At 36.3% G+C, this 72089-nt stretch overlaps 1 long non-coding RNA gene across 1 annotated transcript; it reads left to right on the forward strand.

Annotated features, from left to right (window-relative positions):
- The first annotated feature begins 691 nt into the window (after positions 1-691).
- LOC139079420 (uncharacterized) lies at positions 692-55437 on the forward strand. Its single transcript, XR_011533060.1, has 4 exons — positions 692-860; positions 7964-8085; positions 50095-50222; positions 54192-55437. It is a non-coding gene; the product is annotated as an uncharacterized lncRNA (long non-coding RNA).
- Positions 55438-72089: the final 16652 nt, after the last annotated feature.

The raw sequence follows: 72089 nt of genomic DNA on the forward strand, positions 1-72089 counted from the left end.
CGGTAATTATTTAGGAGGTAGAAGAAGAAGAGAAAAGGAAGCAAGATGGTGAAGGGTTAAAGGAGCATAGACTTTGAAAACAGATGCCTTTGGGATGTGAATCTTGGCTCGATGATTCTTAATTTGCTCATCAAAACTGCTACTGTTTTCTCATCTTTACTACTCACATTTGTCATGTTATTTAAATGGAAGAACATATCTCTGAAGTTTCTAGCCAAATGTTTGATAATATAATAAATATTAAATTAGAAAATTAATTTATAATTAAAAATGCCAGTACTTTTATAAAATTGAAGTTTTAGCTGCCTTCCACTCAGTTTTACAGACTTGCACTATTTATATTTTTAAGTCATCAAGTAAGAATGGGAAAAATTGATTACCATGAAGTCTTTGCATATTTGTTCCCGATGGGAGACGAGCTGAATCCCAGAACAGAAAGCCCTGAATGGTGTATTGAAGGCTAGACAAGCATTCACACATTGGCTTCTTTGGTACCAGGTAATTAGAATTTGTAATTTGGTCTTAATTAAATTACAGACTACTGAAAGGCCTTGGTCAGTGGTCTTTTGCCTGTATCCACTCTATTTGGAGAAAAAAAATAGACGTTAAAAATACACAGACTTAATTCTCCTTCATGTCCTCCCACTCCATCCAACCCCACTAGATATATACTTACATTGGGTACAGTGTCAACATATATCAAATGTGCCAATTAAAGTCAGAGCTCCTCTCAACTACCAAGCATGTTTTTATTTTTAACTTAGCAGCAGAGATAGTGGCTGGGCAGCACCAATTCAGTCATTCCTGTGTACCACCGACTTCTCACCAGCTTTGAGCTTGATCTTCAAAACTGTCCCCAGGTAATGCTTTTTTCCTTTGCCTTTTGTCAATTCTTGCCCCTTCCTGTCCTTCCTCCTCTGGTTTTTGATGAATTTTATTTTGGTTGGAGTGTTTCTGATCAGCATGAGAACTGCCCAGGAACTTTTCTATCTTGCAGAGTTAGTTAATGAGATTGTTGCTGCCTTTAGATTCTACAAGGGAATTCTTCAATTTATTGAGTGAGGTTAAAGTCAAAATCAAGAGAATTTTCATTTTAGTCGAAGCTACGTGAGTCAGTCAGAAAAGCAACGGAGTCAGGGTGAAACATCTGGAATTGAACCTAACTCTTAGATTATTAATTGTGTGACTGTATATTTTTCAGTTTCCTCGTGTATAAAATGAGGATAGCAACAATTGTCTGCCTACTTCACAAAATATAGATAAAAACTAAACTAAAAGCCGTACATATAGGAAAGGGGATAGCCCATTTATTTTGTTTAGAATGATAACGCAACACAGTATTTTAAATTCCTTGCTTTTTATAAAAATGGTTTCACATATGTTAGTTCATTGAATCCTCCTGCTTATTTTCCATAGTTGTTTAACAATTTGGGGAACATAAAATATTGGCTTTTTCTACCCCTTCTTTAGATGATCATTATTCTATAGTGAAGCCAGTTCTTTTAAATTGAACATGAGTTTAGATTTTTAATTAAGATTAGCACCAGTGGATGTGTTCTGAGTTGTTGAAAGTTAAATTAGGATGCTTATATTCAACAATGGCTATAATAAAGAGATTAAAAAAACCAAGACATTTTAAGTAAAGTTTTGTAAATTATATAAATGAGTAATTATATTTGCATAAGTAAATAATAAATTAATAAGCTATAGAAGAATAAAAATAGTTCAAATATTTTTATGTTTATACTCTTAGACTAAAGAATGAAAAGGAATCAATTGCTTTGATTAAAACCCATAAGACTGGTTTCTACTTTTTAATCTAAAAAAGAAACATATCTCAATGGTTAGAGTATTATTAATTCAAAAGTGATCGAGTATTTATTTAGAACCATTGATTGTGTATTATTTTAAAATTCCTGTTAATTGATAGACTATAATTGTTTTATTAGAATGTTGATGTTTATCTTTATGGGTCATTACACTGATAAAAGTGTTTCACTGTCAAGTATAGAGTTTCTGGCCTAGGCTGGTAGAATATATGTCCAGTACCTTGTATCAGTTTTAATATCTGCATTTTGAATATATTTCTCAGTTGCTAAAATAGAATGCCATATGTCATTTCTCTGAATTTTCTAATTTATCATTGTTGACTTCTGAGATTTATGCTACATATAAAATAATTTTGATTGACTTGATTTCATATTTTTGAAAATAGGTCTTTCAGATCAACTTCATTTTAGACTTAAAAGAAATTCACAAAGATAAATTAGGTGCACTACAAACACAAATTCATATAATCCTTGCCTAATTTAAAACACTTGATTAGGGTAAGTTAAAGATACATAAATTTAATTCCTAGAGTAAGTACTAAAAAAGAAAAAAAGTATAACTATAAATTTAATAAAGTAACTAAAATGGAATACCAAAAATATTTGATTAATCCAAAGAAGTCAGGAAATGGAGGACATATGAAAGATAACAACAAAAAATAAAATGAGACAAATGAAAAATCAATAGCAAGTTGGAAGACCTCACTAAACTGCATTCCTGATTATATCAAGAAGAGATTGCCAAATTGGATAAAAAAAAATAGGGCAAACTTTATGCTGTCCACAAGAGATGCACTTCAGATACATAGACACAAAAGGATCGGAAATAAAAGGATAGAGAAAGATATACAGTGTGAACAACAGTAAGCTTAAGAAAGTGGGATAAGCATATCAATATTAGAGAAAATCAACTTCAAATCAAAAAGTACTGCAGAAGAAAAAGGTGGACATTTCATAATGGTAAAAGGATCAATATATCCCGAAAGTATAACAATTATAGATATACATGAGCCTAAAAAAAAGCTTCAAAAATATTGAAGTCAAAACTGTCAGAACTAAAGGGAAATGTATACAAATTCACAATTATAGTTGGAGACTAACTCTTCTCATTCAACAATGAATAGGTTACTAGACAAATCATCATTAGGATGTAAACGATATGAATGACACTACCAACTCCCTTAGCTTAATTCACATTTATAGGACACCACACTCAATAACTGCAGAATGAACATTTCTTTCAAGCTCGCATAGAAAGTTCACTAAAAATAGACCATTTGATGGGCTATGAAATAAGTCTTAACAGATTTCAAAAGATTGAAATGTTACGGTATGTTTTATGCCCCTGACAAAATTATATTAGAAAATGTAAACTATAAAATTGAATCTCAAAAAGAACCAAATATGTAGTCATTACTTAGCTTATATGTAAACACCCTATGGGTAATTAGAAAATATTTTTTAACTGAATGATAGTGAGATCACAACACATAAAAATTAGTAGAATGCAGCTAAAATAATGCTTTAGAGGAAAATATATGGCTTTAAATTCTTATATTACAAACAATAATAGTCTAAAGTCAAAGATTCAAACTTTCATCTTTGGAAGATAAAAAATAAACCGAAGAACAAATTAAACTCAAGCAAAAGGAAAAAAGGAACTAATATAAAGCAGAAATAAATAAAATAGGAAAAAAATCAATAAAAACAAAGGTGGTTCTTTGAAAAATTTAAAAATATATGTATAAAATCCCAGCTAGACTCCAAGAGAGAGAGAGAACACAAAAAAATCAATGTTAGGAATGAAGAAAGGGACAGCACTACATATTCTATAGTCATTAAAAACTGACAATTAAGTGTTATAAGCAGACTTATGGCAATGAATTTGATAACTAAGATGAAATGAACAGTTGCTGGAAAGACACAATTAGCAAAACTCATGCAAGAATAAATAGAAAATATCAATAACTCTTACCTTAGTTTCCTATTGCTAGTAACAAGTTGCCTCAAACTTAGTGATTTCAAGCAATGCAAACTTATTATCTTATGGTTCTGGAGGTCAGAAGTCCAAAATGGATCTCACTGGGCTAAAATCAAGGTGTCATGAGGGCTGCCTTTCTTCTGGAGGCTGTAGGGAAGAAATGGTTTCCTTGTCCTTTCCGTCTTCTAGAGGACACCTGAATTCCTTGGCTTATGGCCCCTTCATATAGCTTAGAAGCCAGCAATGGCCAGGTGAGTCTTCCTTAAATTGTATCACTCTGATGCTGGCTTTTTGGCCTTCCTCTTCTATGTTTAAGAACTCATATGATTACGTTCAGTCTCCGTGGATAATCCAGGATAATCTCCCTATCTTAAAGCCAGCTGATCAATAGCCGCTATCTTAATTATTCTTTACAATGTAAGGTAACATATTCACTGGTTCCAGGAATAGGATATGGACATCTTTGAGAGGCCGTCATTCCATCTACCACAGCTCAGTATCTATTAACTAAATTAAGTTAAAAGTTCAAAGCCTTGGTTCAAAGAATTCTAAGCCCAAATGTTTTCATGGGTAACTTTATTGAACTTTTATGGGAGAAATAATACCAATCCTACAAAAAATTACTCTGAACAAGGTAATACTTCCTAACTCATTTTATGAAGTCAGTGTTCCTTCAACACCAAACCATTATAAGAAAAGCGTACTCCAATATTTTTCATAAACATAGACATGCCAATCCTTATCAAAATCTTGCCAAATCTTATCCAACACTACATAAAAGGAATTACACATCATGATCAAATGGAATTTATCCTAAGAATTCAAGTTTGCTTAACATTTTAAAATCAACCAATGCATTGTACAAAATTAACAGACTAAAACAAAAAAAATGAGTATGTCAAGAGATGCAGAAAAAGTATTTGTCAATACTTACTCATAATAAGCTCTTAGCAAAGTAAAATAAAAGAGAACTTCCTCAATCTGATAAAGGGTATCTAAAAATACACAGGTAACACACTTATTAGTAAAAGACTGATGATTTTCCCCCTAAGATTGAGGACAGCAGAGGATACCCTCTCTTTTCTCTTTTATTCCACGTAGCACTGGTGGTCTTAGCAATTGCAGTAAGAAAAACAAAAAGGCATACAGATTGAAAGAAACAAGTAAAACCTAATTTATTCATAGGAGCTATTAATAATCATATTATGTAGTCGAAGAACTCTACAGACAAAAACTGCTAGAGAGTGAATTTAGTAAGACTGAGAGACATACAGTTAATATTCAAAAATCAATAATATTTCTATGTGCTAATAGACAATTAGAAAAGAAATAAAAGATACAATTCCAAATCAAATAGTTCCAAAACATGAAATACTTAAGAATAAGTTAAAGTAAGAATTGTACACTGAAAATTATAAATTCTGCTGACAGATGTTAAAGAAATTCTACATAAATGCAGAGATATACTGTGTTCATGGATTAGAGAACTCAGTATTGTTAAGATGTCTGTTCTGCCCAAATTGAACCACGGATTTGAAGCAATCCCAATTAAAATTGTAACAGTTTGGTTTTTGTTTTTTAAACACTGACAAGCTAAATTTAAAATTGATACAGCAATGCAAAGGGCATAGATAGTCAAAGCAATTTTTAAAAAGGAGAACAAAGTTGGAGGACATATATGACCTGAAATCAAGATTTACTATAAAACCACAATGATACAGACAATGTGATCTTGCGTAAAGATAGACATATGGATCATTAGAAAAGCATAGTGAGTCCAGAAATACACTCACAGACATGTGGTCACTTGATTTTTGACAAGGTTCTAAGGCAATTCAATGAAAAAGCAAATATCTTCTTAAGTTATACCAGGGGCTGGGAGGGACTGTCTGGAAAGCAGTGTGAGGAAATTTTTGGAGCAAAAATGCTATGTATCTTGATAGGGATGATGGTTTCCTGCATTTGTCGAAATTATCAAATTGTACATTTTCAATGGTCTCAGTTTAATGTGCATAAATTGTATTTGTTTATAGTTGATTGAAAAATAGCACTTACCTCTAGGAAGTGGGATGAGGGATGAAGACACACTCAGCCTGAGGCTGAATTTGTCTTCTAAGTGGTCCCACTCACACTGTCTTTTAAGTGGTATGCCACTTGGAGCTGTGTGATGTGATTCTGCGTGGAGAATCATGTCATGAGCTCTCATGCTCTACTAATATCATTGTATATCATATGAATTTTGTAACCATATGTATTATATTTTTAAAAATCAAACAAATTCCACTGTACATTTACAGAAACAAGGTGAAATTTGATAAAGGGCTGTGAGTCTCCATTCTTAGGAAAAAAGTTGAAGACCCATGTCTGATTGCCATTTCCATCAGAATTCTGATGAGGAGAGACATTTTCAATAGGCACAGTAGAGGTTTTCATTTTTAGAACTTTCTTTTTTAGATTGCATCTTACATTAATAAAGGGAGAAAAATTGCCTTTTTAAAATTATGTGACCTGTATGTGATAACTCTATATTCGGCAATAATGTAAAGAAAATGGAATTAAGGACACATCTATTCTTTCACTAGCTTGAATAATAATGACTTTTTATAGGAAAAATTAAAGATATTTCTATTTTGGAAACAAGCTAAATATTTGGAGATGGAGAATAGTGACATAGCATGGTTCATCTGGAAAATAAAAAGAGATATATAAACTCTTCTACACAATAAATAAATAGGAATTAAGGACAGGATGACAGATTGGGTGGAGAAGAGAAGGGACTGGGGAAATCAAAGAAAAAGAATAATTTCTATAGCTGGGCCAACTTGATTTGAACAGGGCAGTCACGTAGGATGGTGGGATGATCTATGAAATGGAAACAATTTAACCTATGCAGAGCTCAAAATCAGAGACAAGTAGGAAAAACATAAACCTCTCATCTAGTATCCCCAGATAAAGCAGATGGAATATGCGACTTCCATCTCAATGGTTGTGAATAAGGCCAAATTTATGTGAAGCTCAAAGGGCTGCATACATTTAATGACATATTGAATAGAGAAAGAATGTAGATTTGTAATCCCAGCTCTGACATACATATTTGCGTATTTTCTCGGCAAACCCAGACTTTCCTCTCTGGGTTTCTGATTACTCTGTGACATGAGAAATTTAAATCACAGTTTCCAAGATCTCTCTGTATTTTGACAGTATTTCTTTTATGCCATCTTGACATCCATGCCACTAAATTTATCTTCATTTTATTTGAAATTCTTTTTTTAAAAATTGTCTTCATTTTATTTGAAATTCTTTTTTTTAAAACAATATTTTGCCCTCACTTTTGAAAAGTACGAAATGTTTAGGGTTTTAAGATCTTTCTTGCTTTCTTTTAATTGGGTTCCACTTTGAGTTCAATAAATATTCATTTGCAAACTTTGTCATTTTGAGTACATGCTGGGGCTACAGTGGTGACCAGGTTCATGTCTTCATGAACCATTGTCCAGTGGGGGAAACAGAGGCAATTCAAATTTCAAGTTGCATAATTTTTTTTATTCTTTCACAAGGGTATTCATAGGGATTCAGAAAACCTCACAGCTGATTAGAAAAATTGTTAACCTTTGAATATTTGAACACTAAATGATCATAAACCCTATATTGCCAACATCCCCTCTTAACAGGTGCTATAAAATGGCAGCAGAGGGCAGAGAGAAAAGCCTACTCTCTCAGCGTGTTAAAACAGTGGACAATGTCCTTGCCCGGCCATGGCCATGTCTCTGAATCCTGATGGTACTCCTTTCCACTTAAGGAGGTTTCACTAAAAGAACAAAAAGGCCCAGCATGTGGTTGGTATAATTAACACTGGAAAAACTAAAACTCATTAAAATTTCGATAATATATGCTTTAAAGAAACCTGCTAAAAAAAGTTAAGGAAACTTGTTCCTTGATGTCACATAAATGCAAAATATATTGACTAATAAAGGCATTACTTTTTCTTACTGATGAGGATTGCCTTGCAGCCAATGTAGCTGAAATAATGTCCAACTTCATAGCCAAATGTCCTTTTCTTTCTGGATTATTTTAATTCATGGAACAAGTCACAGTTATCATTTATGAATTCCTCCCCACTCTCTTCTTTCTCTGTATATCTAAATCTATCTCTTAGGTAAAACCAGCTCAGATCCTCACTCAGCTGTGAAGACTTTCCCTGAGTACTTCTGAGTTGGAGTCTTCTCTCTCTGGTTCTTTAATGATGACGGTCCATAGCCTACAGTGTAACTATTGATGGTATGTTCTCTTGCTTACTCCTTGTTTCATGAGGATATATTTTACTTCCCTAAGCAGATTTTAAAGTTCTGCCATGCCAATTAAGCTGATGATAATTGTGGGTGGGCTGGGATGCTGTTCAAATATTTAGCCTTATTTAAATGATTACTTGTTAAATTTACTATTGTACAGAGAGGGCTTGAGAGTTAGAAGATAAAAAGAAATGACATTTCACTGTGCATCTTATATAACTGTTCAGTTGAGGGACATGTGATTGGATGAGTTACTTGTCTGGAAATTTTATCAGGGTTCTCCAATATTTGTGTGCTTTTAATATTATTAAGTCTGAAGTATTTTCTTTAAATGAAAGGCAGTGTAATATGATGATTATGATGCCAGGTACTGGAATCAGGCTTCTGGTGTTGAAATGTCGTTTCTCCCTTTACTGTCTGTGTGGCCAAAGGCAAAATAACTTCTCTGTACCTCAGTTCCTCATCTGTAAAATGGGGAGAATAATACTACTTTCTTCATGACGTCATTATGATGATTAAATAAACTAATTCAAATAAAGCATTTAGAGCATTGTCTAGGAGAAGATAGGTGGTCAACAAATGTTAGCTATAATTGCTATATGGGGAATCGAAATGAGAAGCTGTTTTCATGGTTTTCAGGAGCATGAAAATCATACGATGCAAAAATTAGGACTTCAGTTTATAAATGAGTCCTGTGGCAACTCACAAATATGTTCCACAGCTTTGACCACCCAAGTTTCTCCTCCAACAGGGAGGTGGTGAGGGAGTTCTGGGTGGAGGTGACTCTCTTGCTGGCCCCTTCCAGCTGTCTCCATTTACGGGCTTTTTCTATTCTCACACAAGTTGCATGGGGTGTTCACACTCCGTCTGCTTTAACACCGTGTCTCCTTAAGAGAACTACAGCGTCTTTATAAAAGCCCTGTATCATAATCTATGTTTCTTATATTATTTTACTAGACACATTTCACTCCATTTTCTGGAAAGGGTTATTTATTTTTCTTTTATGATGGTGTTTTCCTGTCCTGCTGCATATCTCACTCCTTCCGCCATGGCATAATTTCCTGTGCTTGAACTTTAAATAGTTTTTCTGACACATGTGCCCTGTGTACTTTCTGTGGATCTCCTTTGTGATATTTGCTCTGTCACTGGTTAAATCATTTTATCGTTCAACAAATACTTGTTGAATAACACCATATGCCAGGCCGTGTGCTTGGGGTTTGGGATACGGTGGTGAGCAAGAACCGGTTACTGCCTTTTGAGTTTAGTGCTGAGAGGAAGAGGACAAATATGAAATAAATAAATCCATATGTAAAGGAAAAACACAGGACCATGAGAAACTATAACTGGGAAGTCTAACTTAGATAGAGTTTACTGTGGTCAGTGGGAGATGTTCTCAGAAAAGCTTTGGTTTGAGGTGTCTCTGAGAGAGTCAAGTTGTGATGTCAGGGAGGCAACTGGATATGATTTTGAAGACTTTGAAGATGATACTACTCTATCATTGAATGAGATGACTTTGAGAGAGGGTGTAGAGTGAGGAGAGGGCCCAGAGCTTAGCCCGGAGGAGTTCTAATGTTAAAAGGTTGGATGGAGAACAAAGAGTCAGTACAAGAGACTAAGCTAGAAAATGGATGTATGCATATCTGAGGAGCATCTTGTTCCACAAGTCATAAAAGAAGCTCTCTCGGAGAGGAGTCATCAACTATCTTGTATCAACCCAGTAAACTATTTGGGTAAGGAGAGAAAGGGTTGGTATGGTAACTGAGAGTTCACTGATAACCTTTGCAAGAAATTTTAATACAGGAGTAGAGATGGATGCCAGACAAGAGAGATCAAAGAAGATAGTTGGGAGGAAGAAGTAAAAAATAGGTTTAGAGAAGTGTGAGAGAGAATGCTGCTCACCACCTCATATCTCCTCTTCTTCCTTAGACATTGAACCCCCAAATTTGGCAAATCCCATTATTACCTGGAATACAAATCACATTCTCCATCCCCTTTTTCACCTCAGTAACTAACCTCTGGCCCTTGAGTTGTAAGAGGATGTGTTGAATGGGCAGGAAGTCTTCTTAAAATAGGATCGCCAAACACTCATCGATGTCCTCCTTCTTTGTCTTGTCCTTCTTCTTGTCAACTGGAATGAAACACAATGGCTGAAGCTTCAGCTGCTATTTTTGTCCCAAACTGATATGGGTTGCACTCTATCCACATCATGCAATAAATTGGGAAGATCTGGTTCCATAACAAACTATTGAGCTACAATACTAGCCTTGGACTGCTAGCTTTCACACTTCATTTCAAAAGATGGAAATAAATTTCTATCTGGTAATCCACTCTTATTTGGGGTTTTCTATCCTAGAAATCTGAATTTGATTATAACTGAGAAAAGATGCCTGGCTGTGCAATAAAATTTTAAAATGTGTTTAAATGCAGAGAGAAAACACAAATGAAGAGTTCAAAGATAGATGATTGCATTTTTTAAAAAAATAAATATACAAATAGATAAAAAATAGATGACAGTGATGATAGATAGGTAAATATGTAGATGAATAGATAGATAGAACCTGGAATCCAGAGGATGAATGGAGGAGTTGTCTTCAGAAGGAATAAAGACAATTCCTTAAGGGTAATAGAGGAAGGGAATATTACAGGCTCAGAAACAAATAGCTTTGTAAATCTGATGGTTGGAAAACAAAGGAATTCTAATTTGACAGCTTGTATCCTTTCAGTGAAGGTGTTTAGCTGATTGGTACAGGGCAAGAGAAATTTGATGAGCGTGAAGTAGGTATGAAATTGTTACTGCAAATCCACTCTTTAGCATGTGTACAGAAGAAACTCTTGTAAGTGAGTGAAGAGGAATAAGAAAAATAGTCAGTGAGAACCATTGTTGACTCCCTGGTTTATGAATTTCCGGTGGGATTATCTTCTTAAAATATTCTCCAGAGCTTGTGAAAAAATATTTATTTTCCATCAGGAAGTGGATCAATTTAGAGGAAACTCTGAATTCCTGGCAGACCATTGCCCCAAGAAATGAGTTTTTTCTGTTAAAATTCCTGGTACCTTCACTTTCCAAACAATGTCAATGAGCCAATCACTTCCTGGGACAGAAGGGATCCAAAAAAGATGACTTTTGTCTACTTTTGTTTACGTCTTCACTGCCATTACACATAGATTACATGAACCAAAAAAAAAAGAATACTGGGTTATATTTTGAATGAATACTAAAGTACAGAAGAATGATATTTTTTCAGGTGAAATTAATCATATTGACCCAAATATAAAAATGTAGAAAAATTAGAAAACAACCTTATATTCAGAGATTAGGAAAGTATCACCTAACCTCTTTATGTGATCCTTGACAATGAGAAAAATGAAATGAATATCTTGGCCTCCTTTCAGTTGATAATGCTACATCATGGTAAGTGGCTCATTGGCTGAGACAGTACCTTCTGCTTCCCTTGAACTGAATCACTCCTCAGGCCTCAAACCCACACTCTGCATGTACTGTTCCTGAATTATTCTCAGTAATGTCAGCAATCCATGTAATAGAAAGAGTTTGACTCATAAGAAGGGTCAGGGCAAATGAAATAGGTTGACCATAATGTTCTCTTTTAAGCCCTTAATAAATATAAATTGTTAACAAGTGCTTCCATTTTTAGAGTTAGGTTCAACTTATTTTAGTAGGAATTGTATTACATTAGTATTTCTGACTACTGAAGATTAAAGAAGATTAAGTAGAGTAAGAAAAATACTCCAATAATTAGGCACTTACAGCAGACTCTTTGGCACCTACACTATTTAAAATGCCAGAATTTTAGAAGAAAAACAAAGATAATATCAAGATCTTATATTTCAAAAGATTTCACCCTGGAGGTTTCAATATAGCTGTGACTCAGTTTCTCAAGACAGCATTAGGATGGCCCTCATCTTTGCAGATCCTGAAATTTAATTGTATCATTTCAATCAAGGGTGATAAGTTCTGGGCAATTAAGTTAGCCAAGTCATTCCAGTAAGATACTCTTTAATAAAACACTGAATAGAATTTTATAAAACATACAGAGTTCCCCAAATAGTTACCGCTATAAGGAGGCATATATTGGCAAACATAATGTGTCTTTTGTGACTAATATCCTGATTTTCTGAAAGAATGCATTTCTTTTACAAGTGAATAGTTACATCTTAACAGTTCTGGCAAGGCATTGGGCCAATGCTTACTTTTGGTAATGCCACTATATAGCCTCTTGCCTATCCTCTTCACCTATTAGACTTGGTATTATTCATATACATTGAGTATTTTCTTTATGCAAAGTACTGCCTTAGGTCCTGGGGACTGTGCAAAATTGGACAGCAATACTACATAAACAGACAGACGCTTCACTGACAATAAATTTTCCAGAATTTCAGAGGAAGAATAGATTTCCTTGAATAGAAATAGTTGGGGAAGTCTTCTCATTAACTCACTGAACAGCCACTATTGAGGGCCTACTACAACCTAATCACTATACTAAGTCTTGAGGAAGCAAAACAGGATAAGATATGGCAATTGGAAGAATTTTCCATTGCTTTTTATTACAGAGATCTTATAAATCAATAGCCCTGGGAGCACAGTGGCCTGGCCCTTTGTTGGTATTCAATATTGGTCAAATAAATTAATGAATGTCTGATGGTCGGTCATGTTGAAACTGATCCCAAAGCCAAAATTTTCATTTAAGCCTAAGGGTATGGCCCAATACTTGGATATTTAAAAAAAAAAAATTCATGACTTCTGTAAAGGAATTAGCCAGTGTCTGAGTTCATTTAGTAGGAGCTCATGTTTGTGTCTTTCTTTTTCCATAGTCAATACAATAGAAATAGTCTGTATGTATTTAACACTATAAACTGGGCTAAAGATAGGGAAAGACAGAACTTGAAAATACATTTTGGAAATATAAAATGTGATGTAAATGTCCAGTGACACTGTAATTTCACTGCTGTATTATTCCTGTCATTCATTATCTGGCACCCAAACCCCCAGCCTTATGTGTTGCCTTTCTCCCACATGCCATCTGTACTTCACCTATAGAGAAGTACTTAAATCCTTCTGCACCCCATATTCTTGGTCCTACTGTGCTCTTTTGCATGCTGTTACCTCTGTTTGGAGACCATGAGAATTGGTAAAGTTTATTATTGGAGACAATAACATTTATTCTAGATAAACAAAAATAAACGTATACAAATTATAAATTACAGAAATATTGGATAAGCTTAAGAAGTAGATTCAAAGCTGATCTTTCAAAAACATTCTTCAAACTACATCAGAAATCTGGCCACCAAGGGAGCTATTGCTTCTGGTCCATGAGGAACGTTGCCGAACGGGAGGCTGGTGCTACAGCTGCTGGCTCCAGAGGCAGATTGCCTCTGATCTGCTCTGGGCTAGAAACATGAAGGTTCAAGTTCTACCTCTCTCCCCCAAGCAATGCAGTGGCAAAGTGGTGCGTGGGGCATCTGGTAGGCAGAACTTAAGTCTCATCCAGAACCAGAGCTCCAAGGGAGTCTGAGAATCATAGTTCTTGCTTCCCAGATGTGGCACCTTTGAAAGTGCTTGGAATGGGTGTTGGTGAGCAAATTTAAAATCCTCTCTTACAACATGGTCTTTTCAATCCTTGCTTCTTCAGATCACTCCTTGTTATCCACCTAGCTTCACTCATTTGTTTATTCTTTCATGGTCCATTCATTCATTCAACCACTATTTATTTGGCATGTATATTTCTGGCTACACTGATGAACTTTTCATAATATAGTTTTCTCTCACTTATCATTTAGATATGAATGTTTCTATAAGAGATTTTATAACACATTATTGTAATCGTCTGCTTAATTATTTGTCTCCCATTACACTGTAGAATCAGTCAGAGGTCATTCAGGAAAACAAAAAAGACTCATTCTTCCGAATGGAAAAGAGAAATACAATTCATTAAAAGCTTCCACAACTGTGAAAGAGCCAGGGCAGCTAAGGCCGATGAAGGTCCTGCTAGAGTCATAGAGTCATAAAAACAGGGAAGACTCTGGATATGATCTCAGCTGCCTGCAGCACAGAATCAGAGAATTGATGGAGCTAGCAGGGCAGCCTCTGTAAAGCTCAGGACTCCCAGGGAAGCTGCCCCCACAGGACTCAGCTTCTTACAGCTCTAGGTCAAGAGGTTCACAAGAGTTTCCCTGAAAAGCACTACAGGTCTCACACCTTCCCTCAGCTGCAACCAGAGAATAAGGACCTTTCTTCTCTTCCACGGTCCAAACATTGCTCAAGTACCTCTCATGAGCATAATTGCAGTAATACTGGACATGAGTAGTGGAAAATCAATTGCTGGCTTCTCCCTTAGGCTGGATAGATGAATGTAAGGGAAGACAGAAATCTTTTTGAGTTGATAACAAATGGTATGGTATAGTCCACCTACTTATTAACTCGAACATTCCCTTCTATCATATTAAACTTACAAACAATAATGACAATATCATTCTTCCCCTTAACATAATGCAAATATCCTTATTCCTCTGAAGAAATGATTATTCTTTTCCCCAAAAATGTGTCTGTTTTTAGAGTCGATCATTTCTTTCCTAACTCAATCACAATCTTCTTTAATAACCTGCAATAATTTATTATAGTTATAAATGCAATTATAATTAAGTTGTAAATTCTAAGTATAAATTTAAACACAATAGACAAAACCTGCTTAAAGGAGGAGAAAGAAGGAGGAGAACATTGATTAATGTGTAATATACGCATAACATAACAAGAAAAAGAACATGCATATCTACATTTTCCTCATTTCTGCAACTGATCCTGGGGTCGGAGGTGGTCTTTATCACTTCCTTATTCCACTGTCCCTTCTCTGTCCATTTTTCTGTAAGCCAACAATGCTACTGTTTGTGGTTATGCACCTGATGAATTGACTCAAACTTCCTTCTGAAAAATTCTGAGCCATTACTGGTTCTGCTAATATTTAGTTACTGTCATCTCCCATTAACATTTTCCACTTGTGATCAAAATATTAAAAGGCACCCTAGAGATCTCCCTCAGATCTAGATATACTCCTTTTTCCTTGTATCAGGATCAGTTACCTTCAAAGTTCTGAGGAACCTAAAGTAGTCAGGTGGCAGGTTCAAGTTCCAGGCCACTGCAACCATTATTTTGTCCTCCTTTGGAAGGATTCCAACTTTGTGCAGTAAGCCCTCTAACATAACAGCATTCAATGTTGCAGGAACAGGTAGCAAAACCTTCCGGTTTGGGACCTCTGTATTCTGGTAATGGATCACCTAGAAAACCCAAGATAAGTTCCCCACTCAAGATAATTTCCGTTTGTCAGTATTCTTAATTTAATCACATTTTGCCATATAAAATAGCATTCACAGGTTCCGAGGTGAACATATTTGGGAGCCATTAGTCAGCCTACCACAACAGGTTAGCACCAAGTGTTGGTAGTAGCCAGCCTCGGTGAGAAGAAATACATGTTTTTGAGCCCATGGATAATTTCCATCTCTGCTATTAATATAACTTTAAGAGCTCACTTCACAAGCATAGAGGGGAGGGTAGCAGGGACAGAGGCTTACATCTGTAGAGTGAGTTCTCTTGGCCACCATTTACTACAGCAGGTGTCTTTGGGGATGGCTTTTGTGGGGAATTAACATAGGACACAAGAGCCTCACACTCAGTGCCCAGTACAGGGTGTCCATTCATATACAACTCTCTGAGAGCTTCTTGTTATTAGCATTCCATCTTGTCCTTGCGATTCCTCTGATGATCCAGATAAACATTAGTCACTGCCTTGAATCAAAACGGAAACTTATCTTTGGCTATTTCTCTTTTCAAAGAGAGGATAGCCAGGTGTGCTGATCAAACTTGTCCCACTAGTTTCTTTTCTCTAGTGTACAGCTATGAAGTTGAAGTAGACTACTTTTGGGCAATGCCAGAATATTATCTGCATTTTTATTAGTTACCTTTTTTCTTGTATTAGTCAATTTATCATAAGAAACTCCCCCAAATTGAATTATGCATGGATTAAAAAGATATGGCAATTTTGCCCGTTTAAGAACCATAAGAATTTAAGACATTTGCTAATGCAACTTACTTACACCTCACGCTCTGACGGAACTCAATATTACATACCCTATTTCTGCTTTAGTGATGGAGTTCTGCTGCCATAGCCAAATTTATAGTTCGGTGGATCAGATAACACACCATTCGTGATGGGCAGTTCAGTTCCCATAATTGCTTGGTGTCTCATAGACAAACATTCAGTCTTAACTGGAACCCAGTAGTAAGCCAGTTGCTGTTTATCAAAAGTTATTACAGTATAATTATCTTCAGGAAGAGGAGAGTGTCCTGTGTCTCCTGTTGTGGCTTGACAGAAAGATCCGTATCTGCTGGAGACACTTTGACCGTCAGTGAATCAGCTGGATTATAAGGTCTAAATAAGCTGCTTTGGTCTTCTCTTGTTTCTCATAGTACAACTGGTTATTCAGCACACCCAAATGTAGTATATTTATCTGCCAAACATACCCCAAGAATGTCAAGCATTGTGCCTCATGCTTAGTTATAGAGTTTGGAAAGTATAACATCTTGTCCGCCATTTTAAAAAATACATCCTAACACGCCCCACCTCATCACAAATCTAAGACGTTTCCCAAAATGGTAAGACCCTTAATTTGTTTTAACCAATCTCCCAACTCTGGCACACGTCTTATAGTAGCCATCCAAGGTTTTACTTTTACCTTAAGTTGCAGAGGAAAATCCAGAAGTGAGAGGCTATAATACCTGTCAACAGACAATCTGTGGTTCAACTGTAAACTCTTCCGGGGCAGGGGCATTCTTTTAAATCTGTCTTCTGAGGCTTTAGCAGGCACACAGATTAATGAATGAATGAACGGGTCTTTGCCTAGGCCAGTTTGTTCATAGGGAGACAACTTTAAGTATTCTTGAAGAGAAACAGTAGCTAGTTTTTCTAGATTGCCTTTGTAGAAAGTGATCTACAGCTTTTGAGTCAATGAGTTTATCCCAGTGTTTACCAGTACAACAATTAAATGACTCAAATCTGTGACAGCTCAGGGCCTAAGAAAAAGCCAAGACGATTTTGCTGTCACTTTGACATTTTGTCATTGTCTGTGAATCCAAGGAACCTGAGACAGCAGTTGAGCTGCAGATTCACTCTACATCGAGGGAATTTTGCATTCAATTAAGCTGAAGAGCCACTGAACCTGAACGTGATTCTTCTTCCCTTACCATATTTTGACTGATTCCAATGGACTTTAAGTATTTTATACTGCATTTGAGAGCATATCTAACTTTCATCATGTCTCCAAATTTCTAGACCTTTCTGGAATTTGGGAGCTGCTGTTTCTCAGTTTCTCTTTCAACCAGTTATTTGTTCTGCCTTCCATTTTGCTTCTTTTATACACACTCTGAGAAGTCAGTTAGATTAAAGCAGCATATTTCCTCGAGATAGTAGTTTCTTTTTGTCTATTTATTTGTTTATTCAATAAATATTTTTTGAGAATCTACTATGTGTCTGGCATTACTATAAGTGGTTATAAAGATCAACAAGCGTCCCTCTGTCAGAAAGCTTATATTCCAGTAAGAAACTGTAACACATAGATAAATGAATAATTTAAAATGTTAAAAATAACATACCAGATAGTTATACATCTAGTAAAGAGATTTAAGTTTAGGTCATGGGATAGGAAGTAGTTTTATATTGGCTATTCAGAGAAGTATCTATTGGGCAATATATTTTGCAAGGAATCTGAATGAAATAAAGAAAAATCTACATAAAGGAGAGGGAAAACAGAGTTGAGGCAGAAGGACCAGCGAGCACAGGCGCTAGCAAACTTTCTATAGAGGGCCAAATATTTTAGGCTTCATGGGCCAGGCAGTCTCTGTCATGAGAACTCGACTCTGCTGTGGTAACACAAAATTAGCCACATCAAAAATACAAAAATGAATGAGTGTTGCTTTGTTCCAATAAAACTTTATTTACAAAATAGTTGGTAGGCTGGATTTGACTCTCAGACTGTAGTTTCCCAACCCCCAAGTTAAGACCAGGGCCCTAAAGTGTAGACAAACTGAGCATTTTGGAAGAACTCAAAGAATGGTCTGACTGCACCGTTATGGTTTGCTTGAAAAGTGTTATGACATAAAGCAGGAGTTGCAACAGGGATGGGGGTCATAAAAAAAAAATCAAAATAAAGAGATTGGATCATATTTTAAGGCTATAATAAATTGTGAATTTGGCTAAGATTCTTGCTGTACATAACTCATTTTGTATATTCACTGTGTCCTTCCAATCTGATTTGGGGCTTGAACTGCTCTTATGCACTGAGAGTAATTCTCTTTTCTGCTTTTAGGGAGGATTTTCCTTATAGAAGTCCAAGTTCACTCTGACTGCTCAATGAGGAATAGATTATAAGATGACAAGAAAGAAGACAGGGTGACTTGTTAAGCTATTCCAGTAGCATAGAAAGATGGTGGTGACTGAGATTGGATGATGTTAGAGTGATTATAAAGATCCTGGATGTGTTTCAAGGGGAGATTCAACAGAATACTATGAAGGGTTGAATGTGGGGAGTGAGGAAATAAGAGAAATCTAGGATCTCCTATCAATATCATATTCAGTGTTGTAGAATGGTGGTGTTGGACTGTGAGGTGGGGAAAGTCTGAGGATCAATTATCTTTCAAGTCAATGACAATCAGGAGATTTGTTCTGGTCCATTTAATTTTAATGATCGACATGATACCTAGAACCAAAAGAGATTTCTAGTTTCATGGCTAATTTAGTCTTTCTGCTTAAGCACTCAAGCTTATATCCTTTAGGTCTTTACTTGAAGTTGCCAAATTTAGTGTAATACCTAGAATGGCCAAGAAAATAATATTAAGATATAACAAATGGAACAGCGAAGAGGGAACAGATGCTGAGGTGGAAAAATGAGAATGCCTTCGGAATTAGACCTAAAATTTCTGGTCACTGTAAATCAGGTTTCACTCCTATTTTTGGCCATATTTATCCACCTCAAAACTCCTCCTACATCCTAACTAGGTGTATCTTTGGGGAATGAAAATGTTCTTTCCTTTTAAAACCACTACAGTGGGAAAATGTATTACTTTCAGAGTTGAGCAAGCAGAACTTGAATCCCGGCTCCCCCACTAACTAACTCTGTGATCTTAGACAAGTTATGTAACCTCTCCCCCTCAATTTTCCTCTATGTGTAGGAAAAATTAATAATTCTTAAAGCCTTTTTGAGAAGATTTAATTGGTTTAGATTAGTTTCACTTTTATTAGATAGTGTTTATGGTGTCCAGAGTTTTCTCATTTCAGTTAGTATAACATTCAAATTATTTTTTTCTTGTCCTTTTTTTTTGTTGAGGAAGATGTGCCCCGAGCTAACATCTGTGCCAGTCTTCCTCTATTTTATATGTGGGTCACTGCCACAGCATGGCTGATGTGTGGTATAGGTCCATGCCCGGGATCTGAACTCGTGAACCAAGACCGCCAAAGCAGAGCACACCAAAGTTAACCACTGCACCACAGAGCTTGCCCCTGAAGTTCAAATTCTTGATCATGGCTGGAGAGATCTTGATGATCAGGCTTGTGTCCACATTACTGACTCAGACTCACTTCTTTTCCTTCTTTTTTATTGGCCTTCAGCCTCTGGGACATACCATTGTGATCCCTATCTCAGAGCCTTTGCATTTATTCTGCTTCATTTTCATGTGGCTTAATCTTCTTTGATCTTTAAGATGCCAGTTTAAATGTCACCTCCTCAAAGAGGTATTACCTGCCCAACCAAGCACTGAATTCCAGGCTGTTTTTCATGGAAATTAAGCATTAGCGTAAGTTATTTAATCTATTTAATGTTACTATCTTCATTGCCTACTAGAGCTTCAACTCCATGAGACCAGGGACATTTACCTTTTTTATCAAAAATGAAGCCCAGAACAAAGCCTGGCACATGGTAGACACTCAGTAATTGTTAGATTGCAAGAGAAATGATTAATTAGCTTCATCATCTTCAATACAGTACTTGGCACCATAAATAATAGTTAATATTATCATTTTTATTACAGTCTCATTTTGACATAGGATTTCTGCATTCCTCAGTAGTCCTCTGCTTTAAATAGAATGCCAAGGAAAAATCTCTCAAAGATTTTTTTAAAATTTATTCTGACATCAAAATAGGGGTCTAGTGGTTAAGATTTGGCACTCTCACAGCTGCAGTCCAGGTTTGTTTTCTGGTCAGGAAACCAGCTCAAGTGCCTTTTGTCATACTGCAGTGCCTGAGTGTTGCTGGGATGCTGAAAGCTATGCCACTGATATTTCAAAAAGCCGGATCACTCATGGTCGACAGATCACAGCAGAGAATCCAGATGAAGACAGACTAAGAAGAACGACCTGGCCACTCACTTCCCAAAAAGTTGGCCATGAAAACCCTATAAATAGCAGCAGAGCATTGTTTGAGAGAGCGCCGGAAGGTGAGAGGATGGTGCAAAAAAAGACAGGCAGAGTTCCGCTCTGCTGTACACACCATTGCTAGGAGTCAGAATGGACTCGAGGACACTAACAAAAACTTATCAAAAAGGGGTCTCGATGAGGGGCCAACCCAGTGGCAGAAAGGTTAAGTTCACATGTTCTGCTTCAGTGAGCCGGGGTTCGTGGGTTTGGATCCTGGGTGTGGACTTACTCACTGCTTGTCAAGCTGTGCTGTGTAAGTGTCCCACATATAAAAGTAGAGGAAGATGGGCATGGATGTTAGCTCAGGACCTGTCTTCCTCAGCAAAAAAGAGGCAGATTGGTGGCAGATGTTAGCTCAGGGCTAATCTTCCTCAAAAAAAAAAAAAAAAAAAAAGGGGCCCCAGTGGAACTGTCTTCCTGTCTAGCAGGAGCAATTAGTCTAGCAAGCCTTGGTTTGACTGAAAGATGTTCCAGTTTCAAGTACTGCTGCAATTAAGCTGCCACAGATGTTTGGGCCTTGATTTATGTTTTCCTGGCAGAGAAATTTGTCCGATAGTCCCTCCCATGCCTACAGGACAAATATCCACTAGTTTACTCCATTTCTCTTCCTTCCCTCTTTGCCTTGCTTCTCCCCTTCCTTCCTCCCTGTCTTCCTGCCTTCCATTCTTCTTTCCTTTCTTATTTCTTGCCCTTCTGCCTTCCTGCCTTCAGTCAACTCCCAACCCAGTACTGTTCTAGGTGCTGGAGGTGGAACAGAAAACAAGACAGAACAAATCTGCTTGAATGGAACTTGCATTCAAATATGAAAAATAGGCAATGAATAAATGAACAAACAGAGAGGGATCCATGAAGCTCTGTGAGTGAAGAACATTCCAGGCAGAGAGGGCAGGAAGTGCAAATGCCCTGAGACAGCAGTCTGCTTGGCATATTCACAGTGAATGAGATGTCAGCTTAGGAAGTGGGGAAGTTGGGGGAAATGAACTTTGAAGATTAGCCAGCCGTCAGACCATCTACAGTCCCTATATTTTAGTTTAAATATGCAGAAAAAGACTAAAGAGTTTTGACAGGGTAATGGTTTAATCCAACTTACATTTTGACAGGATTGCTCTGATTGCTGTGTGAACCACAGACTGTAGGGGTGGAAGATGGAAGCAGGGAAACCAGGCCAGAGGCCCAGGTGAGAGATGATGATGGTTTGGAATGTAGCGTAATCATAAAGTTGGTGAGTCTTGGGATATATTTTCAAGGTAAGGCCAACAGAGTTTGCTTGTGGCTTAGTTATGGGGTGTGAGAGAAAGAGAAATGAAGGATGGTTCTACAGTTTGTTTCCTAAGCAACATAGTAAATAGTAATGCTATTTATTTAGAAGAGGAAGAGTAAGTTTGGGTAGACAATCAAGAGTTCAGTGTTGACATGTTAAGTTTAAGATGGATCGTAGATTGCAGTTATACATGAATCTAGAGTTAGGAGAATGATGGGGATGCAACTACATATTTGAGTCATCTGTATAGAGACGATGGTGTTAAAATCCGTGGGATCAAATAAAGTCACAAAGAGCATAAGCATAGTTGGGGAAAAGACCAGAATATTGATTTTGGAGTGCTCCTCAACTGGGGAAGAAAATGACGGTGAATAAAAGAAAATGAGACAAGGAGCCACTGAGGGCGGAGGAAAACCACAAGTGGTTTTCTGTCTTGGCAAGGGAATAAATGCGGAAGGCCAACGCATTAGGAGAGGCCACCTGATGGTTTTCTTTCTTACTAGGTTCTATCTAGCCATGCTGCCTGTATCCCTCCTTCTTGCCACACAATTGGCTAATTGACCTTCTGGGAGATTCCATGTTCACTAGCAAACTGAGCTATTGACAGAGGCCCAGTCATCTGACAACTTTATCTGACATAGCTTCTTGTCACACCTCACGTATGAACATAAGATATAATTTTGGACAGCTGGATGTTACCTCAGTTACCTCTTCTCTAAGTTGAGGACAATATTTATTTATTTTTGTAACTAATCCTATGTTGGTCCGATAAGATGATGTGTTTCAAAGCTCTTTGAGCATCATAGAGTACTCTAGTAATGCCAGGATTCTTTGCTGAGTGTATTTAGTTTCTGTTCCTTTTCTTTAACTTTTGCTACTCATAAGTTTAAGTCTTATAGAGTGTTTCCTGCTGAAATTCCATGCTGACTGGAATTCAGCAGCAGATAAATATTGCTGTCCTCACTAATTTGAAACAGTATGAGTCTTAAACCTTTAGCGGTGGGAGATTTATTAAGATTATAGTTTTCATCACCACCCCTTCAGTCCATTAAGATAGGTCAAAGCTGTATAATTTTTTTTAAACTAACAGCAATTTCCATTCTTTTTAAGACTATTGTTTCTGAGCCAGCAATATTGTTGGAAGCAAAATTGTTACTTCATTGTTGAAGTAAATGAAACATATATCTACATATCCTTGTAAATATTTTATCCCGAGCCCTGTTTTTGAATGAAATAAAAATTGTTGACTGTTTCGTTTAATTGTAACTCTATGAACACAAAATACTTCTTGGTAAAAAGGCATACTTACTACACATCAAATTAATTTTATGCTTTCTTTTTAAATAATTCTTTTATAATAGCTAAATTAAAATGAAAATTTGTAATTCTGTCCTTCACTCTGAAATGGTTAATATTGGTATGGTGCTCTTTTTAACTATTGTAATTTTCTGAGTATCATTTCAATGAATTGCCCAATTACTGTATTTATTGATTTAGAATAATTGGCCTCTGGTAAATGATTAAATGGTCAATAACTTGAATCATCTTGCTTTGAGTTCATTAATACTCATGTAAAATGTGTTTGAGAAATACTTTAATATTTATGATGGGCAATGCATATAAATATTTTGAGAAATATTCTAGAATGTTTCTAGAAATACAATTTATGAGACAACAGTCAGCATTTGAAATGGTCCCTCTCTTGTTGGGTAGATTTAAATTAACACTCAAGTGGGTGTTAGTACCTTGCCTAATAGACCAGTCATGATCATGAAATTTGAAGAACAAATTGGATTGCTATATAGCAAATCCAATTTTAAAGGCATTGACTGAGTCACTTTTTTCTAAGATCTTACAGTGAATATTTTTATAAGGTAAAAAAAAAAATCTCCTCTAGAGCTAACTATCAATTAAATAATCTAATAACCCCTAGTAGGTGTAGATTGTCAGCCAATATTTATTCACTGAGTAAATATATCTATTATATGTCTAAATTCTCAGATTAGACATTTACTTTTAGTGATATATGCATATTTCTGCATGGGAATGAGTACAAGATTGAAAAAAAATACCTTGTATACTTGGTGAAAGGTAATATTTTAATTGTACTAATAAGACTTGGGAGGAAGTTATTTATCAAGTTTACCTTTTACTCCTGTATTCCTTACCTCTGGAGCAAATTTAGTTCATTTTTTATTCTAACTTTTAAGATAGCTTAGGAAAGTAGAAAAACACTGAACCATTTTATTTTTTACTAAACAAATCAGTTCTTTGACTTCGTTGTTGTCTCTGAAAAGTGGTTAAAAATTTTAATTTTTCCCACTCATCACACTTTTGCTTACTGTCGTGAATGACTCCATAAATTCAAGATATTAATATGGTAGCATGATTTTTTTCTAATTATTTGCCAAAGCCCCCTAATATGTTATAAGCAGAAATCTAACACTGCCTTCTTGAGCTGCTCTATACATCCTTGAACTGTTCAAGAACTCCAGATGTTTCCTTGGTCAGAGTTACTTCTGAGAACAGGCAGACAAGAAAGCAGAGTTTGGACACATCTTGATTGTTTCTCACCGTCAGAGAGAGTCAATGTGGAAGCTAATAGTGCCTCATCCCATGGGCCTTGCCCACCCTTTGGTGATGCTGAGTCTGGAGTGCCATTCGCCCACTGTGAGGCCACACACATAGGCTCTGAATTTCTCTTTTGATCTCATTTCTCATTCCCAATTTTCCTCAGAGTACAATGTCTTGACCTGCAAAAAAAGTCACCTGAGAGGGAAATGAAAGATACTATTCTTCTCATACCAATGTAAACTAATGATTTTCTGCGTATTTGCTTCCCCAAGCTCTAGGCTCCAAAAGTATTTGTTGTAATTAAAATAAAATTGGTTTGTTTTCCTCCTACAACTAAGTTTAGCTGCACCAATGCAATGGGAGTCTGGGCAGGAGATTAAGACTCATTTGAGATCCTTGAATGCATTGTATGGGCTATACAATGAGCCTGAGTGGGATATAATATTTGATTGATTAAAGCTAATTGAAAATATTTTGTGATATGGATTTTGCCATCCTGGCTTGAGAAACTAATTACCAATAAGAACAGTGAATCCATGGAAAACAAAAATAGGAGCCAGGTTTTTACTTACTATGGATTGTTTTGAGGAGGACCTTTCCATATATTTTTTTTTCTCACACAGGAATAAAGTTATACAGTGCTTTAGGTGATCCGGGCAATAAATGTTATAAGATAATTAACTGAAAAAAGGAAAATCAGTGGTTAATAATTAAATACTTACTGATTGCCTAAAATCTGCTGAGAAGTTTCACATTATTCCCTTTAGCTGTTACCAAACTCTTATGAGATTGGTAATATTGTAGCTATTCCATAGAGGAGGAAAGGGAACTTGAGAGACGAGACAGAGCTGATAAATGAGAGCCAGGATTGGGAACTGACTCTGTAAGTCCGCCTCATCATTGTTCCATTGCACTGTAACTATATTCATTTATTTAGTGGGGGCCATCTTTGTGCGTGGCACAGGGCCCGGAGAGAGTAGTGGACAATGCAAACATTCTTGTCTTGCAGAGCTTAGACCTCAATGAGGGGAGAGAAATTACACAAACATAGAAATAAATATGTGATGCCTTATTGCAACCCATTATTTGAAGTAAAAAGATAGATCTGATAAAAGAGAAAAATGGATGCAACTAATTTAAATGATGTAAATGATGAGATTGGAATGGTCAAGAAAGGCTTCTTGGGCAGGCCTGGTGGTGGAGGCAGGATTTGAGCCGGGTCTTGAAAGAGGAATATGGTGTAGATAGACTAAAGGAAAGGAAAGGATTTGTACAAGACAAATATTTAAAAGATCCTTCCGAGTAAATGAGCTTGGTGCTCTTGGGAGACTAGGAGATTAACCTGGGAGGGCTCTCCATGAGCTCAATCATTTAGCTGGCTGCAATATGAAAGCAAAAGGTTTTGAGAGATCCTGCCTGAAGGCATCCTGGCAATCCCTTCTCTGGATGCCTTTATTCCATAAAGTTAGAGGTTGAAGCTGACTCACCCTTGCCTTGCTATTTATCTAGACTTATTGGAAATTGTCTCTTACAGACATCTTCAGAATTCTTCAGGGACTTTTCTGACAACAGTTTTCTCACAGCTTGAAGAGGAACAGATAAACTCGAATTTGGTTTCCACCAAGAGTTCCATTTGGAAAATGTTTATTTTATGGATTATGTTCCATGGAATATGTGTTCTTATTTCACGGAATATATTTCATGGAAAAATCTCTTTGGAAAGCATTGCATAATACACCATCCTCTGAGATCATGGTCTCCAGTAATATTAAAAAAAAAACAAACTGATTAAGGCTACAGGAAAAATCATGCTTAGTTTTCTTCAGCACAGCATTTCCCAAATTCATTTGATCACCGACCTCTTTTCTGCTGCACTTCAGGTTCTTTAAAAGCTTTACCTTCTTACCATAGTTTAGGAAAAGCCATTTCAACTCCATCACATTAAACATACTATATCGAACTCTCTGTAAGAAAGGCATTTCACTTTTTAAATTACCACCAGACAAAATCAGATAAGAGTAAGCAGCTAATAATTCATCCACATTGATATTTTGTTGGCATGTAATCAAATCAATTTACATGGCACTGAAAAGCTATTCATATGCTTAATCTCATCTCTCACTCTTGTACTATTTTCATTGGCCCAACCATTAATCAATTATTGGGAAACCAATCCTATCAATGGGAAAATTTGTACATGTAGTTCATTTTTAAAGATCTCCTAAAAGTAGAGACTAAGCATAATTTTCAAAAATATATCCCTGTATTTTCTTAATATCCAGCTTTAACACGTTTTTTAATTAGTAGTCTCTCCTACGATTTATCTTGTTTAACATTTTAAGGAATTGACAGGTTTTAATAAATTATGCCTAAACTTTCTTTTTCAATGTGTAAATTAATCCCAATTCTTAATCATGTCTTCTTAATCAAGTTTTCCTTCCTTTAGCCATGTATATATATGTAAAAATTTTAAAGATTTTCTTAAAGTGTATTCATTAGTATATCTTGGTTTTACATTAAAAGTTTGCATTCCTCCAAAGCCATGCAGTCTCAAGATCAAAGGGACTTGGAGCCCCTTGCTTTGTTTTGTTCATTATGCCTTGAGGTATACCCTAGCTTGCCCTGGGCTTCATCCACTCCATGCTGGCATCATCTGTTATTTTTTCTAATTTGAGTTTTCCAGCTCTTCTCTTACCTCTCAAATCTGTTTTAAAATAACAGCACCACCATTTTGAAACACTTGGGGAAATGATAGTTTTTGATGCATTTTCTCTTTACTTTTGTTGGAATTTTGTACTATATTGTAAATCCTTTCTACTCCAGATTTGGGTGAAACGATTAGAGAATTAATATTTGTTGAGACAGGAACAATGAGAGTGATTTTACTCAAGAATGTTCTAGAGTTCCTCATAATACTTTAAAATACTATAGATGTAAGTTGGGGGCCTAAAATAACTCAGTCAATATTAGATAGCTAAAAGAAGCAGAGCTCTGCTTGGAAAGCTGAGTCCAAGTGTCTGCTCACGCTTCCATACCACAAAACCTCATTTCATTAATAAAATGCTGAGGATGACTGAGCTTGGTACCAATCCATGCAAATGCTACTTGTCGTGACTTTCCAGAAGATTCCTTAATAACCCAATTAGAACCCCAATGGCTAAAGGTTATGCCAAGTATGGGTATGTGTATGAGAGAAAAAATAATGAGCTGTTATTTTACGAAGATAAAATCGATATCATCTTTATCAACAGATATTAGCTAATGACTAAATATGACAATTTGTGTCTTGAGGCACAATGAATTTGGGTTAGCAAATTTATGGTTTTTGTTTAACTGATTTTTTTTTCTATTTGGTGTTGGTTACCATAGTTGATTTTTTCACAAGATGGGTGTGTGTGGGTGTGGGTATAAGAAAGACAGACAGAAACTATCAGTAGATAACATTCTTTAATAAATAAGAAAATATGTAAGGCTTTTAAATTTTCCTAACCTTGAAAGAGAGACAAATAAAGAGATATTCTCAGCTTAATCCATATCTAAAATATCACCTAATTTCTATTAATCTCTTTGGTCAATAATGAGAAATATAATTTATTGATTTGTATTTTCACTCAACATATATTGATGAAGTGATTACTATGGGCCAGACACTATTCTCTGTATTGGGCACAAGGTTAAAATAAGACTGAAGAGGTCGTTGCCCTATTGAAGATTAGTTTAAAGAGATTGGAGACAGACGGTAAATTTGCAAACAATTTACAGATTGTGAAAAGTGATAGAAAGCTGCTATACTAGAGCGTAAAGTGTGGAGGTGACATTTAAGCAGAATCCTGAAGAATGAGTCCTGAGAATGCACTAGTCATGCAAAAAGCTCATTGAAAATAGTTTTAGTCAGAAGGAACAGCAGGTGCAAAGCCTTAGGTCAGGAACCATCTTGGCAGGTTTCAAGGACTTAGAGAAAAAGAACACGTTGGATTGCAGTGAGCAAGAACAGAAGTGATAAGAGGAAAGATCAAAAAAAGGCACTCTACATCCTGTAAGGTCTAGCAGGCTACAATAAAAGGTTTTAGTTCTATTTTATGTGCAAGGGGTACCCCACTTGTTTTTAAGCAGAAAAATGATATGATCTGATTTATATTTTATAAGTATTATTCAGGCTGAAATATAGAGAGCTGATTATAGGAAGTTGGCATAAACAGTAGTTTCAACCAAATATTCCATTTTTCCTATTTCTTGGAGTTGAATGGTGGGTTTAGTTGGCAAAACTCCCGCGAGCAATTCTCCAGTCTCTCACGTGTCATGCCACAGTAGTGGAGGAGGCTGAGTTTCCAGAAGCTGCTTCTGTGAGACTCGGTGGAGACTCAGTCAACCTGAGCCCCTAAATGACTATATGCAGCAGAGGCCCTTAAAAATCTATGAGAGGCATAAAACATGAGCCTGAAATGAATACTAGTTGGGTTAAGCCACTGTAATTTTGAGATTGTTTGTAACCACAGCATAACCACACTTATTAGGGGTAATACAGAGAGCAATGTGGAAAGAGGAAAGCAGGATAAATATTGTAATAGTCCACGTGAGAAACAATGTTATCTTGAATTACTGGTGGTTGCAGTGTACAGAGATCAAATTGAAATGGATTTGCATTGCATTTTGTAGGTAAAGCAGACAAAACTAGCGGGTGGATCGGGTTTTCTCAGGGTCGTCTAAGTGGAATTAGTTTATTTTATGAATTGTCTGTTGGAATCTGAAACCCATTCCCACACTGTTCTCTCCTGTCCCCTGCATGGCAAGAGCAGGAAGCCTGGAAATGACACTCTTCAGACTCTCTTGCCAGCAGGGTTCCAGTTTATGCCCTGCGAATAAAAAACTCTTGTTAGAGGTTCCATAGGATGGGAGAGATGGAGAGTTGCTCTGGTTTCACTGTAGAGGTGTGAGGGCTTTGGAAGATGGCAGATAGGAGATTTTGCTGGTAGATTCCAGGTGTCAAAATGTTCATCCACTTGTTTCATACTGAGAGCCTTATTTGGGGTTGTCAGGAATTTCTGCACTTCATGATTTCTGGCAAGTCAGTAGTAGTTTCTCTGATTTTTACTGCCCCAGCTCACCCAACAGTTTCATTAGACCTCCAATTCTTTGTATTAAATCCATTCTTGATGAAAATATCTAGAGTTGCTTCTGTTTTCCACACAATCTATTCATTATCCAGTATAATATAGCATATCTCCTCTTTTCTAACAAGTCATTTCGGTAATCAGAGGAAACCGAGGCTCAGAAAGTTAAAGACGTTGTCTCAGATCCTTTCATTATAATTGGTATAACTGGCCTATGAACTCAGTGCAGAACTTGTGATGCATAACTCGTGCTCTTTCTATTATAGTATGTCACTCTGGATCTTAATATTCTACTCTATAAAATGGAATTTTAAACAATTCCCTTGTAATCTTAGAGCTGTGATTGACACTATCACAATTTATGCATTCTTATTCCAGCAATGGAACTGCTGCTTATAAGGAAAATGACACCTACTGGTGCATCTCAGCACATTTTTATTTCAGGGTCTTTTCCATCTGATTGTCATTTAACATGAAGCTGCCAAATCAGATTTCATAATTTGAAACTCCTTGCATTTGCTGGTTTAGCTTACAGGTAAATGATACTATTCAGAACTGCTGTTACGAATCCAATAGCACCACAGTGGGAAATGAGAAAATAGACATTATTGAAGAAGTGAGGGAAAAGGGTTTAAAGGACTGATTTTTTAGTCAAATGCCTTTCACCACAGAGGGAGGGACATGAGGGAAATGCCTAAGGTAAGCAAAATGTTACAGTTGTAAGTTCTTTTGCAAAGGTGTTTTGCTCAAATGTCCTGGGAACACATTTTTTTTTAACTTATCGAAATAAACTAACTTTACTCTTTCTTCTGCATATTCGAGAATGTCCTTTTCATTTAAGACAAGCGTCAAGTATAAATAGAATGGGCAAACACTTGGTTAGAAATAGTTGAACGGGAAAGGTAAAGAGAAGCAGACACACATACACTTAGACACCATGAGTAAACTGGACATGTGAGTACATAGATAGAGGAAAATATACCATGTTTTAGATTCCACTGAATGACAAATATGTTTACATTCCACACTCCCAAATGAAAGGTGGGTCCTAAAATTCAAGTGAGATTATTTAAATATAGTTCTATTTTATATAGCATACACAGTACATTAGTCTGCTCAGCTGCCTTGACAAAATACCACAGACAGGGTGGCTGAATCAACAATTTATTTTCTCCAGTACTGGAGGCTGGAAATCCAAGACCAGGGTACCAGCACAGTTGGTTTCAGTGAGGCCTCTCTCCCTGACTTGCAGATGGCTGCCTTCTCATCGTGTCCCACATGGACTTTCCTCTGTGCACATGGAGATAGAGACATCTTGTGGGCAGAAATACCTTTCCAATTACAAAGTCAGAGGGATCAAAAAGAAAATGTCATTTTTATGCTTTAACAGAAACTTGGTCAATAATTTTCTTCATATTTTTGTTTAGTGAATTTGTGAATGAGGCTAACATTTGATTTTGTCTTCTGTTGGGCACATTCTCATTGTCCATTTAAAATATAATTAAATAAAAAACCAAAGGCAATAGCATTGACATTCAATACCCCTGATCTCTGGAGTTAGGGGTCTTGAGATTGGGTATGATCCTGGAATACCCGGATGGGCTCTACATGCCATCACAAGTGTCTTTGTAAGAGGGAGGCAGAGGAGATTCAACACTCACAGGGAAGAAGGTGATGTGGAGGTGGAGCAGAGAGATTTGAAGAAGTTGAGATTGAAGACTCAGTGATGTGGCCACAAGCCAAGGAATGGTAGCAGACAACAGAAGCTGGGAGAGGTAAGGTACAGATCCTCTGCTAGACTTTCCAGAAGGAGCACTGTCCTGTCAGCACTTTGATTTTGGCCCAGTAATATAAATTTTGGACCTCTGACCCTCAGAACTGTGAGAGAATAAATTGCTGTTGTTTTAATTTAATAAGTTTGTGGTTCTTTTTTATCACAAACACAGAAAACTAGTACATGCAGAGAAGATCATTGTTCATCACAGCATCATTTCTAAAAGCAAAAAAAGGAAAGCAAGCAGTTCGAATTTCAAAACTATGGAAATGGGGTTAACTTAGTCATGGTTCACTTATCCAATTGGGTATTATTCTACTTTTAAGATGAATATCTGTAGTGCAATTTAGATAACAGAAAATTTCCATAATTAGTGATAAAATGGACAAAAAAACGTGTAATGGTAATTACAGCTATAAAAATAAAGAAAAGACCTTATATTTTGATTTCTTATTCCTGACAAGATGGAAATAAACCATAGACTAGTATGACCTCTCTGGTCTAATTCTGGAGATATTGCAGAAGTTAAAGTGTATGTGTCTGCCAATCTCTGAGAAAGTCAAGAGGTAAGGGAAGTGTAGAGTAAGTGACACTTGTGGCCTGCCACCAGGAGTAGCGGTTCTAGGATGGCAATGCACTGCTGGTTTGGAGATGTCAAGGATGCCAAGAAACCACTGGGTGGAACACTTTGTTCACATAGAGAAGAGACAGAACAAGATCAGCTCAAAGAGTGAGAGTTGGTACCCTATGACCGGTGCGTCTCAACTGGTATCCATAATTGGGAGGTGGCCTGCCCGCACCCTTCTTGTACTGCTGGTAAAGGACCACGTTCCCTCCCTGCCAGGAACAGACACAGTGATGGAGTTGGCCAGGTGCCTTAAGATGCACACACTTAAGCAGAACAAGGGAGTACATATCAAACCCAGAACAGAGGATGATGCTCCAAAACAAGATGATATGCACAGCACAGGCTGTCACAGGATCCCAGGGCTCCTGGTCTCCCTGTAAGGAAATGTTCCCTTCTGTTCTCAGCTCTAGGTGACGATGTGCATACCGATATATTTAGGCAAAAGTGTACTGATATCTGCAAGGCGCTTTGAAATAATCTCAATATATGACAGGTTAATGGACAGATAGGGGAATTAGTAGATGAACAGTAAAATATTAATTGTTGAATCTGAGTAATAGGTACAGTCATGCGTTGCTGAATGACCGGGGTTCGTTCTGAGGAATGCGTTGTCAGGCAATTTTGTTGTTGTGCGAATATCATAGAGTATACTTACACAAACCTAGATGACAGAGCCTACTACACACCTAGGCTGCATGGTACTAATCTATGGACCACCATACTATATGTGATCCATCGGTGACTGAAATATCATTATGTGGTGCATAACTATGCATAGATGCTCAATATAAAATTCTTAAAACTTTGCTGTATGTTTGAGATTCTTCATAATTAAATATTGAGTGAGAAAAAATAGGAAATAGAATAAATTGCATACCACAATTTTATTTATGTATATTAAAAACATACATATACAGAACAACATTACATATTATGTAGCAATATTAAAGAACATATTTGAAAGAAATTGTAGCAGGTACTTATTTTGGGAATAGGAACAAGACAGGCCATTGAAGAGGATAAAGGAAAACAATCTGAATTTGTTTATGTAGATTGGAGATGACTAAGGGAATGAACTGAAGAGTGTGATTAGACCAACTCTGCAACTGAGGTCCAAAACAATAAATATTGTTTTGAAAGCTATCGAGGGATAATGTTGAATAAGGCAACCATCACATGCCCCCTCCTATATTATGTAACCAAGAGACGCATGACAAAGGATGGTTGGTCCACATCAGTCTGGCTTAAAATGACTGACTGCATTTTGTTACTAACTTTGTATTCCAGGAGCTGGCTATCTCTGTAGTGGTTCGATTGTGGTTCTATATGAAAACACTTAAATCTCTATATATGCTCCATATTAAATAATAATACAGAAAGAAATATGCTTTTTCTGGTAAAATCAGAATCCCATTATCAGTCCTGGTGTTGCTGTGTGTCTTTTGTGCAATCACTTCAACGCCTGGTCCTAATGTCCTCGCTTGTCAAACTGAGGGGTAGGTTTGAATACTTTCTCGAATTCTGTTTTTAGCCTCATCATTTTCTGGGAAGGCATTCGAACAGAGTAAGTGCCAAAGTTTTGAATTCAGGCACTTTCTAATTCCAATTCTGCAACATGCGTCTGGTGTACCTACGGATAAATTACTAAGTTCTACACAGCCTGATTCCTCCTCTAAAATGGAATGAAAAGTGTTCAGATTAGGATAGCTGCCAGGATTAAATAATAATAGAGGTAAGACACTTAGTAGTCGATTTGTCATATAATATGTCTTCAACAAATGTTTTTGCTAATAAAAATTCCCATCTAGTTTTTCTCTGTGAATAGTTTTCGCAGATCATCAAAAACTCAAATTAGCTTTTTAACTTCTATCTGATTTGAACATGCCTTGGAGAACTCCGTAAACACTTGGAATTAGCAGTTCATTAGATATCATTTTTCTCCTGCTTAAAATAAGTGGAACCCTTGTTCTGATTCACCTGACAGATCCTGAACTCCCAAAGAGAGGCTTGGTAAACATCCAGCCAACTGGAGCATTTTTTTAGTTCTAACTTCAAATGTACCAACCAAACTAGCATTTGGTTAACAAGGAACTCAAAGCATTTGTTAATGGCCACTGTCGCCAGAGTCCTAGAATGATCTTTCTGCCAAAACTAACTCATTCTGTCCCAAACTCCTGCCGTAATCTTCCCACACTTTCTTCTCAATTTTGTCTTTAGCATTTTCCTTAATTTAGTTTTGAAATTTAAGAACCATATTATCAATGGTGAGCTTTATGTAGTTTTTTTTTAACTTAGTGTTGGGAGAGTGCTGACTGGAAACTGACAGCTAGCGCTGGAAGCCCAAACTCTTTTTGTTGTATTTTGGATTCTGTTATTAAGTGGGTAGGTAGACCTTAGACCACCACTCATCCCCTGTGGGTTTAATGATCTCTATGCCCGTCTTTGAACAGCAGATCTATTCTGATTGTGCCCTGAAAACGAAGGTTCTGTTTCTCAAGTGGCACTTTTGTGCAAAATGTAAGGGTCATATTTATATCCACTTCTTGCTGCCCTTGCAGCATTGTAGGTCACAAATTGATGAAGGCACGACACTCTGTGATCTGATGTAATTTGCTGTGAAACCACTATCCGTTTTTGACATTTAAAGCTCTGCTTGCCAATTTGCGAGTCTGCTTACAGACTCTCCAACTGTGGGGTCAAACAATTATTCCATGGTCCATTGCGAATTCTCTGATGTAGTTGCTCTCAATGTGATTTGATTAAGAGGGTAGCCTGAGGCCATATATGTATGCTTCTTAACAATGAACAATTAAGTAGAGAGGGTTTGAGCATAAATGGTGTGATTTTAAGCACCTAGGACAGCCCTTCTGTCCTTTTCTTCCTACATTAAGATAATTCTCTGAATGCCGATACCCCAAATCACTTTAACAGGTGGAAAAAAAGTATTCTATTCCACTGTTAGAGGTTAGTGTTTAAATGAAAATGCCTGTGAATTAACTCAGATCATTGAGGTTAGTTAGTTTTTGTACTGGGGTGAATAGTGTCCCCCCAAATTTATATCCTTCCTGGACCCTCACACTGTGACTTTATTTGGAAATAAGTCCATTGTAGATCCAATTAGTTAAGTAAGGTGACGTCGTACTGGAATGGGGGGACCCTTAATCTAATATGACTGGTGTCCTGTTAAGAAGTGAAGAAACAAAAGGTAGAGGCATAGTGGGACAATGTCATGTGACTACAGAGGCAGAGATTGGAGTGATGCATCTATAAGCCAAGGGATGCCAAGCATTGCTGGTAACACCGGAAGCTAAGAGAAAGGCATGGAATAGATGCGCCCCTAAAGTTTTCAGTGGGAGCAGAGCCCTGCTGACACTTTGATTTAGGGCTTCTAGCCTCTGGAACTGTGAGACAATAGATTTCTGTTGTTTTTAAGGCACCCATTTTGTGGTAATTTATATGACAGCCCTAGAATATTAATAGAGTTCTATAGTGTATAAGAACTTTGGTAATGTAAGAGCACTGAGCCCCAGAGTGAAGCAGGATAGAGAAAGAGATGAGCAGAGTGAAAAATAATCCTCTACCCCATTACTTAGTAGCTCCTCAAAACCTTTTAGAACAGGAGAGTTTCTAAATGTGAATTCTAAGAATGAGATGTCTGCTTCTTCCTTATTCTCATGTGAGCTCTGTAGCCTTCATCCATGTATTGTTAAGGTCAGAGGTGCCATGTTTGAAGAACTACTGTGTTTCTGTCTCTGTAATTCTTTGAGTTATCAGATACAATTGTCCCTATGGTCTCAATGATTAGTAAAACCCTTCCAACAAAAAGATATTCTTTGTTTAGTCATTGACTATGAATGCAAATAAAATAATAACTAAAATTATTATATACATGGATTAGTGACATTTAAATGTTCCTTTGCTCTCTCCTTGAGGCTCACCCATAGTTGCTACATAGCAAGAGAAGAAGGATGACCCTGTGGCCACCAGGCCAGCATCAGACTGCCTTGAGTTCCCAAGACTTGCCTGAGACACCAGGAAGGGCTTATCTATTTCTCAATCCAAGCGCTGGTACTCTCAACATTGTTCCACCTGACAGGTTTCCTCACAGCTTCCGGAAGCAGGGAGATCAGTGGCTCATCCCTCCATGGGGTGGTCATTCCTTTCCTATATAGGAGGTCATGAATCTTGGGAAGTCAAGCTCTTTCTGGGACCTACTCTCTTATCTTTGCTTCAAGGTGGTCTGGCAATAGTCCTCAAATACTCTTCCTATACAGGGGGAAATATCCTGCAGTAACTCTCTGGTCTGAAAACTAGCCAGTCCCACATTCTTGTTCAGTCTCCAAGCCCTGTGTTCCCACCATTCCCAGCATCTACTTGGCAGGAGAGAGAACTGATGGTTGCACAAGAATTGGAAAGGGGGGCTACAGAGAAGAGGGCCTGCCTTTTTAGAATTTATGGTTATTTTCTATACCAAACATTTGTAACATTTAAACCCATTTAATTCACCACTCTCCAATATACTTTCTTAGATAACAGACTAATTATTAGTGCAAATAGATTTATTTCCTTGTGCTACGTGGCTGCCTTTCTGAAGGCAAGGATGATCTTATTCTTTTTTTATTTATCATAGTCAAATGATAATTGCAAGTGCAATTCAGGTGTTTAACAAATACTGTTTGATTTGATGAAGTCGTAAAAAAATTCAGAAAAGACGTAACATCCAAAGTTTAATAGTGCTTTAAAAACGGAATGTTACTTCCGTATTATTTGAGCATTTTGCAATGAGCATGTTTTACTTATTTTAACTTAAAAATACAATAAAATAAGCAAAAGTTATGACCAAAGTCTTTCACATTCAATTCACTGGATTTTTATATATTTAAATTTCTAGACTTTGAGTTATACTGAAAATGTGTAGAATGAAGGAAGGAAAGAGGAAGAAAGAAGGAAGGAAGGAGAGGAAAGAAGGAGAGACAGAGGGAGGAAGGGAAGGAGAGAAAAAAGAAGATGCCACAGGATAAATTAATTCTCTCTGAGTTGGCTTATGATATAGCCATAAATGAGAAATTCAGTTTTGTAATATTTGCATGACCCAGTTATACAAGCATATTTAAATGAGATGTCTTATAATTTGAATTATTTGGACAGTTGCCGAAAAATCATGATTTCACTTGTCCTCATGGAAATATTAGTCAAAAAAGCATCTATAATATATCCATAAATTGAGACAATTGTCTCCCTGAAGCAACCCTAGTAGGTGTCTTGAGTAATTAGTGTCTATCTCTAATTGACTGATTCTTAATTATATAATAGTTCTATTATTCAGGAACTGCATATGTTGCAAATGATGTTGACTAGTTTAGCAATTACATGTCCCAGTTACATGCGATGGATTTGAAGAGATGAAGCCCAATATTGAAAACAATTCCAGAATGCAGAATTAGAGCAGGATTTGGAAACTTAGCCATTTTTTGTAGTTCGAGTTAGAATTTCTGCATTTTGCTAATGGCTAAAAAATAAGGCTTTGAATGGAGGAAGGTGTGGTCTTCACTTAATGGGTCTGTCACAGCATGTAGGCACTCCGTGGTGGGAACGTTGGATAAAGGTCACTATTTGTGTCTTTGTATTAGAATAGTGGAGACAAGCGAATGTGTTTTCTTTTCCTCTGTTGACTCTGAATGTTTGAGTGTCTTTTCTAAACGTGAATAGATTGTATTCATAAGATTTTGAGGTTTGGTTTTAAATAGTGTCTAGAAGGCATTATCCCTGTCCACGCTAGATCTTATCCAAGACGCCATCAGAAGAAACTCATGCCAAGCTAGGAGTGCTATAAAATGTTTACTTTTCCATGCCTGTAAGAGAGAAAATGCCACGGTGATTATTCCTTCCTCTAATGTCTCTTTAACATTTAGTCTGATCTCTCAAAATGAAGAAGGCGTGAGAACAATGAGAATGTAAAGCTGTGTCTTATTTGAATTATCCCCAGTGACACATATGTGGCTGGATATAACATTTCACAAACATTTTGATCTCCTGGCATTACTTCATCTTTCCCTAGTCATTTTTACTAAAGTTTAAAATACTAAGATTTCTGTTTTATGTTTTAGTTTAGAAATTAGCTGAGAATTCCTGAGAGCTCTAGTTCTTATAAACTTAACTGTTACTTAACTGCAAATTTGTTAGCATTTTCCATTAATATATATGTTAGTGAGCTTCAAGTTATTTATGTGTTAATATTTGTAGGGTACGTGTGAGTGTGTTTTAATCATATCTGTGTTTGTGTAAATGGGGGTGAGGGAATAGGTGTCTAGTGGTTGGGGCTGAAAGAGATGGGCATGGTTACTGTTGGAGAAAGTCATTGAGATGATGTGACTTTGGTTGACCAGGACTTGGACCTGGGCAATCAGAGGCTCCTCATTCTTTCTGCTGTCCTTGGAATGTATGTTCTGCCCACCATTTCCACAGTGGGAGCCATTTTCAAGGATGCAGTCTTGAGACAGCAATGCATTGTTGAGACCATCTAGACAGTATACGTGGCTGAACGCAATTAAGGCCTCTATATAAACTTCTAAGATTCTAGTGGGCAGACGCAGAGATCTACTTGTCTTGCTGTTGCCTAAGATAAGCCTCAAACATAAGTTCCCCTGCTCACTAAATCTGCCACCTACCAATCTGAAGGGGTTTACCTTTCTTCAGTCTCTCCTTGCCCTCCATGTATGGGGGCCAATTTGCAAACCAACAGTGATAAAGTTAAATTTAGCTCTTATTTTGAAGTTCGTCAGAATTTATTCCTCCCACAACATAGAATTCAGGAAGTAGGACTATCAACAAGTAGAACTGTCAAGTAGTATCATTTTGTGAGCTTCTAACTCTATGCACGAGCTTGTACTAGATGTTAGGCAAACATAAATTCAGATATAGACAGTTCCAGCATTTTCTTTGTAAAGATTAGAATATATTAAGGAAAGGATAAAAAATCAATAATACATACCAAATTTTAATTCCTATATTTAATATTTCTATGAACTTGAGCAAGTGAGTTCATCTTTGTAAGCCTATGTCTTTTTATCTTCTAAGAATAAAATTACGACGGGATGAAGGTGGGAGGCTAAATAACGTCAAAAATCCTTTCCAGCCTGGAAGCCCAATGAAAATCACTGGCAATATGTTTTTTGGGAACACAGAAGGAAAAACGATTGTTTGTGCATAGAATTGTAATGAATATAAATACAGATATTTTAATTTTAATTTTTATTTTGAAATAAATTGAAACTCACAGGAAGGTCCAAAAATAATGCAAAATTTTCCCATATACGCTTCACCCATATTCTCCAAGTGTTATAATTTTATCACATTTGCTTTCTCTCCCTCTCCCTCTCTATCTCACTCTCTCCACCTCCCCCTACTGTTTTTCCTGAAATGTGCTTTATGGCAAAATGTACTTTATAGTAAAAGAAAAACATTTTGGTCCAGGAACCAATCCAGGATCACATGTTGCATTTAGTTGTCATATCCCCTTAATCTAATTTGGAGGTGTTTTTCTGTCTTTCTTTGCTTTTAAAGGTCTTGACAGTTTTGAAGAGTACAGGCCAATTATTTTATACATTGTCCCTTAGTTCCAGCTTGCCTGATATTTGTTCAGGATGATATTCAGCCTATGCTCTTTTGGGACAGAAGTCCTAGAGAAGTGGTGTCATATCCTTCTTAGTGCATTGTATCAGGAGGCACGTGGCTTCCATTTGTTCCACTATATCTATGGTTACTTTTTAATACTTGAAGGTGTTGTCTGCCAGCTTTCTCCACTGTAAAGTTCCTCTTCTTTGCTTTGCAATTAATATACTCCTTGTGGGAAGATATTTTGAGATGTGTAAGCATCTTATCATCACACTTTTGTTCACTAGTCTTACCATAACAGAGAAGTTTGATGTCAATTTTTGTGTATTACTCAGACTGCGTAAGGTATGTGGTCATGTGCTAGCCCATGAGAATGCTTCTACAACCAGGAAGCTGAAGGAGTATTGAGCACCTCTTGCTATGGCTTTAGAAGGTCGGGGATCATATGTGACTACTACAACAGACTAAGGAATATTTGAAGCTATAAGTGATAGTGTCTTAGGAATTCTGTTTAATGGTTTAGACAATTCTGCCACCTTATGTTTCAAAACTATTTTTAAAAGTATTACACTTGTGGGGCAGGCCCGGTGGCGCAGCTATTAAGTGCTCAAGTTCCGCTTCGGCAGCCCAAGGTTCACCAGTTCAGATACCGGGTGCGGACATGGCACAACTCAGCAAGCCATGCTGTGGTAGGCATCCCACATGTAAAGTAGAGGGAGATGGACACAGATGTGAACTCAGGGCCAGTCTTCCTCAGCAAAAAGAGGAGGATTGGCAGCAGTTAGCTCAGGGCTAATCTCCCCCCCCCCCCAAAAAAAGCGTTACACTTGTGGAATTATTTATTCATTTATTTTTCTTTGTTTTGTTATTGGTTGGTGTTTTGGCTTGTAAGTATAAAGGATATGATAAAATAGTTCTATTTAGATACATTCTTTTTTTCTTTATTTTTAAATAGATTTTAACTTTTAGAGCATGTAGACACATTTTAATTCTTTTATATTTAATGCAGACTTTGTAATGTTGCATTACATTTTGTCAGTGTTTTTGGCACAAATGTTGATATATAAAGATGCAAACCTGTACATTATTTTGATTTACCACAAAAAGAAAATAAAATGAGCTAATGCTTGGTTTACTGGCTGATGGCAAAGATTATATTTTTCTTTCCTTACTTTTTTTTTTTAACCTATTCTTTTGAATATTAACTGACAGCTCTGGTCTCTCTTAAATACTTTATTAATGATGTGATGTGAGGGGTAAGTAGAATATTTATAATGTAGGATGCAGATTGTTTTGACTCATAAGATGGGGTGAACATCAATGAGTCTGAGTAATAACACAAATAATCCCTCAAAAATATGGACAAGTATAGTTAAATGAGATTTAATTTAAAAATACAAAACTAATCTGAATTACCCGAGACCCAATTATCCAGGAAACTTGATAAAAGTCAATCTACTTTTCACAAAGCAGATAGCAAACCATTCATGTTTGCAAAGTGATAGAAAAGTTAAAAAAATATTTCTTTTCCATTTCAATTGTTAGCAACAAACTATTCAGAAAGCAATATTTATAGAAATATTATTTGGGGGAAGTCATGTTTTATATTAAAAGTACATTGAGAACTTATCTACCATCTTCTTGTATTTGACAGGACTCTTCCCCAGATTTTTAACATAGCTGTTTATTACTAAAAGTAGTAATAGCTGGAATTATTCTGAGGAACTATTTGAAGAATTATTTGAAGAAGTATTCAAAAATTTTTTTAAATGTGAGCATCACAGTGAGAATCACATTCTAGGAAATTCATCTAGTATTTCTTGCGTTAGTCTGAGTTCTTCAGAGAAACAGAACCAATGGGATAGATAGATAGATGATAAATAGATACATAGATGGATAGATAGACAGATAGACACATAGATGATAGATAGATAGATTTACTATAAGGAATTGAGCTCATGTGTTTATGAAGGCTCAGAGCCTAAGATTTGTAGCGGGAAAGCTGGTGATCCTGGAGATCCCATGGTATAATTCCAGTCTAAGTCTGAAGGCCTGAGAACCAGACAAGCCAATAGTGTAAGTTCCAGGACAAGTGTAAGTCTGAAAAGAGGAGAGGACTGATATCCTAACTCGAACACAGTCGGGTAGAGAAAAATAATTGTTCCTTACTGAAACTTTTATTCTAGTTAGTCCTTCAACTGATTGAATGAGAGCCGCACACACTGGAGAGGGCCATCTACCTTACCTTATTGATTCAAATGTTAATCTCACTGAGAAACCCCCTCTCCAACACTCAGAAATAATGTTTAACCTAATATCTGGGCACCCCCTACCCCAGTCAACTCGACACCCAGAATTAACCATCACATTTATGTTTAATATTTATTTGGTACTAGAGAGAGAAAATATTTGGGGGTATCTGGAATTTGGAATGTTTGTTCAATATTAAGATGAAAATATCTGCAGGCTTCCCAAAAGAAAGCTCACATCTTGGAAGAAAATTTCTGCTAGAGCTTAAAATTTGTGGGTAATTTTCCCAAAAGGAATGGCTGATGTTGTAGATGCACCTGGGATCGTTAGAGGAGAGAGTAAAGAAAGACATGAGGTAGTCTAAAGACCAGTCTTTAGGAGCATCAGTACATCTAATGCGTGGGCAGGTGGTTACCAGAGGAGAATGGGGTATGCAGAGGGTGAAAAGGATATATGAGCATGGTGACGAATGAAAACTAGATGATTGGCGATGAGCATGATGCAGTCTATTCAGAAACTGATAAATTATAATGTACACCTGAAATTTGCACAATGTTATAAGCCAATATGACCTCAATAAAATGAGAAAAAAAGATGACTTGATCCTAGATTTCATGGTTTACTCCTAAACTTTTAAATAATACATTATGCCGTGACTTTCACAGGTCTTTCTCTGTTATTTCCTTACATTAAAATGGGTTGATGTAGTGTTTTTAAAAGTTAACTATCACAAAATAGATTTGGAAAAATATGAATGTTTTCAATGTGGCAATTCATAATAGAAGCTAACAAGTAAATACAAGTGGCTCTTTTGCAACATGAAAAAAAGAGGAGGGGCTGGCCCAACGGCCAAGTGGTTAAATTCAAGCGCTCTGCTTTGGCAGCCTAGGGTTTCCCGGGTTCGGATCTTGGGGGAAGACATGGCATTGCTCATCAGGCCATGCTGAGGTGGTGTCCCACATTGCACAATCAGAAGGACCTGCGGCTAGATATACAACTATGTACTGGGGGGCTTTGGGGAGGAGGAAAAGAAAGCGAAAAGAAAAAAAATTGCAACAGATCTTAGCTCAGGTGCCAATCTTTAAAGAAAAAAGGAGAAAAAGTCTATGATAATCAAGAATGAAAGACGAAAGAAAACATTTTTTCATTTCAATGCATATTTCGCTAAGGCCTGGACTGATTTTAAACACAATCTAGATAGAGGAACAAAGATATATCTTCTGTATACGTTATCTTTACTGAGGTGTATACATATGACATTTTATCAAATTGCACTTTAAATGTTGACCAGCTTATTTTGTGTCAATTATCCTTAATAAAGCTGCTAAAAACAGTAAACAAAATCATATTTATCCATGGAAATCACCCTGGTGGCTTCAGGTGCTGACTGTCTAGCCGCGTGGATTTGATCAGTAAACCAAGTAACGCATTAATATTTTTATTGTCTTTCTGTTGAGTTTACTTGTTAACTGAATTGTTTGTATTTCACATAGCCTTAATCATTCTTTGACAATGTGTACCGTCGTTAGCTCTGAGACAACAGTTTGACAATAAAGAGTCTTTCTGACAACAAATATAAATTCTGGGCTTCATTGGTAGCAATAAAAATGAAAATACGAGATATACAGAATAGAGTTAGGGAGAGCGTGTTAAAATCCAATAATTTCTTTGTCCCTGTAATCACAGAAAGGATATTTTTTAATGTCCAGGCCTTACTGTTTTTTTTCTTCCCTTAAACAGGATATCAGACTATGTTTATACACTTATTCTTTCTAAGGTTAAAAAAACTCTTTGAAACTAAAAAGTATTGGATTTTTAAAGAGTAAAGTCTATTGCATCATATCTGATTCAACAGAAAGAAGAAGACAGCCATTTCTATTCTACTGTGCTTCATGGGCTCTAGGTGTGTTCACATACGTAGCTTCATTTAATTTTCCTTAGGATCTTGGGACGTGGGCAAGACAGACATTAATATTCTCATTTTTTAATCAAGAAACCAAGACTTGGAGAAGTTAATTATCGCCCTCTGGTCAAAGAGGAAGTAAATGAGGCTGAAACTGAGAATCTCGACTTCTTTCCTTGATGCAAGGAAACAATGCTAAAAATAGGGTCACGTGTTCCTGTCCTAGTGAGATCTTCTAAGGAGAAGTTCAGTTTCAGGGCAGTTCTTAAAAAATGGGAAGATTTAGTAGAGAGTGACAGTGGCTCACCTTAGTTGACTTGGTTTTTTCATCCATAAAAATCACTGAAGGCAGAAGAGATAAAGGCTTGAAATGCAAAATAGGAAGTGGGTACCTTGGCTCAGCACAAATGTGAGCCCTGAGCCCTGAGAAAACTGAATGGCAGACAGCCAACAAGAACTGCCAACTCAACATCTTCTGCAAATGGAATGAGATTCAGGAGGCTGCTCACAACCTGTGTGGATATCACACCAGGGAGCATTCTAGTATCAGCCCGTCTTTGAGTGCAGCTCTCCACTGAGATTTTAAGATCACCTGGAGGAAGGTTAGCACAGTTTTTCTGGAGAAGAAAACACTTTTATTGTATATCTCAAGACTCAAAAGCATTAAGATCAGTAAAAATATAAAAACAAATGAAAAATCTGAGATGTTTAAAATCTTAGTTAATACGCAGATAAGAAAGGACAAGAATGATATTGCTAAATTCTTTGCCAAATGATATTTATGGGGTTTCTGTTACACTGGTCTCCTCATATGTAGCCAATAAAATATGTTTGGTAGCAAACAATGATATTAATTTGAGATGGACCACTATCCCTTAAATATATATTTTTGTGAACTGTTTTTCTGGAGGATTAATTGACTTAAAACAGATTTACATGAAGGTTTTTTATTTTATTTGTTATTTTTTAAGGAAGATTGTTTCTGAGCTTACACCTGTGCCAGTCTTCTATTTTCTGTGGGATGCTGCCAGAGCATGGCTTGATGGATGGTGCTAGGTCCATGCCCAGGATCTGAACCTGTGAACTCCAGGCCGCTGAAGCGGAGCGCACAGACTTAACCACTATGCCACCAGGCCAGCCCCAGAAGACTTTTTAAAACTTAGCTTCTATTCTCCTCCTCATTGTTATGAAATTATTGTTTTCAATAACTAACCGCATCCAGTATATCTATATTCAGTATAATGTTTTCTCTTTTGGAAACAAGAAACAGTCTAAGGAAAAGTAGGGAAGAATGGGAAAAAAAATCTCTATATAAAGTTATAAATACAAATAGCCTTTATGTGAGTACTTTTTTTCAGATTTTAGTTCCTCAGTTGCCTAAAACCATTCTGATAATAAAAGATAAAAAAATATTTTATGTTGATGATTACTCATTAAAGTATTAAAAATATTTTCATTAAAAATAATCTAACATTGTTTCCTTCATCTCTGTTCACACTAACTGATGATGTTGGAGGAAAACACTGGAAACCTTAAAAAGTTATTAAGTTAATTAAATTAAATACAAATTAATTTATTCAGTCTTAGAATAACAGAAAGGTCATATTGATGTTGTTTAGTTTGTAAGTGAATTCACTCACCAACACACCTATCTGCCTGGAAACAATTTTCACTACTGAAAGTGCTTAAAAAGTATTCTCAATTAATTATTTGTATTGATAGCACTAAAAGATGCATTATTTGTGATACTGAACATTTTTTAATCATGGTTTTCTGTGAAAGAATTATCAGCGATATTCTAAATTGAAGTTCCTTAGAAATCTTCGCCAGTGTTAAAATGGTATCTGGTACACACTTTGTGACTAATAATATCAGTATCATTCTCAAAATCATACAATGTTAGTATTATTAAATTCGCAATTCTTTGTTCACCAGTGCAATTTCTTTCCTCCATTCAACTCTAATTTCTTTCTTTTTCTTTTCCTTCCCTTCCTTCGTCTTCCTCTCTCCCTTCTTTCCTTCTCTCCTCAATTACTGAGTACCAATGAAGGGCTTGCACAAAAGCAGGCTTTAAAAAAGCAAGATGGAGAAAGTATACTCTGCTTTTGAAGAGTGCGATCCATGCAAATAAATAATTACCGTATGATTTGATAAATACTATAAAGAGATCTAGTGCAAAGTAAGAGTTGGAAAGGAATAGCTATTCCTGTGTGTAGGGATATGGCAGAAAAATCCCTTCCAAGAAATGGTGTTTCATATGAACCTTGAAGTATGAAAAGATGCTTTCTGAGCTGAGAGTGGATGTAGGGGAGAGAGAAGTCCAGACAGAGGGAAAAAAAAATAACAGGTGCAAATGAATCAACATTAAAAGAAATCAAGACATATTTGGGGAGTGGTGATTAATTAGCTATGATTTTAGACTGGTATACTTTTTTCCCAGGTTGGCAGACTGTGATCTCTCCAAGCCACATACATTTAAAAACAAAAGAAAATCTGGGCAGTGTCCTAGTCAGCTTGGGTTACCATAGAGGGGGTGTCTTAGACAACAGAAATTTATTTCTCACAGTCCTGGAGGTTGGGAGGTCTGAGATCTGGGTACCAGCATGGTTGATTTCTGATGAGTTCACCTCCTACTTTGCAGATGGCCATCTTCTTACATGTGTCCTCACATGGCAGAGAGAAAGCTTATCTTTCTAGTGTCTCTTCTCATAAGAGCTCTAATCCCATCATCAGGGCTCCATCCTCAAGATCATAACCTCATAAAGGCTCCACCTTCAAATACCATCACATTGGGGGTTAGGGTTTCAACATAAGAATTTGGCAGAAGTACTTAAGTTCAGCCCTTAGCAGCAAGTACTTCCAAATTTCTACAGAATGATATGTGGATCACATTGCATGTGTGTGTAAATTATTTATTTTATTGGATTTTAAATGATGTCTGGAAATGACTATTTGTTCAACAGAAAAAAGATATAAAGATAAAATTGGCAAAATATATTCTATTTTAAATCTGCTATCTCCTACCCCAGTCAACATCTAAGGTGGATTATTTACCTTCTAGAGCAGGGGTCTGTAAACTATGGCTCCTGGGCCAAACCTAGATGCTGTCTGTTTTTATAAAGTTTTATTGGAACAGAGTCATGCCCCTTTATGTATTGCATATGTATTGCCCATGGTTACTTTCATGCTACAACAGCAAAGTTGATTTGTAGAGACAGAAATTATCTGGCCCATAAAGTCAAATATTTACTCTTTGACCCTTTACCAAAAAAGCTTGGCGATCCCCAAATTAGAGAATCTGAAGCAGCAATTCCATCTCGGATTTTCTGATTTGCCTCACTTCCTTCTGTTGGGAAGTCAAACAGTGGGAAGCGTGAAAATATTTAATTATAAATAATATAATTTATACACATAGATCTCGCTCTATGCTCATAGGTATATATCTACCCATCTAGTTACACACACACACACACACACACCCCTTCAAGAACTAAGTACTTTTAAATTACTAGGTTTTAATGATCTTCTATAGTTCCCTTTTTGATATAAGAACTTATTCTACTTAAATAGGTTTCAATTAATTTGCAAGAAGAAAATGTGATATAATTTGTCTTCCTTTCCTGTTTCTGCTGCTGAACTTGGTTTTTATTAAATTAGTGCCATTCCACTTTCACTCTTGCGCATTCTGTTCCTTAATATTATATTGCATTTGTGACTGAGCACTTGAAATACCGTCGTCATCAAGGTTGCTTCTCATGGGTGTTATCTGACACTGCTCACCGTACAGCCCCATCTCTAGTCCAGGCTTCCTCTAATTGAGATAATTTAACAAAGATTTGGACCAATTACTAAGTGTTTGTGGAACATATAATGTCAATTGTATCTCAATAATTGTTGAGATACTTAAAAAGCAGATTAAAAAGCCCTTCCTTCCTTTGTTTTTTTCCCTTCTTTCACTTAGTTTCATTTTCATGGATTTGATGTAGCTGATTTGGGACTGAAACATATCCTTGCCATATATCAGGGCAAAAGAAAGCAGAAATCTGTAGTGCATGTTTTCTGAGTGGCCACACTTGCTTTCCAGGACACTGTGTCTACAGAATTAACACTCACAGAAACTAAATTTAGTTCAAGGGGTTTTTGATGCTTACCATTTATTATAATTTTAAGTGGAGTAGTCGTTTAGGTAGAGGTCTGTGCTGGCATCTCCATGGAAGGAAAAGAGGTTCGGGGTAAACACTGGTGGATCCAAGCTTGAGAAAGTGGCTTGAACATTCAAAGGTTTTAGATAACTTCTGCTTTCCTGACTCATTGGTTATTAAAAGCATTATGGAAGAGAAAGAAGACATTTGTTTAATATTAAGTGGAAAAGCAAATATATATATTTAATGTAAAGCACTTGTATACATTATATATGGAATTAAGAAGTTCACCAGTATTAGAATCCTACATTTCAGTTTTATTTTTTGAAATGAGAGATGCCTGTCAAATGCTGATTAACTTTACCTCTAAAGTCCTAACAGCTGCTGAATCATACAAGAAAGGGTCTGTGCCTTTGTGTCTGTGCTTGGAGGGTCTTAGATATAGGATAGGGTGGGAGTGGTTTCTGTGTGGGTGATAAGGAATGGCAGTGCACCTTGGTTTTCTTTGTTCAACAAGGATCAGTGCTCAGAAAGTGGAGACTCATCATGGCTTCCAGCTGCCACTGCTGTCTGAGATGTCCTGATCCAGTCCTTCAGTTGCGCCCTCTCTGTGGGCTCCCTGGAATCAGAGACCAAACCCTGGGGCCCTTTAGGGCTACCTGCTTTTACACGTGATACTACTAACATCCGATTTAATGGTAAAGGTCCATCGGGCCCTCTTATGTCACATAAGTTTGGGGAGTCGTCAGTGCTATAGTTCAAGTTCAATTAATTTAAAGAGGAATCATTGCAGAACGCTTTACAGAATTCTCAAATTATACAATATTCTGAACCAAACTTGAAAGTGACACTGAGTACATTTCCAAGAAGACTCCTTAATTGAATTCAGCAATGGGTTAAATGTGTATCTCAGAAAATAATTACAGTGTTTTGATCAGTGGCTTCAGATTTAAATCATATGCTACACCCATTTGTATTGTTGGTCCATATATAATAACAGAAATTAAAAATGAGGCCACTTTCAAGTGTCATCATTAATTAGAAACATTCTTCTTCTTCTTCTTATTTTTGCTTTATTTTGTGTTTGATCTCTGAACTTGATGAGGAGTTGCTGTAAACACTTCCCAAGGCACATAGTCATGTTTAAAACTGCAGAGTTCCTCTGGTCAGGATGCAGCCCTATTCCTGAGGGTAGAGTAACAAACTCGACTCTGTTTATCTTCTTTACAATAAATTAAATTACTGGCCCTGATAAGCTTTTGCAAAGCAGTTCACTCCAGTTATTAAAATGCTGTGTATTTTGGACCACCTTTAATCCAGCTTTGCTCTCCAAATTTCCAGTTTTTTCTCACCCGCAAACATGAAGGCAAAGATTAATTCTCTGCCAATGTTTTTGTTTCATGTCATCTAACAAACTATGTTTATGTTTAGTTTATAACCTACAAAGAGAAGCTATTTTTCTTCATCATTTTCACTTGCATTATCATTGTATCATCATCATGGAAAAAATATCTCCTAGCTCTGGCTTGTGGGGGTGGGGGTCGACCTGGGAACTATAAGAAATGCACATATAAGGCCACACAATTTTTTTCTTTGCAAATATACCAAGCTTTACATCTCCTAACAAGAATTCTATTTTTTTTCCACTAGCTACAACTAGGCAATTATTCCAATGAGGCTTTTCTGCTCTGGAACTCTGCTTTGTCCTCAATAAATTATTTTTAATATCTTTAAAGAGAGTGAATTTTTGTTTTTAATTTGTATTTCATTGTGGTTCCCTTGAGGCAACACAGAGATGAGTTAACAGCCAGGGCCTTGGCTTCAAATTCCTGGGGTCCAGTCTCAGTTGCCATATGTACTGGCTGTGTGACTTTGATGCTTCCCAGCTTCCATTTTCCATGAGAACACTAAGAAGAGTTATCCCAATAGAGTTGTAGGGAGAAATAAAAGAGGGGAAAATGTGGAAAGCATTTAGGAAATTGATGGGTATCTAATCAAAGTAAATACATATTAGCTGCTATCATTCTAAGTCGTTAGGTAAAATATGGCAGGCTCAGTAATACTAACGTTGAATAAAACATTTTTATTTCTTGAATTATCTTAGAAATTAGAGGAATTTCTTAAGAGTAATGCCTAAAATGAATTACATAATTGGAACAAGTATATGGACGTCGAACATTATTACCTTTAAAATGATAACGTGCATTATAACTATCCTGTAGTTATGTAGATATACTAGCTAATAAATTGTACATTTTTACCTTTCAGTTACAACTTCTACTCACCTCTTGAGAGGCTGCCGTGTCCTGCCTTCTTGGAGCTGCCAATCTTGAAAGGACTTAGATTTGAAACGTTTAATGAAGGAGTTGGGTGTCTGCACTGGGTACATGATAAGGGTATGTGCGTTTGGGGAAGCCAAAAAAGAGGAATCTTCCTAAGAGAACATTTGACTTTTGATACGAAAGTTTCATAAATTGATTTAACAGAAGTTCTAGATAGTGTTTGTACATTCCATTTTATCATAAATTATGCTGTAGTATGTTGTTTCTCTCTGGACACCTTGACAGTGGAGTGGTAAATTCTCCCACCCTCTCTAATGGGCATCCATAGGACAGTTTTCTCTGACACACTCTGGTCCTAAGACTATTGGCATCGTTTCCTGATGTTTTGGAAGTTCTTTGGTCAAAGGAATGGCCTGTTATTTGCTTAACTCCCTGGGAACTCCACTTAAACCATAAAAATCCCTCTTTTCTAAACAGAGCCTCACCTTACTACCTTTGCCAAAGCACAGCAAGGATTTATCATGGTGCTACATCATGCATTTGAATATGAACTGACGCTTTAGTTGAAGTAGTTGATGTTGTCTGAATGATAACTCTTAACCTGAGAAGCCCTGATATAACGAAAGGGGTATAAATTTGCATGATTTGTGCTGTAAGCAATATTTATAATGTAAGAGGGCTTTAAAGATTAATATATTCCCAGAGCAACACATGAAAGAGACATAAAAGGTTATTCAATGATCATCCAAATGCAGTATTTATTTGCCATTCTTTCACCTGAAAGATTTTCTTAGATTTTTTTCTTTCTATCCCATTAATTTAGTATACAAAGAGGACATCAGTGTCTCTCTAATTTCAAAATATTTTCTGCAAGTTTAACTCTTTTAATCAAGGAGAGGAAGCACAATACTGCTTGAAGAAATAGTTGATTGATGTCTCTCATTAGTTAAATGGCCTACAGTAGTTTTAAGTTCTTATATCATTAACTCCTTATTTTGAGAATCAAATAGCTTGAAGTATTTTTCACAAAATAGTTACATTATTGTTTTATCTAATTATCAATTGGTAGAAGGAGAAATTGATTCTTAAAGCCCCTAAAGAAAGTATATAATTACAAAGTTTGAGTATTGAAGTCTGAGGTTGACAACACACTTAGAGTGTCCTCAGAATAATTTCTTCAAAATTACTTGTCATGCACTTTCCACTTTCTGTCTAAAAATATAGGAAGTTTTCAAAATGGCTTCATACTCCTTGTTTTTTCTCATCTTAAAAATCAAATGAAGGGGCTGGCTTGGTGGTAGTGAGTAAGTTTACGTGCTCCGCTTTGGTGGCCCATGGTTCACTGGTTCAGATCCCAGGCGGGTGTGGACCTACACGCCACTCATCAAGCCATGCTGTGGTGGCATCTCACATGGAAGAGCTAGAGGGACTTATAACTAGGATATACAACTATACACTGGGGCTTTGGGAAGAAAAAAAAAGAGGATGACTGGAAACAGATGTTAGCTCATGGCCAATCTTCCTCACCAAAAAATAAAGCATATCTTTGAAAAAAAAAGGAGAGTAAGGGACTAGGAAGGAGGGTGAATGTGGACTTTAATTAGAGTCAGGGGAGTGAAAAATGATGAAAAGCTAGAAGGAAGGTTCGATCCATGTGAAACTCATCTGAGTTTGTTAACTGATGCTTATGGGAGTTAGGCTTCACCCTCCCACAGCAGCTGGGAGACAGAAAAAAAAAAAACAAATGATTCTAGATACAGTGCTGAAATGGAAAGGCTTGTGGGGAGAGGCATCAAAGAGAGTGTTCAAGAGAAATTCAAGGTTTAAACCAGTTTTGATATCTACATATATTCTGATTTTAGTTCTCTTGGCAAATGATGTTGTGATAGTACAGTTGTGTCTGCACACTTCTAAAACAATCAAAACTAATGGAAAAGCAAAGAATTCTGTTAGTCAAACATTAGATTTTATTCATAGTGCCAAATTGCTTTCACCGAAGATACGGAATGCAATGTTTATTCTAGAAATGTGGACAGAGATTGAGTAGCCAGTGATGAGACTGGCTCTAGCATCAGTGCCTGCCACATAGGCTCACACTCTGCTTTGTTTTTCCATCCCAAGTCTTCTTGCCTAGTTTTCATTCATTTTTTGGCAGATTGGATCTCAATCAAAAGAATTATGAATATTATGACTTATTTGATAATATTCCTTTGAGGGTGGAATAAAGAAACTCATTCTCCCTTATCTCATGTCTCATGAAGCATGATCTAATATTTCTTCTGTTCTACAAATCAGGGAAATTATTGAGGAAATTTAGCCAAGGTACTACAAGAAGCAAGCAGGACTAGAACTAGAGATCTCCTCGTTCCCAATCTTTTCTTACATATTTAACAATTTTTCTCAGGGATCCATTGCAGAATTTTGAAGAGAAATTTAGGGAAAAATATTTGTATTTTCCCTGTAGAGACACACAAAACAAATAAAAATGGCAATTAATTAAGAATAATCACTTGACTCCATTCTACAGTTAAGAACGGTAAGATTCACACGTACAATCTAACGATATATTCAGTAATTAACAGTTATTATAGCAAATTAAGTACATCCAGATTAAATTGTTTCTCAAGCATCATGGTCTTGACTTTGTAATCAAAAGACGTGTTCCCCAGATAGTCTCTGTTCCATCCTGGTAGCTTGGAAGGTTGAGCATCTTTACTGCCACTATGAAGATCTATTTTCATTGGAGCACTGCAGACTCACTGGAAAGATCTCTCAGCCTTGCTAACTTATGCCATAGCTAAAATTCCAGGCCATGGTCTCAGTCAGGGCTCAGTTTCAGTTCTAAAGCCTTACTTTTTCGCTGTGTATTGGGTATGCTGCTGCCCTCTTGAAGAATACACATGCACACCTTTGTAAAACAAGGATAATATTGTTCTTGTGTTACAGAATTGTTGTTAGAATTTGCATCTGCATAATATAATGCATAAAAAAATCCTTGGTACATAATAAGTGGTGAAAATGTTTGATATTACATTATTACTTTCTCAACATCTTCCTATGTTCTGCAAGCAAGTGTAGAGTGGGGTATGTTGCAAGGTAGAGGTGGAAAATGCGTCAAAATAATACCCTCTGTGAAGTCTTATCTCACCACCTCAGGCATGAGATTTCTTTTCAGAATAATCGTGACTTTTATGTGCACATTAATGTACCATTAAGGTAGATTGCTTGCTGTCATAATTGTGTACATGTCCTATTGTCCGAAGTGTTCATAAGCATCTTGAGGAAAAGTGTCTGGACTTTTAATTCTATGTAAATATACATTTTATGTTATAATACATAATACATAAAAATACATTTTATATCCAATAGACCCTCAGAAAGTATTTCTTTAAAATAATGGGCTATGTACATAAAGTCAGATGACCTCATTTCCAGTTGTGGTGCTTAGTCTCAGTAAGCTACTTTTTCTTAGGCAAATCACTTGACCACAAGGAGCATTATTGCCCTTATTTGTAAAATTGTGGTAACACTCTCTCCCTACTTAGAATGATAGGAATCATACAAGATGAAAGCATTTTAATCTTTAAGCATATGCCAAGTCAAGAAGTTAAAGCTCTAACTTGAAAATAAGCATGAAAACTGGCTCTTAATATGATGTCTCAATGTATAATAACATAACATTTAGTTGTGTTTATGTACTGGAAATGACAATGTGATTTTGAAAATACACTTGAATACAGTAATTTTCAGATGGATGTGTTCTGCTCATAAACAAGAGCTACTGTCCATAGTATTCTGTGTCTCCTCAAATCTGCTGTGGCATGTCATGCAGACATATGCATAAACATAAAGAAAATAATCGTGGAAAGATAATCACTGTATGAACGTCATGTTGCCAACACCACGGAGCCCCACTAGGAATGAGGAGGTCAGTGTGAAGAAGAAGTGGGATGAGAATAATTTTTACTATTTCTTTTCACTCCCAGACTGAACTTTCACCCTTCTCGAAGAACAGTCTTGAAATTCAACCTCCCTTCTAGGGCTTTAATAAACATAGACAAGGTTTGTTTCCATTTCTTTCAGAGGCTGGAGTGAGAAATGTTGAAAGACCACATGAAAGACTTTGCTTATAGGGTTTCCAGCTGAGACTGAAGGATGAAGTGGTGAAAATTCTCACAAGGTATCCAAGTTTCATGATATTTCCAGACAAACCCTGTGGCCTCTGGGGACAGGGGTAAACTTAAGGTGAGCATCCGGAGGCCTGGTACACTCAGTTCCCCCTAAAGTTGTCCCGCACAAAGGGTATTAATGGAGAGCTTTAGACGAGTTTTCTTAATAATATTTTGCATTTGCTACATTATTGTTCATGAGGATTGCTGTGCTTTGAATAGGAAAGGAACAGATATTTTTCACTTAATGTCAAATGTTAACTGCGTTATGGAAAATGCAGCTTCTTCTCTCTCTGTCTTTTTTTTTTTTTAAATGACCTCTCCTCAACAAGAGGTCAGTGGAAAATGAAGCGTTACCTGGCTTAATAGGTTTCAATCTCCTGCCTGGGATGCTTCAGTGATATTTTGGTCTATTAAAAGGGACTCAGAACTGCACAGCAGGAAGTCACCACCAAATATTTCCTTGAAGCTCTGTTTTCTGGATTATCAAAAAGAAAAGTCAGAAAAATGTGCTGTTTATTAGTTCTTTTGTTGTTGTTCTGTTGATGTAAGAGATACTCTTCCCTACTAACACATTAGTACCACCAACAATATATCCCAGTAAAGGACCGTAAGTAATAAAGGAATGAGACTGAGATAAAGTCATGATTATTGAAATAATAAAGGAGGTAAAAGTAGTTTTTAGTCTGAAAAGTAAGATATTATATTTTAATAATCTTTCCATATATTTTGGTACTTCTTTTTTTAAAAGAGTCAATCATGACTCACTTCAAATGATTGACATAATTTTTAGAATAACGTAATACGGAAAATATGAGCACATGATTTCTTCGATATTCAAACTCTTTTGGGATGTCTGCATCCTTGTATCATGAATATTTTTATTGATACTTGATGAAATACTACATCATTATCTCCTATATGTTTCCTTCATCATGTGCAAAATTCTGGGGAAAAACTAGCCTTTCCCTTGGCATGGATGTTTTGGATATAAAACAGAGAATTTACACATAAAAATGAGTTTATTGGTTAGCATTTGTCTTTGAGTTGTCGTAAAAATGCAGAGATGGTATGAATGCATATGAGCACTGATTTTCATATGGATGCTCATTATATAATCTCTAATTAAATCTTGTCTTTTGAAAGATGTTTTTCTTCCCATAATATGTGGAGTTTATTTTACTTTAAAGCAGAGCCCCGATTTTGTTTTTCTGGCATCAAATTAAGCGGAATAAATATTTCAATGTTTAACCTATATCTCCTGTTACTTTGTGCAAAAACATAAGTAAAAAGACAGAGAATAGTGTCACAATTGTTTATATATATATAATCTTCATGATGATACAAAGATTTCTTTTTGTTTTAAACTTTCTTTATACCCTCTCCAGCATGGTTGATAACTGAGTGAGTTTTGGCAAACAAATAGACGAGACAAGTGGAAGTGGTTTATTGAATGAGCTGGTGCAGGCAGAAAGCAAATTTATTTTTCTTATGACTTCATCCTTAACCCCATCTTCTTTATTCATTCTTTGACCCCGTACACCCTACCCCTTCTCACCCCATTAGCTGAAATACTAATTCTCAGAGCTTTAGCTGTTTATTTCATTAAACAAAATGTCAGTACAGCTAGGGTGACCAACAGTCCAGGTTTGCCCAAAACGGAAGGGTTTCCTGACATGTTGGACTCTCAGTGCTAAAACCTGGAATGTCCCAAGCAAATTAGGATGGTTAGTCACCCTAACTGAATTATCTGGAAATCATATGACTCCAAACTTGCTCAGGCTAACAGCCTTAGAACTTTGCAGTGCCGGAGGCTCTCATGGTCAGAGTTTTGCACTATTTCTCACGTTACTGTTCTGTCCCTTCCCCACTCACAAAGCTGCGCTTGGCTGCTCCAGGTTTGATTTGGAAAAGGTCAGAAAGGTCTGCTTAAACTGGCACAGCTGAAATCTATCTCAGTAAGCTCAGAGAGGACCCTGCTTTTCTTATACCCTTGAAATCAGTTTCATCAGATGCAAAGGAAAGATCTCTCTCATGCATTCTTTCTAATACTTTCTTGCAGCATGTCAAGGATTTGGGAAGATAAAACTTCATTATATCTTGGAATAGCATATTCTTATGATTAGGAAGTGCAGTGCAAATGAACTTTGTATTAGCCACAGTCTATGTTGCCTTAACGTGAGCCTTCTCTAAGACTTCCAAAATAGAGGGTGGCGTATTGAGATATATTGTTGGAGCTGTTGGAATTAGCCCCTTGATAACTTTTAATCAATAATTTGAAAACCTTGTATTTGTTGGAGAAGAGTTGGGAGACAAGGATGATTGGGAGGAAATGTGGGCTTCCAGCTACAGATTTTCCACTACCAAATGAGGGATAATCGAAGGCAATGGTTTCCGCCTTTCACTGGTTGAGAAAGAAATGTCAATAACTAATAAATAAAAGGAAGCCTTTCCTTATGGACCCATTGAAAATTGCCTGTGGGGTTTGTTAGTTTTCTGGATTGCAGAAATACCAGGAAACTCACCGACCACAGAAAGATTCCTATATTAAAATATTATCGAAGGCATCCGTGATTTACTCTCAGGACAAAAGTTCCCTGGGAGGGCAAAAAATCAAGTCCCAGATTCCTAAGAGTCTCTTTTTTCTTTTCTCCACATTTATTCACTTCTCTCCCAAATTATTTCAGGATTTTACAAGTCCTATTGATTACTTAAATCACTCTGCATTTACAAATCCACAATACTTGCCAAGCAGACTGTGTTCACATTTGTATGTGAATCTCTTTGAGAAGTCAGGTCATTTCCCACAAAGGGTGAGTGAAATCAAACATAAATATTTACCTCTATCCAGCAATGGAAAGGAAAACAAGGCTGTATCTCAGCTTATTATATATTATATTATATATTATATATATACCTTTATACTGAAATTAATTTCAACCCACGTGTTGACTAGTTTCTGTATTTATAGAAATAAATTTAAATCATTACGAAATATTTCCTGCTATAGAAAACTTAAATCACATTTTATAAAAATAGACATTTTGAAATGAGTATATACACTCTTAATTTAACACTATTTACTTCTTACCATTCAATTCTTATCATTTAATTTGAAGGTGTTTATCTTTGGTCAACAGAACTGGCCTATAGCCTCACCTGTGTAATATGCCTAAGATAACTATGGAGATCATTTACTTTTCCTATAAGCCAAGGCAGCTGTGAAATGAAAGACAGCACTAAAAGAAGTTAAAATCAAGTAACTTTTGAACATCTCTGGACCAAAAAATTGTTTTAATATATTGATAGATCTATAAAATAGTTCTAAAGGAATTTTAATTTTGGAAATAAAAATACCAAGAATAAAAAATATGTATGTACTTCAAAGAAAAGCAAGAAATTTATATGTATATTATATTTCTATATATTAATATATTACATATAATATGTAATATATTATATATAATTATAAATCGTATTATTAATTATAAAAATTACATATTGTATTAATATTCTTTATATTGATTTTCTCAACATTTAGAAACAGACTAATTACTCCATTCTTATTTCTGTATTTTAAACACTGTCTTAGTCTTAATTTCTTAGCCATTCCAAAACATTTCAATAGTATTTTCCTAAGTAATGCAATTTGATATGATTTTATTTTAATACTTTTATAAAATTGCTTGAAATTTTCTTCAGCTTTGCACTTTATGGCCAATACATAGACACACACACATGCACTCACTAATCAATCAATCAATCTTCAATCGATTCTTTTCTGTATGCTATATATTTAGTTAAGAAAATATTTGCGAGGCTGGCCCTGTGCCTGAGTGGTTAAGTTCACGCGCTCTGCTTCGATGGCCCAGGGTTTCTCCAGTTCAAATCCTGGGCGTAGACATCGCACCACTCATCAGGCCATGCTGAGGTGGTGTCCCACATAGCACAGCCAGAGGCACTCACAAGTAGAATATACAACTATCTATTGGGGGACTTTGGGGAGAAGAAGAAGAGGAAAAAAAGAAGATTGGCAACAGATGTTAGCTCAGATGCCATTCTTCAAAAAACAAAAAATCTTTTTAAAAAAAGAGAAAATATTCACTCTATATATGATACCCACAAAGCTTAGAGCAATTTTTGTTAATGGAGGATATCCTCCATTCTAAATATTTGAGATATAAAAATAACTTCAGCCTAAATGTTTTTACAATGACTTTTTTGCCTCCATTTAGAGATTATTAAATCAAAAGTACTTTTACAAGACAAAACTTGTCAACTGACTTGATACTTATTATTCTTTTAAAAAATTAGCCAAGTATATATAGTGCAATATCAGAGTACTCAATTTCATTCTAAATACAGGCAAAAGAATGAGAAATGATGTATGTGTAGCCTGAAATAGTTTTGGCATTTGGTATCAGCTTCATCACAAAAATTTTGTTGTCCAATTATTCTAAATTTGTATTTATAAAATATTTATAAATATGGAAAGCTACAATTTTAATTATTAGAACATACAGCTTCTCTGGATTCAACTGTAAGTTAGGTCTGCATGAAATCCAACTCTTTAGTACGTTTCTGTTCCAAAAAGTTAATGTTCATACATTTTATCATTATAAAACTAAATAATTTTCTGACTTTTTTAACTTTAAACTGAATTTAATATGCATATTATCACCTCAAAACCAAATAATTTTACCATCTATTGAACTTTTTAACTGAATTACAACAGCATTCACAATAATGTTAGATGTTTCATCTTTAACAAAATGCATTTCCAAAAATTTAATTTCATTAGTAGAATTAAAAAATGTAACTGTCATAAAAATTAACCAATTTTCTTTGAAATCATCTCATGTAGTGACATAAAACTGGATAGTCTACCTGTTTGCAGGTTCTTCTGCTAATGACCTAACACCTTAACAAATACTGCTTTATTTTCTTGTGCATTCACAGGAAAACTTGAAGTGGGAAATAAAAGAAATTAATTTAGAAAACAGGCACTTGATCTAAAGGAAAGTCAGCCTTCACAGAATGGTGTGTAAATGTACTTTCTGTAATTATACATGTTAAATAATTGTGTTTGTCATAGTCTCCTTTAAACAGTGTATTAGTCATCTATTGCTGCATAACAAATTTTCTCAAAATTTAAGTTAAAACAACTATTTCTGGGGCCAGCCCCATGGCCTGGGGGTTAGGTTTGGCACACCCTGCTTCAGTAGCTTGGATTGGGTTCCTGGGCGTGGACCTATACAGCTTGTCAGTGGCTATGCTGTGATGGTGACCCACACACAAAGTAGAGGAAGATTGGCACAGATGTTAGCTCAGGGCAAATCTTCCTCAATCAAAAAGAGGAAAATTTGCAATGGATGTTAGCTCAGCCCCAATCTTCCTCAGAAAACAAAAAAAACAAAACAAAAAAACCCAAAAAACCCAACCAGTTTCTGAGGGTCAGAAATCCAGGAACAGATTAACTGGGTAGTGATTCTGGCTCAGAGTCTCTCACAAGGTTGTAATCAAGCTGTTGGCTGGGGCTGCAGTTATTTCAGGACTCTTCTAGGGCTGGAGAATTTGCTCCTAAGCTCACGTCCATGGTAGCTGGCAGGCTGCAGTTCCTGTGTGGCTGTTGGCCAGAGGCTTCGGTTTCTCTCCATGTGGGCCTCTTCATAGTAGCTGTTTTTCCTCAGAGCAAGAGAGAGAGGGAGAGACAGAGTAGGTTGCCGAGATGAAAAACACAGCCTTTTCTAACCTAATGTTGAATGTGACATGCCAGCACTTGTCCTATTTGTCACACTGACCAACCCTTGTGTGAAGAGGACTATACATGAGTGAGACTCTCAAGAGGCAGAGGTCACCAGGACCTTCTTGGAGGCTGGGTTCCAGAAACAACTACTCACTTTTAAAGTAGATGAAAATGTGAGTATTCTGGCTTTCAAGCGGTAATAGATATCTCACACTGCTCATGGAGTAAGGGTAAGGCTGACTGACATTTACACAAAATACACATTCATCATCAACTTCCTAGAGAAACAGAAATCCAGTGCTTACTTTTTTCTCAGATACTCATTTTTGTTTTCTTGAATGCACTGCTACCAGAAGAGTTTCTTTAAAAATAAAATGGGTTACCACACAAATAAATAGCTATAAATAAATAAATAACTATAGCTTGATGTAAGAAATGACAGAAAAGCACTATAGCAATAGTATTCAGACAACTCTCTATCCCCTTCAGCGGAAGAGCTAAGCCTGTATTTCCACTCATATCTCAGAGAAACCAAACCTATAATTCTCCATATTTACCATTGACCACTAATGGTCATGCATACTTCTGGATATTGCAAACAGCGGCACGGACATTGATATAACTGGTTGGAACAAGTGGCCAGTCAGCGTGAAGAACTGATTTCATGGCCTTCTCTGTTCTAAGAGACCAAAGGGTTAACTCTCTAGCTGCTGGTTTCTGAGAGTACTCATTCTTTTATTCAAGGGTTACACATCTTGTCCTTAAAAAGTTTTAGTACTTTGCATGGAAAAAGGGCAGAGAAAAGAAAGATGGATTTTCACTAATCATATTTTAGATTTGAGCACCGATTCAAGTAAGAACTCTATTTAGTGCATTTAATTCTCTCAAATTATTAATGGAGACCATGTGGGAAACTGAGAATACCATCAAAATCATCTTAATTTATTGTAGTGTAATAACAAAAAAGCAATAATATAATAATAATGCTTTATTTACAAAACAATAAAACTTCAGAACAAATGCTAAACTGAATGGTATTCCAGGCCAATAGAAATAAACCAAGACTGTCCTGGCAAACTCAGTGCGCCATTACTAGCCACCTTAATAACCCGCTATTTAGGCTAAGGGGTAAAGAGGAATGTAGGTTACTATACATATTATAGGGATATCATTTCCAAACATTTCACAGTAGTAAAAAGTCTGTCACCAGTATTTTTTCCTGGTAAATGCAATGTCACAAATTGGATGTTATGGGAAGGCTAGCAAAGACTTTGGGCTGTCAAAGTTCTATTTTTAATATCGGTTTCTTTTGAAAACACAAAGAAATCATCGCTATCGTGCTGTTTGTCTCAGAAATAGAGCTACTTTCATACCATGAGAAGACACTGTTTGTAAGAGTGTAAATAATAGATAAATGGACAGATGGTAAAACAATTTGAACAAACATCAAGTAATAAATGGCTATTTTGGAAAATGTTAATTATATACCTACTTATAACACTTTAAAGAGTGTTTAATAAGCCTGGAGTCATTTTGAGTCATTTCCAAGAGCATCTTGGTTCTTCTCCAAAGAAGAATTAAGATTCAGGGAATCGGATTTCTTGTGGATATGCTCTCGAGTCAGAAGAGCTGAGAGACATCTCCCTCAGGGGTTACACCTTATCAGGAAAGAGGTGACTGCATTCCTCAATACAGTCGGCTCATGAGTTTTAAAAGTTGGCTTTTAAAAAAGTATCATGAAAAATTTCAAGCACAGAGAAAACCTATGTACCTGCTGCTCAACTTTAACAAATGTAGACATTTGCTCCCCATTCCCAACTTTAGTCATGGGGATTGGTGAGTTGTGAGCCTTTTCAATATTACCAGATATTAAAAATTGATCTCTAGTATACATTGTACCAATATATTTTGACTTGGTATTTCTAGGATGTTTGATTTTTCTACTGATTTATTTAGTGCAATGTTGTATTAATCTGAATTTTCCTGGTATGAGAAAAACTGAACATATCTTCATCTAGCTAAGGGCCTGTAGGGGTTGCATTTCTATGTCTTGACTGTTCACATTCTTTACATATTTTTATTGACTTATTTTATTTATCATTTTCGTTGTGTGTAAAGTTTCCTTATATGTGTTATATAGCAATTCTTTCACATTTAAACATTTCAAACACCTTTTCCAAGTCCGTGGCTTGTTTTCTAATGTTGAGTATACTGTCTTTTGTCATAAAGAACTCTGCAATTTTAATGTCATCCAATATAGTGATCCTTTCTTACATGATTTGTGCTTTATGTGTTTTATTTTTGAAATCCTTCCCTTTGAGGTCATAAAAATATTCTCCTATATTATCCACTGAGCTTTTAAAATTTTATTTTTCACATTTATATTTTTAATTAATTTGATGTTTACTTTATCATATGACTAAAACTTGAGATTTTACCCTACAGATAGACAATTTCCCATACATCACTTATTTTTTTTCCTCCAGCTTTATTGCAATAATATTGACAGGGGCTGGCGAAGGTGTGGATCCTATCTCGTTCCAGGGTACATGGGACTGCCTCCAGGACTTTGTTCAGTAGGGTGGCACTGGGACAAGGGTCTGCTTCAGGATCCACAGTTGGGTCCTAGACAGTGAGCCTGTTATCAGGTGCACAGAAGGGGGTTGCTCCCACCCAGTCGCAGGGCCCCCCTTGCTTGGTCACTGGATGTGTCCCTGTGTTGGCAGTACTGGCCCCAGGATGTGGCTGAGAGGGCTGGCACTGAGTCCCATTGCTACTTCAGGGTCCACAGGCACAACTGAATACTGCATACCTGGCTCTGGAGGCATGGATGGGTGTGTCTCCCACTAGTCCCTGGGCAAGAAGGTTGGATCCCAGCATAGGGACCTTTCAGGATCTCCAGGGATGCAGATCAGATTGTCTCCCCCTGGTCCCTGTACTGGCGGGACTGCTCATGCACTGCAGCTGGGAGGGACTAAAGCCCAGCTATAAGACCATTTCAGAATCTACAGCTGGACCAAGTTTGGTGAGCTTACCTCCAGGAGCTCCTGGACTGTGGCCAAGAGGAACTGGAGCTGGGTCACAGGCCACTTGAGGGTCCACAGCAGGGAACGAGTTCTTTGTGACTATTACCTCAGATATTGGGTGGGTGTTACCCCTCCCAGGTCCCTTTGCATATGTGCTGGTGATAGGACCAAAGCCAAGAGAGCTGTAGCCAAGTCCTCCCTGAACTACAGTCCTACCTGAACTGGATCCCAAAGCTCCCACAAAGGCACTTTGTCTGTGGATGGCTGCCAAATTATTGTTGCTGAAGCGGGATACTAAGAGGACCTCTTATTCCGCCATCTTGCTGGCGTCACTCCCCGTATGTCACTTACTGATTCATCCATCCTTTTCTTAGCGCTGTGTTTAGCCAGGTGTTTGTGTATGAGCACCTGTTCATACACTCATATCTGATGTATGCTTGATTCTATTTCTGGATTCTGTATTCTGTTTCACTCTTTTCCGAACAGTGCCGTGCTGTTTTAAGTATCACACATCATCATAAATCTTGAAATTTGGTAGATTAAGTGTCACATCCTTATTTTATTTTAAATTTCATTAGTAGCCTTAGCCCTTTTTTCTACTTGAATTTTAGAATCAACTCAAGCACCATAACAAACCCCTGTTGGAATATTAATTGGAATCACATTAAATTTCTAGTTTGATTTGGAGAAAACTATCTTCATAGTCTTGATTGTTTTCATCCATAAACACAATGATTTTGATCAATTGTCTTCTATAAAAGTGTCTCTTTTTTTCAGAGAGAACTGGCAATTCTTCTGTTAGATTAAAAGTTAACTTACAGATGTTTTCTTGTTGTGAAAAGAGCCTACTTTAAATCACATTTTCCAATTTGTTTTAATTCAACTTGTTTTTATATATTGATCTTGTAACCAACAACCTTGTTGAACTATATTATTAGTCATATTTTGTCTGTAGTTGCTCATGGATGTTCAGTGTTAATAATCTTGCCTTCTATTAATACTAGCAAGACTGTTTCTTCCTCTTCAATACTAATATTGTTTAATTTTCTTTTCCTTTCTTTCTTCACTGGCTAGGACTTCAAGTATAATGTTAATGTGTTGGAAAATTGGCTTTTTTCAGCTTTAATGCAAATACTTCTAATAGTTGACCAATATTATAATGTTTGCCTATTGTTTTGGTAGACACTCTTTTTTTTTTAAAGATTGGCACCTGAGCTAACAACTGTTGCCAATCTTCTTTTTTTTTAAATTTTCTTTGCTTTTTCTCCCCAAATCTGCCCAGTACATAGTTATATATTTTAGTTGTGGGTCCTTCTAGTTGTGGCATGTGGGGTGCCGCCTCAACATGACCTGATGAGCAGTGCCATGTCAGCTTCCAGGATCCAAACCAGCAAAACCCTGGGCCACTGAAGCAAAGCGGGCGAACTTAACCACTCAGCCATAGGGCAGCCCCATTGGTAGATACTCTTTATCATGTTAAAATATTTCCTTGAATTGCCATTTAAAAAATTATAAAAGGCTATTGAATTTAACTGAATGCATTTCTACATTGGCAGCAATGATTTTTTAATCTTTCAATGTTTTGTTACCATTACTGAATTTTGTTTACTATTACTTGGCATTTTAGGATTTTATATTGTGCTTGTGAAATATTGACGTCAAGATAATGCTAACAGCACAGAGATTTGAAGAGACTTCCCTCTCTTTTAATGCTCTGGGAGAATTTATGTAAAATAAGGCTTAGCTAATCCTTTAAAAAGTGTCCCTATAAATCTTCCTTGCCTTACTAGCTCTCTGGTGTATTCAACCAGATATTTTCTCTCTATGCACCCAAACGTACTGGTTGTATCAACAGTAATGTTTTTTCTGAATTGTCTAACCTACTGTTACCTACAAATGGCACTCTCACTATTGTTGCATGCATCCAACTCTTATTTCTTTGTTGAATTCCGTATGATTTTGTGAACTTCTTTCAACAAAATTTTATGAGTCATAAACTCAGTGTGTACATGTATGAAAATCACATTAATTTCACTTCTATTCTAGAATAACATTCGCAAGGTACTAAATTCTAGACTGATATGATATTTTCTCATATTTCTATTCTTGTAGATAGTAAGTTAGCCATTCTTCCAATCATTGCTTCTTTATAGATATTCTTCATCTCCTCTTTATTTGCTTTATCACGTATTTTTTCAATATTTCAAGATGTCATTCCATAGTCTTGTGACCTCCATTATTTGTAAGCAGAAGCCAGTGATCTTTGGAATGTTGTTTTTTTCTAATTTTTCACTTAATACTTCTAATTATGCTATATAATTATTATTAAAGAAACAAGTTCTAAGAAAATAAAATTTGGGGCTTTTAGATTATAGCTATGATCACTGTCTTCAAATGTTCAACCTTAGGCCAGTCTTTTTCTTAAACATTTTTGACTCCTCTGGGACAAGGTGATTTTTCTCTTTTCTCAAATTTGGAACCTATTATCTGATGCAAATTTGCACTATAATGCAATATAGTCTTTCTTTCTTTCTTTTACATTTTACATGTATCATCTTATTTGCCAATTTAGCTTATAATTTACTTCAGGGTGGAGTCCGTTTAAATATATACTTTTTAAAAATGTTTCAAATTTTGTTTATTAGAAAAAGGTAGCTTCTTGGAATGAAAAATGTTTTGACAACTGAAACTAACTTTAAGATGTGTTAAAATTAGATCAGTGAAGTAGCTGTTGATCTCAAAGCTTTTATCTCAACATTGAGACATTGGATGCTCAGGATTTATAGCTGTACATGTAATAGATACTGCAAAAGGAAAATGCATCCCAATGAAACGTTTTTATTTTGATTATTTTTTAACAGAATGTTCTACTCTTTTAAATAGCTTTATCGAGGTGTAACTGACATACAAAGAACTACACATAGTACAACTTGATTCGTTTGGACATATGCAAACATCCATGAAAACATCACCCCAATCAAGATAACAGAAAGCTCCAGCATCTCCCAGAGTTCCCTTGTTTCCCAGTATTTTTAGTTTAGTTGTTTTTGTGTGGTAAGAACGCTTAATGTGAGATCTACTCTCTTAATAAATTTTGAAGTGCACAATACCGTGTTGTTAACTACAGGCACTATGTTGTACAGCATATATCTATAATTTAGTCATCTAACATAAGTCAACCTTATAGCCACTGAACAACAATTCTCCATTACCTTACTCCAGCCCCTGGCAATCACTATTGTATTCTCTGCTTCTATGAGTTTGACAATTTTAGACACTTCACATAGGTAGAATTATGCGGTATTGGTTCTTCTGTGATGGGCTTATTTCCCTTAGCATACTATCCTCCAGGTTCACTGTGTTGTCATAAACGGAAGGATTTACTTCTTTTTTAAGGCGGCATAATATTCCAGTGTAGGTATATAACAAATTTTGTTTATCCATTTATCCATCAATGGACATCTAGTTTGTTTCCATATCTTGGCTATTGTGAATAAGGCTGCAATGAACACAAGACTGCTGGTATGTCTTCAGTATCCCAATTTCAGTTCTTTTGGCTATGTACCCAGAAATGGGATTGTTAGATCATATGTTAGTTTTATCTTTAATTTTTTGAGGTATCTCTATACTTTTTTCTGTAGCTTCTGTACCATTTTACACTCTCACCTACAGTGTATAAGTGTTCCAGTTTTTCCACAAGCTTGCCAACACTTATCATTTTTTTTTTTTAATAATAACCATCCTACCTGGTCTGAGGTGATATCTCATCATAGTTTTCATTGGAATTTCCCTAATACTTTAATTTATAATGTTGAATATCATTTCTTATACCTGTGGGCCATTTGGATGCCTTCTTTGGAGAAATATGTCTATTCAAGTCCTTTGCCTACTTTTTAATTATGGTGTTTATTTTGCTATTGAGTTGTGAGAGTTCCTTATATATTTTGGAAATTAACCCTTTATCAGATATATTCTTTAGGAATATTTTCTCCTATTTTGTAGGTTCCCTGTCCATTCTTTTAATTGTTTTCTTTGCTTTGCAGAAACCTTTTAGTTTTATGTAATCCCACTTGTCAATTTTTGCTTTTGTTGCTTGTGCTTTTGCTGTTATAGCCAAGAAATCACAGACAAGACCAACGTCAAGAAACTTTTTCCATATGTTTTCTTCTAGGAGTTTTATACTTTCAGATCTTACATTTAAGTCTTTAATCCGTTTTGAGTTGAAATTTGTGTGGTATAAGATAGGGGTCCAATTTAACTTTTTATTTGTGGATATCCAGTTTTCCTAATCCCATTTGTTGAAGAGACTTTCTTTTCCCCATTGTGTGTTCTTAACTCCCTTGTCAAAGACCAGTTGACCATCTATGCATGGGTTCATTTTTGGGCTCTTTATTGGTTTCATTATGATTGCCAGCATTACCAACTACATTTGCTTGTAGACAAAAAATATATATTTATTTGAAGTCTGTTTTAGTCACAATGATAGTAAATTTATTGCCCCTAACAATATGAATTCTAACTTTCTGCAACTCTTACATTTTATCTTTCTTTGTATACAGATGTGTGGTAATGAATATTTACATCCACTCCTCACACCCTCCCCCCAATATTTTTGGCATCACCAGCTTAGATGATGATAATCTAAAAGATACCCATAATAGTTAAAAATATCTGTGCCCCAAATCCTCACTAGCCTCCCATTCTCATGCTTGGATCTTTAGGTCAATGCCTGTCTTATTTTGGCTTGGTCTTATGATAACTCATATGTTCTTAGAGTTATTCATTTTGTTTTCTTGAGTCAGTGGCTCCGCTCTCTCAGGGAGCTTTCACTCTTGGCGTCCTGCTCTCAGCCTTGATGATGTGAGCTGGCCTTTGGGTCATCTCATTTCTCTCTCAATCACCATTATTGGCTAATTAACACTTTATTGTTTTCTGTTCACATCTCGCTTCTTTTACTCTCTCATCATCTTATTGTTTTCTACTACTATTGTAACTCTTTTGAGGTGACAAAAAGACTTTATACAATGTCCCTAGTGCTATAATTGGATGCATATTTTCACAGATAATCTCCCACTCCTACCCTCCCATCCTTTTAAATTTGTCTCCAGGACCAGCTACAGAAAAAACGAATTGATTAATACAAGTGATATATTTGCTTTGTTCTGTGGCAACTGGGCATCATCCAGGCTTTTTAGCAAGAAGCTGTCATAAAACTTGTTTTCAAAAAATGCCTTTAGTGACAGTGGGGTGAATAAATTGTAGGTTAGAGAAACTCAAGTTATGAGAGCAAGGTGGTTGTTGGAGGATTCTAGAAAACAGAAAATGATGACTTCACCTAGATCAGTGTTCAGAGAAGAAAGAATCGATCTGAAAAATGTGTAGGAGGTAATATCATAGTTTATGGTTTCATGGAGAAAGGTAGAGAGAAGGAAAAATCAAGCTGTCCATCATCCATCCAAGCTTCTAGTGTGGGTAACATAAGTGGAGCCAAGAGGAGGAACAGTGTTAGTCTGAAAAGGTATAACTTTATTTTCTTTAAATGTTTCTGTGTTTTATTGAATAATCCGTATGGCCTCCAGTTAGAGATGATAAGCCGATCATTACAATTATAAGCCTGCAGTTCACTAAGAGAAATATAGAGTTGAGTAATGAATTTTGAAGTCATCCTCATATATGTGTGAGGAAGGACCAGTTACTTCAAGGCTTATATAGAGAAAGCCACCAAAATAAGGCTCAGTGACTTGTCAATGCTTCTCTTGAAAGAATGCTGTCACAGAATGTTGTTTTGTTATCAAACAACTAACTGTATTAGTTATTTTGTTTCATATAAAACATTTTAGGTTAGGTTTTAAAAAATATATGTCAGATTCTGTAAGTTTTCTGGGGACGTCAAAATAATTTTCTACATGTCAACATTTAAAGAAAAGCAAGGGCAGGTCATGAAATGATTGTAACAAAAGGAAGCTCACAGTTACAAATAAAAACAAAAGCATCATACTTTAAAAAATATATTCAATTTTCCTGCCTTTAGTTCCATAATACTCAGCAGCAAAAATAACCAATTAGAGAAAAAAGAAGAGAGAAGAAACACATCCACAAAGGAATTTGACCCAATAATTGTCTTTGTTTGTTTACTTATAAATAAGATATTAGCAGAAGAATTAATCACTTGAGGATTAGTAGAAATAAGTAACAAATAGCAATTTGCATTTTCCAACTACTAATTTGTTGCCTATCTGTTCTATAGCCAAGTTCCTTGAGAAAGTCAGGCCTTGACCAATTGTAGAAGGAACCTGCTATAAGAACCAAGTGCTCTATCCTTGTACACACTAACAGGCCTTCTGCTGAAGAACATGAGTGAGCAAGGCTATGGTAGAGGTAGTACTCAGGACTCTGAACCCCCAAACACAAGGATACATGGACTGCTTGCCGTCTTATTTTACACTATTCATTTTTGTATTTCAGGCGCTTTGTGCAGATCTTTGCAGCCAAAATAGTCAAAATATGTTTGCTAAATGAATGTACAAATTTGGCTTCCCCAGCAATGACCTCTTTGCCAAAATGGAAAGAACTTAATCATTACCCAAATCTGAAAGGTCAGTTTTCTCCAAAGCTACATTTTCATCTCTCTTTTTTCTTATTCTCTCCAACTTTCCAATGTGGTTTAGCTCTTTTACAGAGCTCTTTAAGAGGTCCTAGAATAGTGCCTGACACTTCGTAGAATCTAAATAAACATTTGTTAATGAATGAATGAATGGATGGATGGATGTACTCTACCATTTTGAATGGGACCTCTAAACACCTACTCTCTAAATGCAGACATGATTTTTGTTCTTATTTTGATCTATTAATATTACTATTATTACCAATTTATTGAGGCATATTTTAATAGACTTTTTTACATCCACTGAGCATATTGTTATCTAACCCTGTCTTCTCTAAGCCAATATTTGAAATATTTAATGATAAGCTAAAATGTAGCTAACGATATTCTATGCTTTAGATTGATTCAGTTAATCCACATAGAACTTTATGAAGTTGGTATTATATTTATCTTCATTTCATGTGTGAGGGAACTAAATCTCAGATAAATTAAGTAACATAGTTAGTATGAGACAAAATTTAAACACAGATTTGAGAGTCTGTAACTAACTGGTCTTTCATATTGTCATATTCTGAGAAAATCCCGCCTACATGAGAATAACACACTCAATCTTCAATCTAATAATTCCTTAAACTTCTCCATGCCAGTGTTCCATTCCAGAACTGGGAATTATTTTTTAGAAATGCCTCACATCAGAAATCAATACTACATCTTAACCATCATGTCTTATCATTCTAGCATTGTCACACCTTATCCTCACCTCACCTGCTCTGAGCTTTCATAGACATTCTCCATCTCTTGATCTCTTTTTCTTCTGATCTATCATCCCCTTCTTGTCCTAACATATTTTCTGACTCAGACTAGAAAACAAGTATTGGAACTTTTAGTTGTAAAAACAGAAACCTGACTCAAATTATTCAACCAAAAATTAATTTATTGATCCTACACTACAGAGTCCAGAAATTTATTGACTCCAAATGACAGAATCTAGGTGCTAAGCTGCATTTGAACGTGGTTCGATTTAGGTGCTCATTTAACTCAGAACATTGTCTCTCTCCTTCTTTCAGTCTGACATCCAGCCCTTCTAGGTATATGAGTTCCTGGTTAAAAAAATTTACAAATTTGTGTTATTCAACTTCTGTAAGTTGCCTCAGCACCATTTATAACATCTGTCCCTTGAACATGGGCTACTCCCATTTTTATTTCCAACATGAAGAATTAGTCACCTCGAGTTCCCTACCCAGGTTCTATCTTCTTTATTCTCAGAAAATGTCTTCAACTTATTTAATATACTTTAAGGCCTTCTAAAGAATGAAGCCTTTTTATTTCTGACCACCCTCAACTTTGAAGTTCTACAATGCATTCGTGCTTCCTTTCCTCCAATCTCAGAGATTGACATGTATTTCTGGTTGTTATTTTATTTCCTGCAGTAGTCACCCATCATATCTGATTACTCTTCTATGTTTTCTGTTTTAGGTTTGCTAATGATTCTTTTTCTTCACCTTATGTATGTTCTCAAACTTAAAAAACAGTCACAGAGATGGTGACATCAGCATCATGGCAGAATGAGCTCTTTCTCTTAGTCTCTGCCCTCTAAGATACAATGAAAAGCACATTCATAAACCAACAGATGACATTCACACAACACAATAGATGTCTGAGAGACCCAGCAGCTGTATGTCTGAAGGTGGAGGTGCTGGACTCCTGGAAGGGAATGAAAGGAGGTAATGAGTTCTCCTCTCCACTCCTCTGCCCCCAGCAGTGACCCAGGACAAGGGATCACACACAGCTCTGAGAAGAGAGGGGGGAGGGGCAATTGAAACAACACTGCCTTCAGGAAACACATCTCAGTTCTAAAGACAAACATAGGCTCAGAGTGAAGGGGTGGAAGATGATACTCCAAGCTAATGGCAAACAAAAGAAAGCAGCTTTTGCCATACTTGTATCAGACAAAGTAGACTTCAAGAGGAAAAAGGTAATGAGAGACAAAGAGGGGCAGTATATAATGATAAAAATGACACTCCACCAAGAAGACACAACACTTATAAATATATCCTCACCCAACACAGGGACAACAAAGTACATAAAGCAACTATTAACAAAACTAAAAGGAGATATTATTAGCAACACAATAATAGCAGGGCACCTTAACACCCCACTTATATCAATAAATAAATCATCCAGACAGAAAGTCAACAAGGAAATAGTGGAGTTAAATGAAAAACTAGACCAGACGGACTCAATAGATATATATACAACACTCCATCCAAAAACAGCAGAATACACATTCTTCTCAAGTGTACATGGAACATTCTCAAAGACAGATCATATTTTGGTAAACAAGGCAAGCTTCAATAAATTTAAGAAGATTGAAATTGTATCAAATATCTTTTCTGACCATAATGCTATGTAACTAGAAATCAACTACATGAAAAG

The sequence above is a fragment of the Equus przewalskii genome, chromosome 25 (genome assembly GCF_037783145.1).
Source record: "Equus przewalskii isolate Varuska chromosome 25, EquPr2, whole genome shotgun sequence".
Classification (NCBI taxonomy): Eukaryota; Metazoa; Chordata; class Mammalia; order Perissodactyla; family Equidae; genus Equus; species Equus przewalskii.